Here is a 72089-nt window from a genome sequence, read left to right as displayed (position 1 = left end):
TTTATATCTGTCATACCCCAAAATTTGCCCGTTAATCTTACAAAACATTTTTTGAAGCACTCCAACTCATTTTTCAAGGGATTGACCTTAAAAGAACAAAGGCCCAGCTCACGAGTGGCCCAATCCAGAAAATGGCCCAAACTGGCCTGCTCGCTAGGCGAGCAACTCCTTCGCCTAGCGAACCCTTCGCTACACGCTCGCCTAGCGAAGCTTGAGAATATCAGAATTTTTGGGCTTCATTTTGAGCCCATTAGGTCACCACAATCACTATAAATACCGACACTTCAGCCACGAAAATGGACAGACGAAGGCGGACAGAAACCCTGGCATAGAAACCCTGGAGACTAACTCAGGGAATTCCGAGTAAAGAAACCCTGAAGGCCGCTCATCCGCACCGAAGTTACCTCCACCCAACTCCATCCGATACCAAGAGTGGTCAGTCCCTTCAACATCGCAGCTCAGTTGCAAACAGGTTTGCGCATCATTATTGTTTTATGCTTTTAATCGGTAATCTCTACATACATAAGGCATCATGATTAAATTTTCGGATATGTAATTTGATTTCACATGTGAATTTAAGTATGCCTGAATATCCTGAATGTTTGTCCATGCTATTCCTGTAATTAAATGCCATAAAGTTCAGGGTTCCGGAGATCATGCTGCTATCAAACTCAAAACCCGTAGCCGCTCGCTAGCACATCGCTAAGCGAGCCTGTAGCGAGCACTCGCTAAGCCTTCGCTAGGCGAAGCAGGAGCGAACGGGACAGTGGCTGTTTTGTTTCTTTTCTGTTCTGCCTTATGTTTATCTAATCAAGATTTATTATAATTCTGCATTATTTGGCCTGACTTTATGACTGTTGTGTTTATTTTGTGGTGCAATTTTCAATTGTACTTTATCTCGATGTTCTAACCCGTGTGCTGAATTGTGTAAAGGCTTACATATTCCCGAGGAAACGGCCGGCTAGGTGTTCCACTTTATGTGTGGGATACCCTTATGGAGATGGATTCTGAATTACTTAATTTTAATGTGGAGATTCATCCTAAATTACCTAGCTGATTTTAATGTATTGATTTCATCGATTTTAATGTGGACCTAATTACTTAATCGATTACGGCTATCTAATTAATTGTAAAACTTTGCCTTTAAATATGCGATCCTGGACCTCTCTTTGTTACCCTACGATATTACGGTATTATGGTCATGTCCCGTGAATGTGGGGATGCACTTAGCAAAGACCCTTCGGTTAAATCATCATAGTCCCTCGAATGTTGCATTTGTCCCTCGATGACCCTTCGGTATAACCTACGGTTAAATGATGATCGTCCCCTTCGAACGCTAAGGTATCCTCACAACTGTTGCCTTCAATGACCAGTCGATGACCCTACGATGACCCTTTTACATCCAAAGGATAAAACTACTTACTTCTCAATAGTAAGGACAGTTTTACCCTCATAGGGACAGGAAATGCCCGTAAAGACCTTGGGTAGGTATAACTCTTAATTGCTTATCCACAACTTAAAATACTTTTCACACCTCACACCTTTCAAAATATCTTTCAGAAAATCACCACTTGGCATACATTCGTACTAGAATCATTGTCAAGTTATATTTTTCTAAACAACTTTCAAAACTAAACGAGATAACCACTTTGTATACATTCATACAAGAATCATTACAAAGTTAAATTCTCTTTTTCAAAACATTTTCTAAACAATTCACGAACACTTTTTCAGACAAGAAATATAATATAAGTGATCAAGCAATTAAGAGCCCATGGATAACCATGGATACAAAGGGTGCTAACACCTTCCCTTTGTATAATGTACCTCCCGAACCCAAAATCTAATTAAGGTCTTTCCTGTTCTTTTCCACCTTTCCTTATTGGATAAAAGAAAAGTCGGTGGCGACTCTTGCTATCCGCGACATTTGCTTTCCAAGGCAAAAAACATACAAAGTCAGTTCACCGTATGACAGAACTGGCGACTCTGCTGGGGACTTAAAGAGAGGTTACCTTAAAAACAAGATCACTTATTTAAATTGTCGGATTTACTTTTAAGGGATTGCTTGGGTATTTTATGCTTGAGTGAAAGATCCTACACCCGGATCTAGTGTACCCTAGGTAAGTAGCAATAGATCATCGCGACTATCCGGCGTATACTGGAATGGTTAAAATGATGGCTACGGTTAATGTGACACTTTGGATGTCCTGATGTTCCTCATGTTTACTTGAGGAAAAATTTGGCTTCCGCGTGGTGTCATAAAAACGTTAACCAGACCTTTAGAACCCTAATTGACTCATCCTAGCCATTAGAAAGTAGTGAGATAACTGACTTCGGTTCCGACTGGGGTTGGTTGAGACTCGATACTACACTCTTTGAGATTGGACTTTAGGGGAGCTTTGGTCAACCACTTGGTATTGCACTGAAGTGGACTTAAAGGAAGGTCGATGATTGGAGATCCTTCTAGAACCCGGTTACTATTCTAGGACAGGTTGAACCAACCAAACTTCAGTGGGGAGGGTACTTACCTATGGAACTCATGCAAGCCTTAAAACCTAGGAATGATTGTTGTGTGACTTGTTTATGCTTGTTGTTTACTTAACATCATAACATCATAACATCATAACATCATGACATCATGGCATTGTACTAACCCTTTCAAGGACTTAGGGATTTAGCTTTGCTCCGTTAAACAGGTTATGGCTTCCAGGAAGACCATCCGGATCAATCTTGTAGCGATCTCTCCTCAACTCAAGGATTTAGTGTCAGAACTTCCCGATCAGGCTCAGTTCCTCAAGAAACATGGTTCTCTCCTCAATTTGGTTACCACTGGTTTCAAAGAGGATATGATGAGGGTTCTATTCCAGTTCTTCGATCCTAAACATCATTGTTTCACATTCCCAGATTATCAGTTGGTACCCACATTAGAAGAATTCTCCAGGCTGCTTGGGATACCTATCCTTGATCAAACACCTTTCAGTGGTTTAGAAAAGATTCCGAAGTCTGAAGAAGTTGCCGCAGCTTTACACATGACAAAGTCCGATATTGAAACCAATTGGGTAACAAGAAGTGGAGTTAAGGGTTTACTTGCCAAGTTTCTGATAAATAAGGCCCGAGAATTCTTAAAGGTTATGAATGTCCATGCTTTCGAAGACGTTCTAGCATTACTAATCTATGGGTTGGTGTTATTTCCTAATCCAGACCAATTCGTAGATATGAATGCTATTAAGATATTTATAACTCATAACCCTGTGCCTACCTTGCTTGGAGACATTCTGCATTCCCTTCACACTCGTACTATGAAAAGGCAAGGGACTCTCATGTGCTGCGTACCTTTATTGTCTAGGTGGTTTATTTCACACCTTCCTCAATCAGTCTTGAAGAATGAGCAGAATTTGAAATGGTCTCAAAGGATAATGTCACTCTCCCATTCAGACATACGTTGGTGTCCTCATCTCAAAGAAAGTGTTATCATCATTGACCGTTGTGGAGAATTCTCTAACGTACCACTCATGGGGATGAGAGGAGGTATTACTTATAACCCAGCTTTAGCCCTACGCCAGTTTGGTTATGCTCGAAGGGACGGTCCACGTGAAAGAATTATTCAAGGCACTGTGTTTGACTATGACACCGACCCCCAAGGTCTCCGGCAGAGATTTGTACGAGCCTGGGGCATGGTGAAAAGAAGCACTTTAGGACAGAAAAACTCTATTCCTATGGAACCTTATCTCAGATGGGTACGCGCCAGAGCTCGTGAACTTGTCATGCCATACCTTGCAGTCGGACCGCTGATTGTTGGACCAGAGGTTGAAGGAGGTACTCCTCAGATCATTCCTTATCCAGATATGCCTACCGATGTGGAAGAATTAAAGAGGTCCTGGATCCAGTTGAGAGAGGAAAGGGATACTTTTGAGATTCAGTTCGTTGCAGAAAGGAAAAAAGTATTAGAGCTCACCAGCCAGCTTAATGAGGAACGAAGACTCAATACATATCTTCGCCCAAAAAGAAGCCGTCCCTGGGAGACTTGAGCTTTCATTGTATTTTTATTATTTCCCTTTTGTAATGAACATTGATTAAGGAAATTATTAATAAAAGTTTCCCTCTTTTTGGTGGTTTACGCAAAGTTAAATTCCAAAAGTCCTTGAAAACATTTCATACATTGCATAGCATGACATAACATTGCATAACAGGTATTCTAAAGGATCTATGTTCTCACGGTCTTCCTATTGCAAACAGAAAAATGGCTCTCGAACAAACTGTCAAAGATCTCCAGGCTCAGAATGCTCAATTCCAGGAGATGATGTTGAGCTTATCCAAAGGGCAGGAGGAACTGAAGGCTCTCTTGCTCGAGAAGAAGAAAGACCAGAAACCGGTGAGTTACATTAACCTGGGAAGAAGGCGTAAAGGACAGGCTGCGAGAATCAAGATTAGACTTCCGAAAGATCAAGAAGAGGAGACGGAAAATGATTCGGAAGGTGAGAATGCTGATCCCCTCAACCAGGAGGACGACGATGAAGATTATGAAGATGAACAGTACTCTCCAAAAGAGGATAAGTATAAGTTGTTGGAAGAACGCATGCTAGCTATGGAGGGTCAGAAGGCGCCTGGTCTGGATTTCGAAAGCTTGGGACTGGTCTCTGACGTGGTCATTCCTCGCAAATTCAAGATCCCTAGCTTCACTAAGTATGATGGTGCGTCTTGTCCTCAGATGCATTTGAGAGCTTATGTGAGAAAGCTCCAGCCGTATACCACTGATAGGAAACTATGGATCCATTTCTTCCAGGAGAGCCTGTCTGGCACGCAGTTGGAGTGGTATTATCAGCTCGAGAGCTCTAACATCCGCACCTGGACTGATTTAGCGACAGCTTTCTACAAGCACTACCAGTACAATTCTGAATTGGCGCCTACTCGGCTACAGTTGCAGAATATGACTATGGGCTCTAAAGAAAGCTTCAAAGAATATGCTTAAAAATGGAGAGATTTGGCTGGCAGAGTCAAACCCCCTATGACTGATCGAGAATTGGTGGACATGTTCATGGGTACACTGACTGGTCCATTCTACAGCCATCTACTGGGAAGTTCTTCATCAGGTTTCACTGACCTTATCTTGACGGGTGAACGTGTTGAAAGTGGTATTCGAAGTGGAAAGATACAGGCAGCTACCTCCGCAAGCACCAGAAAGACCCATCAGGGAAAGAATGAATCAAATGCTGTGTACGGTGAAAGGAGTCATAACAAGAAAAATCGTGACCATGCCGTTGGAGCAGTTACGATTGCAGCACCGCCATCTCAAAACTTCCAGCACAGGCAAGACAGGCCAAGAAGGCAGTTTACCAAGATCAATATGACTTTAGCACAGGCACTGCAGGGTATGCTGAAGGCGAATTTAATTACCCTCAGAGGCCCTCCTGCGAATGTCAACACTACTTCTCCTCGTTATAATCCCAATGCCAGGTGTGCATATCACTCCGATAGTCCCGGGCATGATACAAACGATTGTTGGTTGTTGAAGAATAAAATTCAGGATATGATCGACGCGGGAGAAATTGAATTTGATCCTCCGGAGACTCCTAATGTCATCACTGCTCCTATGCCTAACCATGACAAGACTGTTAATTCTGTGAATGACAATTCTCACATTGCTAATGTGGCGGACTTAACATCTCCTCTCCTGATCATCAAGAAGAAGTTATTGCAAGCTGGTTTATTTCCAGGTTGTGCTGAAAGTTGCGATATTTGTGTACTTCGACCCAACGAGTGCTTGAAGTTGAGAGATGGTATTCAACGGCTGATGGATGATCGCACAATTCTCTTCGAAAAGGTTCCTAAGGTGGAAGACCCTACTGAAGAAATATCTGTGATTGCTAGGTCCAAAGCTCCAGTGAAGATTACCGCTACCAGAGCACCTGTGAAGATTACTGCTGAGCCCAAGGTAGCTCCCCTAATCATCACTGCACCTGGCCCAGTACCGTATTCCTCCAGCAAAGCCATTCCGTGGCATTATGGAGGTGATGTTTACATCCATGGCGTAAAGCAAGTTGGTAATTCTGCTAATCCTAATGACATTGCCGGGACTAGTAAAGTTACTCGAAGTGGAAGGATCTTCTCTCCAGAAATCTCACCTCCCGCCCCTGAAACCCGGGGAAAGGAACCAATTAACTCTTCTCAGTCAGGGACACCCGTCGAAGTTACTACCGAAGAGGTTGCCAAACAAGAAATGGAAGAAATGCTGAAAATCATCCGTAAGAGTGATTTTGATGTGGTAGAACAGCTGGGGCATACTCCGTCTAAGATCTCGATGTTATCCTTGTTATTATCTTCTGAATCTCATGCCAATGCATTGATAAAATTCCTGAAGACTGCTCATGTACCTCAGGAGACATCCGTCGATCAGTTCGAAAACTATGTTGCTCACCTGGCTGTTGACAATGGCCTAGGCTTTTCTGATGCTGACCTGACATCAGCAGGAAAGAATCACAACAAGGCTCTGCATATCTCCATTGAGTGTAAGGGGATCACTTTGTCTCATGTGTTGATCGATAATGGCTCTTCCTTGAATGTGCTACCGAAAGCCGTGCTCGATAAACTTGACTGTAAAAGCATTGAACTGAAGCCTAGTGACATTGTGGTGCGTGCTTACGATGGTGCGAAGAGTGTTGTCCATGGTGAAGTGGTTCTCCCTATCAAGATAGGACCTCAAGTCTTCAACACTATCTTTCACGTAATGAACATTCGTCCTGCCTATTCCTGCTTGCTGGGACGCCCTTGGATTCATGGGGCAAGTGTTGTAGCCTCGTCTCTCCATCAAAAGCTGAGGTATCCAATAGAGGGCAAGATTATCACTGTGTGTGGAGAAGAAGAATATATTGTCAGTAGTGTGCAGGCCTTCAGATACGTCGAGATGGATGGCGAATTCTTTGAGACCCCTTCTCAGTCATTTGAAGTAGTTCCTCCGACTAATCCTGTCCTTAAGCCAACTTCCTGTGTGCCCAAGGTTATTAGTGCTCCTCCTGCCATGATTTCTCTGAAAGATGCTCAAGCCGTGGTTGAAAACGGTGGCCGTACTGGTTGGGGTCAACTGATCAACATACCATACAAGTCCGACAAGTCTGGTCTGGGATTTAACTCTGAAAAGATGGTCAAAGATCAAATTAATATTGTAGAAGATGCTGATAGCGATTGCGATCTGGATAGCTGGATTTTCCCAACAATTGGTGACGAACTCAATAATTGGAAGGCTGAAGACACTATCCCGATTTCCTTTAGTCAGGAGTAATTGTTATTGTCTGTTTTAGTGTTGCATTTTTTTAATTTTTACAATTGAACTTCTTAAAGCATTGTGTCTATGCCCGGGGCACAATAGCTAATTTGTTAAGGGTTTTGTCATTTTCATAAGCATATTCACATTCAATAAATCAATGGACTTTTTGCATTCAAATATTGCGCTCTTTATCTTTCCTGTCATCTTCCGAAAAAGCTATGTTTTCTTACACACACTCACGTAACGAATTGCAGATCCATACCCACTCTGGATCCTGTTGATAATAGTTCTACTACTGTTCATTATGACTTTGAAAATCCGATCTACCAAGCCGAGGATGGAAGTGAGGAAGATTGTGAAGTACCTGGAGAACTTGCCAGACTGGTACTGCAAGAAGAAAAGACTATACAGCCGCATGAAGAGTCAATCGAAATTGTAAACCTGGGTACTGAAGTGGACAAGAAAGAAGTCAAAATAGGAGCAAGCTTGGAAAACAGTAGTAAAGAAAGATTGATTCAGATGTTACATGACTATGTAGAGATTTTTGCTTGGTCTTATGAAGACATGCCAGGATTGGATACTGATATAGTAGTGCATCGTTTGCCAACGAAGGAAGATTGTCGTCCTGTTAAGCAAAAGGTTCGTCGCATGCGTCCTGAAATGTCCGAGAAAATCAAAGCCGAAGTTATGAAACAATTTAATGCCGGTTTCCTAGCTGTTACTTCTTATCCTCAATGGGTTGCTAATGTGGTACCAGTACCGAAGAAAGATGGTAAGGTACGAATGTGCGTCGATTACAGAGATCTGAATAAAGCGAGTCCCAAAGATGACTTTCCACTTCCGCACATTGATGTTCTGGTAGATAACACCGCTCAACACAAAGTATTCTTCTTCATGGATGGATTCTCGGGTTATAACCAGATTAAGATGGCACCTGAAGACATGGAGAAAACTATGTTTGTGACGCAATGGGGCACTTTCTGTTACAAAGTAATGCCATTCGGTTTAAAGAACGCCGGGGCAACGTACCAGCGGGCTATGGTGGTTTTATTCCATGATATGATTCATCATGAAATAGAAGTATATATGGACGACATGATAGCCAGATCTCATACTGAAGAAGAGCATCTCGATCATCTGTACAAATTGTTTGAGAGGTTGAAGAAATACAAGCTGAGATTGAACCCGAACAAATGCACCTTTGGAGTACGATCCGGTAAACTCTTGGGATTTATTGTCAGTGGTAAAGGAATTGAGGTTGACCCGGCTAAGGTGAGAGCTATTCAAGAAATGCCAGTGCCCCGTACAGATAAGGAAGTCAGAGGTTTCTTGGGACGTTTGAATTACATCACCCGGTTTATCTCCCATTTAACTGCTACCTGCAAACCCATCTTCAAACTACTGAGGAAGAATCAAGAGATGATATGGAACAATGAATATCAAGAAGCTTTTGACAAAATCAAGAAGTATCTTCAGGAACCTCTGATCCTGATGCCACCAGTTGAAGGAAGATCTCTAATCATGTATTTGACCGTGTTAGAAAATTCAATGGGGTGTGTGTTGGGGCAACATGACGAGTCTGGTCGAAAAGAGCATGCCATATACTACCTTAGCAAAAAGTTTACCGACTGTGAAACAAGATACTCACTGCTCGAGAGAACTTGCTGTGCTTTGGCCTGGGCTGCTCGCCGACTAAGACAGTATATGTTGAATCATACCACTTTGTTGATTTCTAAGATGGATCCCATCAAATACATATTTGAGAAACCTGCCCTCTCCGGAAGAATAGCGAGATGGCAGATGATTTTAACAGAGTATGATATCCAGTATACTACCCAGAAAGCAATCAAAGGAAGCGTGCTAACTGATCATTTGGCTCATCAAGCAGTGGATGATTACCAATCTATGAATTTTGAGTTCCCAGATGAGGATGTCATGCTTGTTACTGATTACGAAGAACCTGGACCAGATGAAGGACCCGAACTAGGATCCCGATGGACTATGGTTTTCGATGGATCTTCTAATGCGTTGGGTAATGGTGTTGGTGTTGTAATTATTTCTCCCAAGGGTTGCCATACGCCTTTCACTGCTAGACTATGTTTCGATTGTACCAACAATATGGCCGAGTATGAAGCATGTATTTTGGGACTCAGAGCTGCTATAGACTTGAGAATCAAGTTTTTGAGTGTGTACGGAGACTCAGCATTAGTAATCAGTCAGATCAAAGGAGAATGGGACACTAAACATCAGAATCTCATCCCTTATCGAGAGCGGGTGTTGACATTAATCCCATACTTTGAAAAGATTACATTCGAACATATTCCACGAGAAGAGAATCAGTTGGCAGACGCCTTGGCCACCATGTCATCTATGTTCAGAGTCAGATGGGACAATGAAGCTCCCAGGATCACCATTGAACGACTAGATGAACTAGCATATTGTTATGAACTTAATATTGAGGGAGTAGAGGAGAAACCTTGGTTCCACGAAGTGAAAAGATATTTAGAAACTCAGGAATACCCTGAAGGGGCATCCATCAATGACAGAAAATTCCTGAGGAAGTTCTCCGCTAAATTCTTTTTGAGTAATGGAATATTATACAAACGTAATCATGATTCGACTTTGCTTCGTTGTGTGGATAAAAAGGAAGCAGAAAAGATTATGGAAGACATGCATGACGGTATTTTTGGGACTCACTCTAGTGGACATACAATGGCCAAGAAGATTCTGAGATCAGGGTATTATTGGTCTACCATGGAAGCTGATTGCCACCATCACTCTAGAACTTGTCACAAGTGCCAGATCTATGCGGACAAAGTACATGTGCCTCCTGCTCCATTAAATGTGTTGACATCCCCTTGGCCCTTTGCAATGTGGGGCATTGATATGATTGGGGAGATTAAACCTATTGCTTCTAACGGACATCGCTTCATTCTTGTTGCGATTGATTACTTTACAAAGTGGGTAGAGGCAGCCTCATTTGCTTCTGTCACCAAGAATGTGGTGGCACGATTCATCAAGAATAATCTCATTTGTCGATATGGCATCCCCGAAAGAGTTATCACGGACAATGGCACCAATTTGAACAAAAAGATGATTACTGAACTCTGCACACAGTTCAAAATAAAACACCATAACTCTTCCCCGTACCGGCCAAAGATGAACGGCGCCGTGGAGGCTGCTAATAAGAATATCAAGAAGATAATACAAAAGATGACAGTAACGTACAAAGACTGGCATGAGATGTTACCATTTGCTCTTCATGGTTATCGCACTTCAGTACGCACTTCGATAGGGGCAACTCCTTTCTCTTTAGTTTACGGAATGGAAGCCGTCTTACTGGTGGAAGTTCAGATTCCCTCTCTAAGAATCATGAAAGAGACAGGTTTAGATGAGGATGAATGGATTCAGACTCGACTCGATCAGATAAATTTGATTGATGAAAAGAGACTCGCGGCTGTTTGTCATGGGCAGATATATCAGAAGTGCATGACCCAGGCATTTAACAAAAGGGTCAAGAGACGTGTGTATCAAATCGGCGACTTAGTTATCAAGCGTATCATTCTACCACAAGGTGATCCCAGGGGAAAATGGACCCCCACATACGAAGGGCTATTTGTAGTTAGGAAGGTATTCTCTGGTGGAGCCATGATACTTGCTACGATGGATGGCGAAGACTTCCCACATCCCGTGAACGCAGACATAGTCAAAAAATACTACGCATAAAAGAGACCCGCTAGGTCGACGTACCTAGGCAAAAGTAAGGGCATCCCGGCGAACCAAAAGGGTTCGGGCAAAAATTAGGGATAAACATATAAAAATGTACACCCGGCAAGTCGAAAACCTGAAAAGGCGGCTTGGGCAAAAAGGGGTATCCTGGTGGACTGAAAACCTGAAAAGGCGGTCCAGGCAAAAATTAGGGATTAAAGGTGTATGACTATGTCCCGTTCTCAGACAGCTTCATCCAAGTTCAAGGGACCGAACAAGCCAATCACTTTTATCCGACAGCAGGAGATGAGATGCTTGAAGACATAATGACAGTAGCAGAATTAAAATCAATAGGACTTTTTCCTCATAGCTTTTTCTTTATGTTCTCGACAATTTCCTCTTACTAGGATTTCTGTCTCTTTGTATACAAATTGCCTGTTTATAGGCCCTCTTTCAAACTCAATACAATTTTATTTCCAAAAAGATGCTTTTGTTTTACTTTTTCTGTTTTGTTTGCATAAACGTCCATTGATTTAATTTGAATTGATATGTGCATTTGAATATGATCGATGTGTACCAAAAATGCATGAAATAGAAATAGCGATTACTACAAGACTTCAGGATCAAGAAGAAGGTCTAACCATGCTTTCCAATGAATCCGTTGCTAATTCTATTCCCCAGCAAAGCCAGTTATTCCCCAAAAGCAATTGGCATTACTAGACAAATTGGTCATCTCTTCCACCCCCGGCCAGGCTTCTGTTAAATATTTCTACCATCAGACAGAAATCAAGTATCCCTAGATGAGAAGGGGTCATCAATACAAGTATCTCCAACCAGAAGATGGGGATTTATTTTCCCCAGAGAGTCGCAGGAAAAACTTCTCAGACGCATAATTCATTCATTACATCATTTCACAACATACGCATGCATACAACATTCGCATTTATGTTCGCAAGCATAAAACATCTCATGCATCATGACATGGCATGAAGCTAACTCTTCCTTTCAGGTTAATTATCCTCCGGGTATTGTCAAATTAAAGAGTTCATTCAGGCAGACACCGTTATCAATCACATTCAAGATTCAGATTCATCTTTCAGATATACTCTATAAACATTCATTCCAACAAGCACTCTGATGGTGGCATCTTTAAGCCCACCCCAGATATTCATTGCAAATACAACATATACAAATACTATCAGATATAGCCTAGTGTACGGCTCATTCTGCAACTCAGATACGATCTAACGTACGATCCATTCTGGCCTTCAACAACTCCAATACGGTCTAACGTACGACCCATTTGGACCTTCAAATCCTCAGATACTGCCTAGCGTACGGTACATTCCGAGGTGTAGTCTAGCGTACGACTACTTTCTTCTTCAGATACAGCTTAACGTACGACTCATTCTGCAACTCCAATACGGTCTAACGTACGACCCTTTTGGATCTTCAACTCAGATACGATCTAGCGTATGATCCATTCTGATTCTACCTTCGTCAGATACAGCCTAACGTACGGCTCATTCTGCAACTCCAATACGGTCTAACGTACGACCCATTTGGATCTTCAACTCAGATATGATCTAGTGTATGATCCATTCTGATTCTACCTTCGTCAGTCCTCCGCCTAATGGACAACTCACTCTGCTATTCAGATATGGTCTAGCGTATGGTCCATCCTGATCCTTTATCCCCAGCAGTATATAACACACTCCGACTCCCCAGCGAAGTCGACAGCCTAATGGGCGACTCACTATACGGTCTAACGTACGACCCGGTATGACACCCATGTCTTCAGATATCGTCTAACGTACGACACAATCTGAAGCTCTTATCATCAAACTTCCTGAATGGCATCTTTAAGCCCATCTCCATCAAGACTAATTGACAAGTGCAAATTTTTGGGGCATTCTAGTGTTCAATAATCTTCCACCTCCAGACCACGAATGGCATACATGCCATCCTAACTCTCTCGGTTCAAGAATATTGAACAGGGGCAGCTGTCATACCCCAAAATTTGCCCGTTAATCTTACAAAACATTTTTTGAAGCACTCCAACTCATTTTTCAAGGGATTGACCTTAAAAGAACAAAGGCCCAGCTCACGAGTGGCCCAATCCAGAAAATGGCCCAAACTGGCCTGCTCGCTAGGCGAGCAACTCCTTCGCCTAGCGAACCCTTCGCTACACGCTCGCCTAGTGAAGCTTGCGAATATCAAAATTTTTGGGCTTCATTCTGAGCCCATTAGGTCACCACAATCACTATAAATACCGACACTTCAGCCACGAAAATGGACAGACGAAGGCGGACAGAAACCCTGGCATAGAAACCCTAGAGACTAACTCAGGGAATTCCGAGTAAAGAAACCCTGAAGGCCGCTCATCCGCACCGAAGTTACCTCCGCCCAACTCCATCCGATACCAAGAGTGGTCAGTCCCTTCAACATCGCAGCTCAGTTGCAAACAGGTTTGCGGATCATTACTGTTTTATGCTTTTAATCGGTAGTCTCTACATACATAAGGCATCATGATTAAATTTTCGGATATGTAATTTGATTTCACATGTGAATTTAAGTATGCCTGAATATCCTGAATGTTTGTCCATGCTATTCCTGTAATTAAATGCCATAAAGTTCAGGGTTCCGGAGATCATGCTGCTATCAAACTCAAAACCCGTAGCCGCTCGCTAGCACATCGCTAAGCGAGCCTGTAGCGAGCACTCGCTAAGCCTTCGCTAGGCGAAGCAGGAGCGAACGGGACAGTGGCTGTTTTGTTTCTTTTCTGTTCTGCCTTATGTTTATCTAACCAAGATTTATTATAATTCTGCATTATTTGGCCTGACTTTATGACTGTTGTGTTTATTTTGTGGTGCAATTTTCAATTGTACTTTATCTCGATGTTCTAACCCGTGTGCTAAATTGTGTAAAGGCTTACATATTCCCGAGGAAACGGCCGGCTAGGTGTTCCACTTTATGTGTGGGATACCCTTATGGAGATGGATTCTGAATTACTTAATTTTAATGTGGAGATTCATCCTAAATTACCTAGCTGATTTTAATGTATTGATTTCATCGATTTTAATGTGGACCTAATTACTTAATCGATTACGGCTATCTAATTAATTGTAAAACTTTGCCTTTAAATATGCGATCCTGGACCTCTCTTTGTTACCCTACGATATTATGGTATTATGGTCATGTCCCGCGAATGTGGGGATGCACTTAGCAAAGACCCTTCGGTTAAATCATCATAGTCCCTCGAATGTTGCCTTTGTCCCTCGATGACCCTTCGGTATAACCTACGGTTAAATGATGATCGTCCCCTTCGAACGCTAAGGTATCCTCACAACTGTTGCCTTCAATGACCAATCGATGACCCTACGATGACCCTTTTACATCCAAAGGATAAAACTACTTACTTCTCAATAGTAAGGACAGTTTTACCCTCATAGGGACAGGAAATGCCCGTAAAGACCTTGGGTAGGTATAACTCTTAATTGCTTATCCACAACTTAAAATACTTTTCACACCTCACACCTTTCAAAATATCTTTCAGAAAATCACCATTTGGCATACATTCGTACTAGAATCATTGTCAAGTTATATTTTTCTAAACAACTTTCAAAACTAAACGAGATAAGCACTTTGTATACATTCATACAAGAATCATTACAAAGTTAAATTCTCTTTTTCAAAACATTTTCTAAACAATTCACGAACACTTTTTCAGACAAGAAAAATAATATAAGTGATCAAGCAATTAAGAGTCCATGGATAACCATGGATACAAAGGGTGCTAACACCTTCCCTTTGTATAATGTACCTCCCGAACCCAAAATCTAATTAAGGTATTTCCTGTTCTTTTCCACCTTTCCTTATTGGATAAAAGAAAAGTCGGTGGCGACTCTTGCTATCCGCGACATTTGCTTTCCAAGGCAAAAAACACACAAAGTCAGTTCACCGTATGACAATATCTTTCAAATCTATTCAATTTGGTCACAAATTTGACCTTATTTAGATTTGGCATGAAAGAGTTATGAATTTTAGAATTTGAGGAAAATCATTTGTTCAATGGTATTGGCCCAAAATGACCTATAATGTTTCCTCTTGGCACATGAATTTGCAAGTTGAATTTGCGCTTACTCTAAACTCCAAAGTTGAAGTAGATATCTTGAATTTTATCATGGAATTTTAATGGCTTTAATATCATAAAAGTTGAGCAAGTTATGGTCTTGGGAAGTTGACTCCAAACTAGGGTTCAAACAAAATGACTTATAATATTTCACCATAAAATATGACTTTCCAAGCAAAAATAGCTCTTGAATTAAACATGAAGGTTGTTTTTAATGTAATTTAGAGTAACTTTTCTATTGTAATCATTTTCATATGACAAAACGTGTAGGAGATAGGGTATAGGAAACCCCAGTTTTGAATAGTTGACTTTCTCTGGTCAACCACCATGAACCATCTTGCTAGCTTGACATTCTATTGATTTTTGGGACTCATTGAGGATCATATATGCATAATATCATATGATGTGAAGTATCCCTTGAAATATTTGAGCAATTATTGAAGAAACTTGTTGAAGAAGTCACAAGATACCTAGATGAATTAGGGTTTCCAAGGCAAATCAACTCCAAACTCTTGATGATTTCTTGATCAAAAATAACATGTGAAGATCATGGGGATCCATATATGATACTTAGATCCAATGTGAACCACTTATTGATTGAGCTCCTTACATTGAGGGTCTCAAACCCTAGATATGAGCTTGATAGAGCATAAGTGAGCATACACACTACCTACAAAAGCAACAAACTATATATATTGACATATTTTTGGTATTTTGGTTAGTAAATAATGAAAAACAAAGTATGATACAATCAAATGTGCTTGGTGATCTCTCCCAATGCGAACCCAATGAATAAGGGGTAAGGAGGATGCCAAGGTGTAATCCCAATGCTAATGCATGTGATGAGATAGCATGATGGATCTTAGGGTCAAAATTTGGGTCTTACAAAGAGCAACTTTAGTTAATTAACCATATTTGATGTTGATGCAGTATGGTTACTTGCCAACAAAGTTGAGACAAATTTAGCAAGTGAAGTGATCCAACACATGTTAAGGAGCAAAAGGAAAGGAATATGCCTGCCACATGGTGATTTGATCGCGAAGATCTTGTAAAATATTGGGTATAACTTTGAAGGAGAAGTATCGGTGCAAGGTGTAACAAAAATAGGATAGGCAACATTTGGGTTAATATGGTACAAAATTGTTAATAGAGAGATATTTCAAAAGCCTACCAATGGAAACAAAAGGTTTATGGAACACCATGGATCTCCTCAGCAAGAAGCTTCCTTAAACATGGGATATTTTGACCATGATATCCCGAAAACACCCTCTATTGAATATCTATTCAAGGACATCATTAAGAGGCTAAAGCAGACTGATAAAAAGATCAACTTATTGGCCCATTTCTTCACCCTAGACTTAGGGCATGTACCTCCAGAGTTGTTCCTGGATGATGATGAAGATACTTAATAGTAGTCTCACATATGTGTTAATTTAGATTTAAGTGTTTTTGGTTTTCTATTCACTGATTTCGCTTTTGTAATTTAAATTCTATTCGAACTAATAAAGCATTATTATTCCCTTCTTTACTAATCATGCTTGATATATGTGAATTATGTACTTGTATATATATAATTACTTTATAACATAATTTTACTGCCATTTTGATTATGCAAAAGGGGGATAAGTATACTATCAGAGAGTATAGTATACTCTCTACTCATGTGAGGGGGTTTAACCACTCCAAAACTTATCTGTTTGTTTTCTCTTTTACGAGATATGTGTGATCATAATAAAAAAGATGGAGAATTTGGATCAATGTGCTTGCAGGTATTGTCTTTGTGATCCAAGGTGGTGAAGTTTGTTGATAGCAAAGTTAGAGTCAATTGATTCGTTGCTTAGTTTTCATGATAACAACATTCGATATCAAGCGATATTAAATGAATTCCTTATTTATTGAAGATAACTCAAGCGGTCGAAGATGCTCAAGATGTTTCATCAAGCTATCCTTTTGAATAAAATTATCCTTTGAAGATAATCTTGAAGATAAAGTCATATATTTGAAGTCAACATTATGGTCTAACAACATTCAAGTGAAGACTTCCGTTTCAAGGTTCACCGGTGGTTTATCTTCTCAACTCTCTGATGATGGTAATCAAATTAAATATATATCAAACATAATCAAGCTAGAAGACTCAAGGTTCTTATGTGAAGTTAAACTCAAAGATAATGATGCCAATAATTGAAGCTTCAGATATGTGAAAGAGGGGAAGCATGAGAGCTTGCATGGTCGTGTCTGTTTGAGTGACTAGTGTCTTATAAAGACACAAAAGTGTTTCTAGAAATACTATGGAAAAATCACACACACACACACACACACGCACACACACATACACTAAAAACCTTTGAAAATCCTCTCACATTTTATTTAAACCACCTGAAAATAGTTTTAAGCCCCATTTAACTGATTAAGGGAATGTTTAATTGACTGAAATAATTTTTTTTCCAACTAAATAATTGATTAGACGTAATCACTTAATTGATTTTTTTTTTTGGGTTTAGTCTAAAATTGATTGGGACAATTTCTTAATGGTTGGTAACAACTAAATATCAAAACCTTCCATTTGGGGTTTGAGCAATCGATTATTTGGAAGGGGTCAATAATCAATTGACCTAATCGATCATGTCATTCATTTCACCCATGGATTGTTTCCAAATTTAAACATCAATCTAGCCTATAAATAGAGAGCCTATCCATCATTTTATTTCATCCAAAAAATGAGTTTTGTCTCACTTTCTCTCTCTCATCATTTTCACTGGATTTCTCATTTTTCTCATATATATTTAGTCATAATGCTTAAAGAGTATTCTTGTGTCTAAGCGAGGATTATTTTTCTGGCCGAGGGCTTAATTATAATTTATCAAGAGTGTATTATCTCTTGAGTAAAATATTATTCTATAAGTAGTTGTTTGGTTGCAAGCGAAACCAGTAAAAGCTCTTATTTGGTTTAGATGATTGTCTTAGAAAGTATGTGTTTGGTTCGTAGTTCCACCAAGAATAAAAGATCTCTCTTGGTCTATGTAGACCAACCATTAAAATATCCATAGTGGTTCTTAAACTTAGCCTGATTAAAAGCTCTATCAGTTCGAGATTAGCCTATGTACAATCTCATATGGATTCTTGAGTTCAGCCTGGTGGAAAAGCTAAGTTGGTTCGAGATTAACCCGTGTTGTTGGTTCTTGTGTTGGCAGCAATTTTGGTAAAACCTAGAGTGTTCACAAGTTGTCACATGTGATGTCTTAACATAAGATATCATTTACCTGCTGGATGTTTAAAATATAATTATGCAGGATTGTTTCAGGATGTCATACCCGATGTCATGACATCTGATATCATGACATCTGATATCATGTACCTGCTGGATGGTTAAAATATAATTATGCAGGATTGTTCCAGGATGTCAGACCCGATGTCATGACATCTGTATACAGAACATTCAGTCTAAATGTTTTGTATTGTGTGATTGCGTTTTTAATGCAAATTTATGTATGATTGAAGATATGATTTACACACGCATTCAATCATTAATTACAACCAGATTTACTTATTTTCCAAAGAGATCTAATCAGTTGTCATGAGAAGATTTGAATGGAAAATAGTTTTAGGGTTTTATAATGTCCAAGCCCAGCCAAATTCTTCTATAAAAAGGACATGGAAAACCTGATTTGATACACAAGAAATAAGGAACAAAATATTGAGAGATAATAAGGGTTTAAGTCTTGTGTGGTCGTGTGACTTGTAAGCCATTCAATTCATCCATAGATGATTGAATTGGTCTGATTTTTGAGTTGTAATTTGTCACTCAAAGCTTTTAAGCATGAGTGTGTGTCTACTTGATTGAAGCTGTTAAGTAAGATCAAGTGTGTGTCTTTGAAGAGTGTCTTCTTTTCATTGTAATTCTTGTTTATATCACTGGTGTGATTGAGGGGGAGTGAGTGGGATCTCATGTCTAAGAGTTCTTAGATAGAAATCACACGGGTAGAGATTAGGTGAAAAATACTGTAACTTGTGTTGTTTACTGAGAGTCTTTGAATTGATTCTATTTAGTGGATTTCCTTCCTGGCTTGGTAGCCCACAGACGTAGGTGAGTTGCACCGAACTGGGTTAACAATTTCTTGTGTCTCTTGCATTACTGTTCTTTATCTTTTATCCTGTTTGTGTTGTTCAGATATTAGTGTCATGACATTACTTTCGACATCTCATATCTGATACCAGAATTTCAATTGGTATCAGAGCAGGCATCCTGCTCTGGTTCTGGGTGAGATCTAAGGACGATACTTTCTGGTACTATGGAGAGAGATGGAGGATCTGTTCACAGGCCACCTATTTTGGATGGATCCAACTATGACTACTGGAAACCTCGAATGGTAACCTTCCTAAAATCTCTGGATAATAAGGCTTGGAAGGCTGTGTTAACAGGCTGGGAACATCTAGTAGTTACTAAGGAAGGAGAAGTTACAACTGATAAGAAGCCTGAAGAACAATGGTCCAAGGAGGAGGATGATTTAGCCCTTGGAAATTCTAAAGCATTGAATGCTATATTCAATGGAGTAGACAAGAATATCTTCAAATTGGTAAACAATTATGAGGTGGCTAAAGATGCTTGGGACATTCTCAAGACCACTCATGAAGGCACCTCTAGAGTGATGATGTCTAGATTGCAGCTGCTCACTACCAAGTTTGAAAATTTAAGGATGAAAGAAGATGAAAAAATTCATGAATTTCATATGAATATCCTTGAAATTGCTAATGCCTCAGGATCCCTGGGAGAGAAGATGTCAGATGAAAAATTAGTAAGGAAAATACTCAGGTCACTCCCTAAGAGATTTGCTATGAAGGTGACAGCCATAGAAGAGTCTCAAGACATCTCCAATATGAGAGTTGATGAGCTAATTGGATCCCTCCAAACATTTGAGATGGGAATGTGTGATGGATCTGAAAAGAAATCCAAAAGCATAGCCTTCATGTCAAACACTAAGGAGGAAGAGGAGGAAGGTGGTCAAGATATTGATGAAGAACTGGCAAATGATGTAGCAATGCTAGGAAGACAGTTCAACAGGCTTATGAAAAAGATGGATGTAAGATCTAAGGCTAATGTAAAGAACATCACATCTGACATCAGTAAATCCAACAATATTGGAAGAAGAACAAGGTCAGATGAAAAGCCCAAAGAAGGAAAAGGAGTTCAGCGCCATGAATGTGATGGGTATGGACACATTAGAACTGAATGTGGGACCTACCTCAAGAAACAGAAGAGGAGTCTTGCTGCCACTTGGTCTGATGAAAGTGAAACAGAAGAGTCTGCAAATCTTGTGACTGCCTTGACCGGACGATGGGGTTCTGATGAAGGTTCAAGTGATGGTGAAGTAACCTTTGAAGAGTTGGCCACTACCTACAGAGAGTTGTGTCACAGAAGTGTAGAAGTGTGTAGACAAGTTGAAAGCCAGAAGAAAGTGATAGCACAGCTGGAGAATGAGAAGGCAGAACATGTGGAAACCATCTCCAAGTTAAAAACTGAAGTTGTATTCTTGAATTCTAAACTGGATGAGATGGCCAAGTATGTAAGAATGCTAAACAATGGATCTGACACCGTAGACAAAATTCTCAAGACTGGACAAATAACAGGAGACAAGTCTGGCATTGGGTTCAGTGAATCTAAGCCTGAGTGCAGTTACACTGGTGGCAAACCTAAATCCAAACCTAAGTGCAGCTATACTGATAGCAAACCTACGATGTCACATCATATGTCACAACATCATAAAGGAAGACAGCAGAAAGGAAAATACCAAAGATGGAGATGTCATTACTGTGGAAAATTTGGCCACATAAAGCCTTTCTGTTATAAGCTGTATGGTTATCCTAGTGTCGCATCTCGAAAAATACGATTCCTCGCGATGGTCGTGGAAAAAATTAATGTTCGAACAGAGTCGCCACCGAACTTTATTTATCCCAATGAAGGGATAGGAAAATATCGATAAAACCTTTAGGAAATGGAATAATGGTCGTCGTAACCATATCCGGGTTCGGGAGTGGATTACGTAGGGGGAAGGTATTAGCACCCCTTATGTCCGTTGTACTTAACGGGAACCTTTTAGTTCTAATGTGCGTTTTGAGTGTTAATTTATGTTTGTTTGTTATCTTTGGGTTATAAAATATAGAAATGGATGAGAACCTCAGAAAGGAGAAAGGGGAGGTTTTTTATTAGTGTGCTCGCAAAGATACAGTTATCTCCTGCCTACGTATCCTTAAATAAGGAAGTTAGAGCATTCGAAGTTCGGGGAACTATGGTTGGTTGGTGTTTTTCAATGAACAACTGTTTAGATCGCATCCTAAAGGCTAAACATTGGCTTGTCTACTCTCGACGGAGGCTTAAGCATTAGTTTGTTGTGCGCATCAGAAAGGATTAAATAGTGTTCTTTCTGAAAAGAGTTTTTGGTCACACGGGGGTGACAAGTTGAATTAATGTGTTGGGTGTTTTGTTTGATTGGTTATGATCGCACGAGGACGAGAAAAGATAGGTTTGATGTGTTGAGATATTTTTGGTTGGATGACGATTACTCGGATAGTCGAGTAAGACAACTCGTATCCTAATGACCGAGAAAGGGAATAGAAGACTCTAAACCACTTTCTTTTTTATCCTTAATTACAGAAAGGATTTGATAATAATTAAGGTGTTTTAAATGGATGACGAATACTCGAATAATCGAGTAAGACAACTCGTATCCTAATAATCAGGAAAGGGAGTAGAAGACTCTAGACCGCTTTCTTTTTCATCTGAGTGATTACGAAAATAAGTTTGCGTATGGTTGATGTATTTTAGCATGAACGACAAATACTCGAATGACTGAGTAAAACAACTCATATCCAAGCATTTGAGAAGAGGAATTGAAAGCTCAAAACCATCTCCTTTTTCGTATAGTTTTTTTATGAAAATGATTTGATTAAATTGTATGTTTGGCGGAAAATGATAATTGTTCGACTGACCGAGTAAGAAAACTCGTATTCGTCCAATTGAGGAGTGAAGTTGAAAACTCAAAGTCAACTCCTTTTTCATTCAACTTATTGTAAAAAAATGTTTTGATTTAATCGGGGTATTTCAATTGAGTTTGAGAGAAAATACTCGACGTTGGATCGAGGTTTTAGATTTGTGTTTTGGATAAAGTGAAATTATTTAGTGTATTGCTCTTCTACTCGATAAAAATCGAATAGGTCTCATTGTAAGAAAGCCCAAGAGTAAGCTATGTGAGGTTGATGGCGATGCTTTAAAGGCGATCGACTTACAAGGGCGTTTTGAATTGATTTGGAAAAGGCGCGCTCGATATTGACCGAGGTTTGTATTTACATGTGCATATGAATTGAATTATGACAATGGTCTCAAAATGAGATTGCTTATGAATTTTAGCTTATGCAACGTGAATGCAAAATAACCAACACGAAAATAAAGAGTCTCATTGTAAGGTAGCCCAAGAGAAAGCCTTTTGGGTGCTAAAGTGACCTAAACTAAACAAAGGATAATGGTCTTACAAACATGCATGTAATTTGCGGGTGAAAATCCAAGTGTTTACAAAATATCACAAAGAGTAAAGGAAGACTTCCAAGCAAAGGTCCTAAGATGAAATCCTCTAAGTCCAAGTTGATTAAGAGTGGAGTGAATATTTTTGGTCTTACCATTTTATCATGTTTTGGTTATTTTTAATATATGATGACAATAAAATAAATAACAAGCAAATAAACATGCATGATGAGTTTGTACAATGATGATGATAATGAGTACTTGAATATAAATTACAAAGTAATGACATAAAAGTAAATCACAAGATAAAGAATGACAATATCACAATAATAATGGTTAGTGAATGTAAATGACACAAAATAAACCACAAGTTAATGGAAACCAAAAATCACAATAACAAAGGTTAATGATAAACAAAGGTTAATGAAGTATAATTAATGGTTAGTAATATGTACACAATGAACATCTTGAGGATTATTTTTTTATAGGTCCAAAAGACTTAAAATATGACACATTAAGGGATAGCTTATCATTGATACAAAGTATTGAAGATGATTGAAAAATCAACTAATAATAGATTTGTAACAAAGAAAGTTATGCAACCCTAAGTCCATCTATCAATATTATGATTTGTTCTTTTTATTTTTGTTTTTACTCCTCTTTTATTTAGCAAGATGGTGAGAGAGTAAATAGATTAGCATAATGTAAATGATATGGTTAGATAACAATGAAAAATAAACATAAACATAAACATAAACATAAGGTACTTGAAATAAAGTGAACAATAAAATAAATTGCAAGGAGGTAAAGTGCAATAATATAAATGTTAGGAGTTAGTAGTTAGTAGGAAAACAATAAGCAAATAGAATAACAAGTTAATGTAAAGAAAATGGTTTCATCTATGTATCAAATGACCCAAACATGGTTGAAATAGAGGCAACCTATCAATGCCTCAAAGTATCATGAAGGATCTATTGATCAATCATTAATAGGTTTGAAACATTGAAGGTTTTATCCACTCTAAACAACCATAGCCATGATATAATAGATCTCATCAACCAAATAGATGTGAAAACAAGTCCACAATAAATAGCAAATGGAACAAAATACTAAGTTTGATTAAAGATAGTGGATAGAAGTAGCAATAGCAAGAAATCCCAAAAAAAAGGTGTAAACCAAAGTTAATCATTTTTACAAGCTTGAGTCTAAAACCTCTCAAAAGATCAACCAAGAATGAACAAACATTTTCAACACAAAAACAGAACCAAAAGGTTAACAAAGATTAAGCTAAAATCATTACCCAAAAATGTTGAAAAATGGTAGGTTGAAGTGGTGTTGAGCTTGGATATAGAGCAAGGAGTTTGGGATGAAAGTGTTTATGGTGGAAGTATAGTGAAGGAGCTGAGTTATGAGTGTTAGAGAGTAAGAAGTTTTGAAGAAAATATGAAAGTGGACAAAAAAGTTGGTAGGGTGACTTTTCTAAGAGAGAAAGATTTTTTGTTTTGGCTTAGGTTTAGAGAGGTGAGTAAATGGTACTTGGACAGAACTTTTGGGGGCTAGGAAGCATGAAAGATGAGGGGAAATAGTACCTCTATTTATAGGGAAAGTTGGTGGAAAAGGGGGGTGATCCAAAAAGTACACTGTGTAAAAAAATAGACCTGTTACAGTTGCTTGCGCAGGTGTAATCGGTTACCCTAATTAGGGTAACCAGTTACACAGTCCAAAATGGCGAAAAACTCAATTTTGGGTCTGTGTAACCGGTTACCCTGATTAGGGTAATCGGTTACTCAAATTATCTTTTTTGAAATAATGAATGTATGCATGTGCAGTAGGGTCATGGATCAGATGAAAGTTGTATCGGGGTAGGGACAAAATTGGGGTATGACACCTAGTCCTGCTCATCATCAACCTAGACCCAAACATCACAGACCTGTCAACAAAAATCAATGGGTTCCTATGACTAATGTTACAAGTCTGATAGCTCACATTTCCTTCAGAGTTTCAGCCAAAGAAGATTGGTATTTTGATAGTGGGTGCTCTAGACACATGACTGGAAACAAAAACCTGCTAACTGGTCTACATCCTCATGCCACAAGCTATGTAACCTTTGGTGATGGAGCAAAAGGTGAAATCAAGGGGATTGGTAAGCTTGACTGCCCTGGAGTTCCTGACCTTGACAATGTCCTACTTGTTAAGGGATTGATTGCAAATTTAATAAGCATCAGTCAACTGTGTGACCAAGGGCTAAATGTTAACTTCACTAAAATTGAATGTCTGATTACTAACAAAGAAAGTGAAGTGATCATGAAAGGAGTCAGGTCTAAAGACAACTGTTACATGTGGAGTCCTCAAGAAACTGGTTATTCTTCAATGTGTACTTTAGCCAAAGAAGAAGAAGTGAAGATATGGCATCAAAGATTGAGCCATCTGCATCTTAAAGGTATGAAGAGGATTATATCTGTTGAAGCTATTAGAGGAATTCCTAACTTGAAGATTGATGAAGGAAAAGTCTGTGGAGAATGTCAGATTGGAAAACAGACAAGGATGTCACACCAGAAGCTCAGACATGACACCACTTCCAAAGTTTTGGAACTCCTTCATATGGACTTGATGGGACCCATGCAGGTGGAAAGCCTTGGTCGGAAGAAGTATGCATATGTAGTGGTGGATGACTTCTCCAGATACACCTGGATCAATTTAATAAGAGAAAAATTTGATGTTTTTGAAGTCATCAAAGATCTTTGTCTAAAACTTCTAAGAGAAAAGGAAAGTCAAGTTGTCAAAATTAGAAGTGATCATGGGAAGGAATTTGAGAACAACAAATTTGCTGAATTTTGCTCTTCAGAAGGAGCTCATCATGAGTTCTCATCTCCCATTACTCCCTAGTAAAATGGTGTGGTGGATAAGAAAAATAGAACCCTTCAAGAATCAGCCAGGGCTATGATTCATGCTAAGAAATTGCCCTACCACTTTTGGGCTGAAGCTATGAACACAACCTGCTATGTTCACAACAGAGTGACCTTGAAGAAAGGGACTCCTACAACCCTATATGAAGTCTGGAAAGGGAGAAGACCTACAGTCAAATACTTCCATGTGTTTGGTAGTAAATGCTATATCTTGACTGACCGTGAACAAAGAAGGAAGATGGATCCCAAAAGTGATGAAGGAATTTTTCTGGGCTACTCAACAAACAGCAGAGCTTATAGAGTCTTTAATTCCAGAACAAAAATAGTGATGGAATCTATCAATGTTGTGGTTGATGACCAACAGACTGATGTCACAGACGATGTTGAGACATCTCCAAATGATCCCCCAGCTGATTTCTCAGACAGAAATAATGAGAGACTCACCGTGTTCCTCACTAACAATGGCTACATGAGGGGAGGTATTGACAAGACCCTATCTGTGAAAAATGAAGGAGGAAAGCTCATGGTGACTTAAATAGATGTGGATGATATTGTGTTTGATGGGATGTCAGATCAGATGGTAGAACATGTTGTTAGACAAATGCAGTCTGAGTTTGAGATGAACCTTGTTGGAGAACTGACCTATTTCCTTGGGCTACAAGTCAAGCAGATAGAAGATTCTATCTTTCTATCTCAAAGAAAATATGCCAAGAACATTGTTAAGAAGGTTGGCATGGAGAATGCAAGTTATAAAAGGACACCTGCTCCTACACATTTGAAAGTCTCCAAAGATGAAAATGGTGTTAGTGCAGATCAAAGTTTGTGCAGAAGCATGATAGGAAGTCTGCTATACCTCACAGCAAGTAGACCTGACATTGCCTTTGCTGTAGGTGTTTGTGCTAGATATCAAGCTGAATACATAGCAGCTGGAAGTAGCTGTTCTCAACTAGTTTGGATGAAACAAATGTTGACTGAATACAATGTTACACAAGATGTCATGATATTGTACTGTGACAACCTGAGTGCTATAAATATTTCTAAAAATCCTATTTAGTACAGCAGGACAAAGCACATTGATATTCGTCATCACTTCATTAGAGAACTTGTGGAAGAGAAAATCATAGCACTAGAGCATGTTACTACTGAAATGCAATTAGCTGACATATTTACAAAGGCTTTGGATGCTAATCAGTTTGAATATTTAAGAGGGAAATTGGGGATTTGTATTCATGAGAATTTATAGCAATTAAAGTGGAGTGGGAAAGGTAATAAAAATATTGTCTGCCCACTTAAAAGAAAGTGCCCCATTTATGGTAAATCATTACCTAGTATTGGAACTACCATCTATACCATTTTCACACGCTACCTCAACACAACCACTTCCATCTTCATCAAACTGTTTCTACCATCTCTGCTAGGGCAACAAAAAGTTTCTCACAAGTTTAATAAAATGTCACAACATCCCTCATCTTCTGGTTCAAAACCCACTCACAAAGCAAGAACTCCATCCATGGATTTTCTGGATAAAGATGTTTTGGAAGTTATTCCTCTTTCAGTAATCCCAGGCGACGTCCCTGGCCCTTCTTCCACTGCTGGAAACACTCAATGTAACTTTTCTGATAACCCTCCTCCTAAGGATGACATGCATTATACAGATCGTGTCATTAGGAACCTGGTAACAAGGATCCTAAATGAAGGACACTCAGACAAGGGAGTTTCAACTCCTCTGTCTAGAAGGGACCCCTCACCTGAGGTGGAACCTCAAACTGAGAAAGATGATGATTCATCAAGGTCAGAGAAGGATATTACTGTTGAGGGACTGTGTTCTCTAGGAAAAACCTTGCCTAGTAAGAAACCAGTAGATGCTTCTCATGAAACTGCTGAGAAGGTGATTGATTTGGAGGAAGAGATATCAGACGAGGAAGATGACACCTTGGTTCATCATTTGAAACCAAGTGTTGCAAAGAAAATGAAGACCAGGAAAGGCAAGTCTGTGGCTGATTTGATGACAGCCAGAACTAGTAAGAAGGCTGCTGCTGTAGGTCCTTCTAAATCATGGAGTAAAGTAGAGGTCAAGAAGAGAAAGGTCAGAGAAAGTTCTTACTCTGAAGATGATGTCGAAGACGATGTCCCAGACATCTCTCCTTACAAAAAGCAAACAGTTAGAAAATCTCCTGCCAAGGTTGCAGCTGTGCATTTGGACAACATTTCCTTTCATTTGGAAGATGGTGCAGCCAAGTGGAAATTTGTGATACAGAAGAGAGTTGCTATGGAGAGGGAACTAGGGAAAGATGCTGTGGAAGTGAAGGAGGTTATGGAGTTGATCAAGTCTGCAGGTTTATTGAAAACAGTTAGTGCATTCCCCCAATGTTTTGAAGGTTTAGTGAAGGAGTTTGTGGTGAATATCCCTGAGGATATTTCTGACAAGAATAACAAAGATTTTTGCAAGGTGTTTGTGAGAGGAAGGTGTGTAAGGTTCTCCCCAACTGTAATCAATAAATTCCTAAGAAGAGGAACTGAAAGAGCTACAGTTAATGTGTGGAGATTATGGAGATCTGCAGTTAGTATGTGCTGAAGTAGCTAGCTAGGCTAAACAGGTGACAACTGATGTTGAACAGAATAATGTTCTGTGTTATTACAGATGTTGAAGGAGATGTCAGAATGTGATTCTGAATGTTACAGATGTTGAAGGAGATGTCAGAATGTGACTCTGAATGTTACAGGTGTTATTGTTGTTGGAGGAGGAGATGTCAGAAGGAGGTTCTGAATGTTACAGGTGCAGTTGTTGTTGAAGGAGATGTCTGTGTTGAACAGACTTAGGGGGAGAAGAAGCACCCATGTGTTTAATGTGAGTATTACTAGTTACTATTATAACTAGTAATTGTGTTTGCTTCGGCTGCTGCTTAACTGCTGTTATGCTGTGTTTTTTCTGGTGAACAAATGGACTGATATATGTTTTAGCCAAAATTTGCCAAAGGGGGAGTTTGTTGGTTCTTGTGTTGGCAGCAATTTTGGTAAAACCTAGAGTGTTCACAAGTTGTCACCTGTGATGTCTTAACATAAGATATCATGTACCTGTTGGATGTTTAAAATATAATTATGCAAGATTGTTTCAGGATGTCATACCCGATGTCATGACATTTGATATCATGTACCTGTTGGATGGTTAAAATATAATTATGCAGGATTGTTCCAGGATGTTAGGCCCGATGTCATGACATCTGTATACAGAACATTCAGTCTGAATATTTTGTATTATGTGATTGTGTTTTTAATGTAAATCTATGTATGATTGAAGATATGATTTACACACGCATTCAATCATTAATTACAACCAGATTTACTTATTTTCCAAAGAGATCTAATCAGTTGTCATGAGAAGATTTGAATGGAAAATAGTTTTAGGGTTTTATGATGTCCAAGCCCAGCCAAATGCTTCTATAAAAAGGACATGGAAAACCTGATTTGATACACAAGAAATAAGGAACGAAATATTGAGAGAGAATAAGAGTTTAAGTCTTGTGTGGTCGTGTGACTTGTAAGCCATTCAATTCATCCATAGATGATTGAATTGATCTGATTTTTGAGTTGTAATTTGTCACTCAAAGCTTTTAAGCATGAGTGTGTGTCTACTTGATTGAAGCTGTTAAGTAAGATCAAGTGTGTGTCTTTGAAGAGTGTCTTCTTTTCATTGTAATTCTTATTTATATCACTGGTGTGATTGAGGGGGAGTGAGTGGGATTTCATATCTAAGAGTTCTTAGGTAGAAGTCACGTGGGTAGAGATTAGGTGAAAAAGACTGTAACTTGTGTTGTTTACTGAGAGTCTTTGAACTGATTCTATTTAGTGGATTTCCTTCCTGGCTTGGTAGCCCCCAGACGTAGGTGAGTTGCACCGAACTGGGTTAACAATTGCTTGTGTCTCTTGCATTACTGTTCTTTATCTTTTATCCTATTTGTGTTGTTCAGATATTAGTGTCGTGACATTACTTTCGACATCTCATATCTGATACCAGAATTTCACGTGTAAAGTATCAAATCGGTTCGTGGTATGCCTATATAACACCCTGATTCGATTTGAAGGATAACCAACTAAAAACTCTATCTCAGTTTGGAGGATAGCCAACTCAAAACTCCCTATTGGTTCGAGATTGGCCCATGGATAATATATATTTTATTTGGAGGATAACCATTCTAAAATTTGTTTATTTTTTGGTTTAAAGTAAGCCTTAAAAACTTCATTTTCTTGTATAAGGAGTTTCGTAGGCACATCATTCTAAAAGCTCTTAAGTTTATTGCATACTCTCAAGAATAATTCTTGAGGGCAAGAGTAGGTCAATTTAAGCCGAACCTTTATAAATCTCTAGTGTTTCTCTCTCTCTCTCTCTCTCTCTCTCTCTCTCTCTCTCTCTCTCTCTCTCTCTCTCTCTCTCTCTCTCTCTCTATCTATATATATATATATATATATATATATATATATATATATATATATATATATATATCATGTATTTACTTTATTGTCTTTCCTTTGGTTTTTCGCCTATCTTTTTATTCCGTTGCGTATTTACTTGTTTGTTTTACAAAATATTTTCAAATTCTGTTTTTCCAAATGATTTTGTTTTCAAACAACGTTTTTCAAACCTCCATAATTCACCCCCTCTTTTGTATAGAATCAGATGTCTAACATAAAAGACTTGTAAATGGTAAAGTATGTGACAAAAATAAGAAAATTTTAGCTCTCAAAATAGAGGTAGAAAAAGATTCAAACTCTAATGGAGAAATGATGTTGATCATCCCGAACTTTAGAAGATCCATGAAACACGAATAAAAACAATAGGATCAACAAAAGAATGAAGGAAGTTCATCCTTAATCCCTATCTTTTTGTTAATCAAGATATTTCAACACTCTAATGTGAGGTTTGCAAATTTTCCAAACATCACATAAGTTCTTTTCTAGAATAAACATATAAACCTTCAAAACCCTTTTCAATTATTCATAACGATGTTTAGGGGGCTAAAATCGTTATCCAATAAAAATGGGTTATCACCTTCATAGATGATCATACTAGACATTATTGGATATAATTATTAAAATAAAAATTAGGGGTAGGTCATATGATAATTTTTTTAAAAAATTGGTGCATACATAAATTAACTCACAAATACAAATTTTTAGAACTGATAATAGAACTAATTTTTTTTAACAAAGTTGAGGGGAATTTTTTTCTTGAAACTAGAATTGTACATCAAAGCTCTTGTATTAACTCACCCCAATAAAATGGAATTGTAGAGAGAAAAATCAAAGCCTACTTGAGATGGCATGAGCTCTACTATTTTCTACCAATGTTCTAAATTATTCATGGGGTGAGACTATCTTGACAACTTCACATTTACTTAATCACATGTCATATCATATTTTTCAATTACAAACACCTTTTCAAGTTTTCTTAAAATATATCCCCAATTGCTTTAGTCTCAACCGATTTACCACTAAAAATCTTTGGTTGCTCGACTTTTGTTCATGAACATAAACATTTTTGTAAATTTGAAATCCATGCTATCAAATGTGTTTTTATTGGTTACTCATATACTAAAAAAGGTTATAAATATTTTGATCTAAGTAAAAGGATATGTTTGTAGTTGTGGATGTTACATTTTGTTTAAAACAAACCTTTTTTTTAAAGAAAACTTAATTGGGAGGGAAATCAGATGAAGATTCATTTAAATTGTTTAAAATCTTAATTCTTTCGGAAGATGTGTACATGTCACATAATTATGTTCCATGTGTATAGGAACCTAAAGAAAACACCTTAGAAAAATCAGATGAACCTACTTCTATCATGAATAAGAATCATATCGAATTTGAGGCATAAAAACAAAATAAGAATCAAAATGATGATTTTTCTGAAATCCACCACATAAGGATCATTGTGATGAAATAAAGAAAATATTTGAAGAAGGAGGCTAAACTTGGAAATGAAATGTCTATGAAAGAAGGAACCATAATCTAAAAGTAGAAGAATTTATTTATCAGCTTATCCAAGAATCTGAACCGAGTGAATGTCGACAGGCTAAAACAGGTAAAACAATGATGATTCCACACCCCTTAGAAAACCAAGTAGGTAAAGTACTAGGCACCCCCTGTCTAACTTTACATCTTATTCAAGCTTGTCATCCTCTTTTGTTATTTTTACCTCTCATTTATCTAATATCAAGATTTTGAAGAATGTATAGAAATCTCTATAAGTTCCAAAGTGGAAGATAGTTTGTTCTTGAGGAGACGAAAGTTCTTGAAAAGAATGAAAACCAGAGTGTCATAACTCTACTAGCAAGAAAAAGAACTATTAGGGGTGTAAGTGGTTGTTTATAATGAAATATAACTCTGATGGATATGTCAAAAGGTACAAAACTCAGATGGTTTTCAAAGGATTCACTCAAACCTATGACATATATTACTTAGTTATTTTTGCTCCTGTTGCAAAACTCAACACTATCAGAATTCTCTTATCCTTTGCTGCTAACTTAGATTGACCCCTTCACCAGCTAGACGTAATTTATTTTCCAGTGGTGATTTAGAGGAAGAATTGTATATGGATTATCCTCCAGACTTCAAATAAAAGTTTGGGTCACAAATGTGCAACTATAAAAGTATTCGTATGAATTAAAACAATCCCTAAGAGCTTGGTTTGAAAATTTTACTTAGCCAGTGAAGAAACAAGGATACACCCAAGGACAAACAAATCATACCTTACTCACAAATTTAAGTCAAAATGAGATGATAATTATTCTAATGATCAACATTAATGATATTATTATTCAGGTGATGGTGCGGCATGAATTGAGAGATTAAAGAAAAACTTAGCAAAAGAATTTGAAATCAAAGACTTAGATTCACTCCAGTATTTTCTTCGCATTAAAGTCGCAAGATCAAAGAAAGAAATTGTTGCTTCTCAAAGAAAATGTGCTCTTGATCTCCTACAAGAGACTAATGCATGTGGTTGTAAGCCTACTTACAATTCTATGTACCCAAATACTAAACTTTAAAAGAAGAAAGACATCTTAGTTGACACTGGAAGGTATTAAATGTTAGTTTAAAAACTGATATATCTATCTCATACTCGTCTTGACATTACTTTCTCAGTAAGTGTTGCTAGTCAATTTCTATATGCTTCATATGAATAACATATTGAAGTTGTATACAAAATCTTGAGATACTTGAAAACAACTTTTGAAAAAGGGTTATTCTTCAAGAAGAGCATTGATAAAAACATGGCATTATTCATTAATGAAGATTGGGCAAGATCTATTAGAGATTGAAAGTTAACTTTAAGATATTGCACACATGTGTGGGGGAACCTAATAATGTGAAGAAGAAAAAAAAAGGAGTGATTGCTATAAGTAGTGTTGAAGTTGAGTTTTGAGCAATGACTCGAGAGATTTGTGAAGGTATGCAGATTATTAGAGTTTTGAAGGAACTTAAGATAATGGTAGAACTTCCATTAAAGTTATATTTTGACAATAAAGTTGTTATAAGCATAACTCACAATCATGTCCAATATGATCAAACAAATCATATTGAAATCGATCATAATTTCATTCAAAGAAAAAATATATCATATATTCTTTACGTACCGTTTGTTCCCTCCAATCAACAAATAACTTATATTTTAAATATGAGTTTATCAAGGACAACATTTAAATATTTGATCAACAAGGTAGACATGATTGATATCTCTGCACTCATTTGAAGGAGCGTTGAAATATAATATATTGCTTTCTTTTCTTATTGTTTTAATTTTATGTTAATTTTATTTTCCCTATATCTTTTTAAAATTTAGGAGTTGATTGTTTGTATTTTCTTTTATAATAGAGTTTATGATATCACAATATAAATATGATATAAAAATAAATAAAAACTATTAGAAAAATCTAATGTGACACAATATCACATAATTAAAAATGATGTAGTTAAAAGAAAAGAATCTTAAGACAAAAAAAAAGTGCTTTTTAAGGAATTTTGCAGATTCAATTGAGTATTAAACATTTTTAATTATATAATAAATATTATTCTGATACGAAATAAAATGAATATATATTTTAAAATTAGCAAGAGTTTGTGTTTCAAACTACTTAGTTTCATATAGATTCTAAACTAGGTGTTCAAAATATTTTAGATTCATAATAAAGTAGTATAAAGAATGCAACAAATTCAACTGTTTATTAAATTGGATTGAGATATGCACATTACAATATAGTGTGATCTAAATTATAATTTGATATTTTATGAATGAATTCATATTTGACGATATTAAATAAAAAATAAAAAAATATTTATAAAAGAAACAATTAAAGAAATATGAGATAAGAGTGGAAAACGATAATGTGAGTTGCAATGGCATGTTGGATGGTAGTATCGGCATGGAGTTTGAAGACAACGCCACCGTTACTCTCTCTGTCACCGAGCCTCTCCACATTCAAATTCAAATGTTGCGCAACACACAACGACGACCTCCAAGCTCTCTTACAGGCACAGCACCTCTCATCCCATTCCATTCTACAACCTTCAAACTCAACCACTTTTTTTCTTACATCTCTCTTCTTCTATCCGCAGATTCTTCCATCCGATTTGCATCACAATCTCCTCAACCAACCTAACCGCACTCATCTTTTGGAGGTATCTATCTCTTCACTCATTATTATCGATCTCTCTTTTTAATTCATTATTGAAATTCAACCTTCATTCTTCATTAGGTTATATTGGATTTGGGCCGTTTTCCCGAAGCACGCTATCTAGGAAAATACGGTAACCACTATCTAAGGAATTCTGAGGTAATTACAATTGAATTTCAAAATTAAACTAGAATTTTGCCTTTAATTGTGACTATTTTTGTGATATAATCTCATATGTATAGCTAGGTAACAGTGAAAGAGTTGGAATATGCTCATGGAGCTGTTGGGGAGTTTGGGAATGATAATAGAGCTGGTATTGAGGGTACTTTGCACAGAATATCTGCAATTAGGAGTAGAAATGGTGGTATTGTTGGTTTGACGTGTAGAATTGGGAGGGCGGTTACTGGCCATATTGACATGGTTTATGATCTGCTTCAATATGGCAAGAGCATTTTGTTTGTTGGAAGGTATAGCTTCATTTGTACATGGCTTTTTTTGTGGACCTCTCTTTTTGTTGATTCTTATTCATGTGTTATTCTATGACAAGTTATGAGTTTATAACATTTCAATTTTCTAGCTCTAAACTGAGTGGTTGAAATGGAGGGGGCTTCATGGATTATATGCGACAAAAATGTACCTCTCAAGTTGAAGGAAAAATTTTATCGGACAACGATAAGACTTGCAATGTTGTATGGACCAGAATGTTGAGCGCTTAAAAATTAACACAGAAATAAAGTAAATGTAGCATAGATGAAGATGTTAGGTTAGATGTGTGTTAAGACTAGACATGATAAAATTAGAAATGACAAGATTAGAGAGTGTTGGGGTAACACCTATAATAGAAAAGATGGTGAAAAATAGATTTCAGTGGTTTGGGCACGTGGAAAGAAGACCTGTAGATTCTGCTGTAAGGAGAGTAGATCAGATGGAGATGAGTCAAATAGTTAGAGGTAAAGGAAGACCTAGGAAAATTATAAGAGAAGTTATTAAGAAAGATATTGAGATTAACAATTTGGATAAAAGCATGACCCTGGATAGATTATTATGGCGGAAGTCGATCCATGTAGCCGACCCTACTTAATGGGATAAGATTTGGTTGTTGTTATAATGGGATCCTTGTTGTAATGAAGCCGGTTTTATTCAACATATAGGATAATAACTAACTTTCTTGTCAATTTTATCATCTTATATTTGGCCTAAATATCAAGCCAACTTTTTGTGTGTAAAATGACATGGTTGGTTCCATGTTTGGTGCTGCTAATTGCTGTAACATACTTTATAATCTAGTTCGTTCATTTGAAGAATTTCGAAATTTATATAATGGAAAATTTTAATAAATAGTAAAAGGAACGTATTGCTGGGTTGATTTCTTAATCCAACAACATAATGGAATCCTATTCCTAGATTCACCATATGCTGTTTCTTTATCAAATTTTGATAATGCATTTTTTTTTCTTTCTTGGATTCTTTCAGGCCTGGGGTTGGCAAGACTACTGTTATGAGAGAGATTGCTCGTGTAATGTCAGATGAATTTCATAAAAGAGTGGTAAACTGATTTTCACCATCTCACTGCAAACAGCTTTTTTCCTAAAAGTAGCATTATAGATCAGTTCGTGATAGAGTGAATTCTTGCAAATTGGGTAGGTGATTGTCGATACCAGTAATGAAATTGGAGGTGATGGCAATATTCCTCATGCAGCAATAGGCAGCGCACGTAGAATGCAGGTACCCATGCCATCGATGCAACATAGTGTGATGATTGAGGCGGTAGAAAATCACATGCCTGAGGTGATTATAGTAGACGAGATTGGCACAGAAGCTGAAGCTCAGGCTTGCCGATCGATTGCTGAGCGAGGCATCATGCTTATAGGAACTGCTCATGGTCAGCAGATTGAGAATGTCATGAAGAATCCTACACTCTCTGACCTGGTTCGTTTTGATTTTCATATTGTTGTTCCAATGATCTCTAAGATTTTTTTTCTCCCTTTTATAAAGCTGAGCTCTCTAGATTCATTGAGTCATTTATCTGGCAATCATTCTTTTTACTTTCTTGAATGTTAACTTCAGCTGTGTTGATTTTATTTGGCCAAAGTCATTATGTTGCTTACTTCAGGATCAAAAGGCCTTCGCTTATTTATTACGGTTTAGACATGCTATTTCATTGGTGAATTTAGTAGTTCTATTTAAAGGATGCTTGTAACTTCATCTTATGTTATGGTGTACTAGAAATTTCATCAGAATGTTTGAAGTATCGGAAAATTTGTTTCACTCATTAAGTTAATGTACAAGGTTGAGTAGAACAATATTTGATGTTAAAGATATGCTTGATGTGTCGAACTGAATCATCATGCAATCTAATCAACTTTAATATTCAACATTCCCCCTCCATTTGCTATATCAGATAGGCGGAATTGAAAGCGTTACTCTGGGAGATGCAGAAGCCAGAGCAAGAAAATGTCAGAAGACAATTCTTGAGAGAAAAGGTCCTCCAACATTTGATTTCTTGATTGAGATGAGAGACAGACACTACTGGCTTACACATCAGGTATGTTAATTGAGTTTTTATTACTTTATTCATGAAATGTTCATAACTTCATATCTTTTAGATTGCAAAATTCTTTTAGTAGATAATTAAATAAATGAATACACGATGATGAACAATTATTATTTTATTGTTTGGTAGTCCATCTACAATTTGAACTACATTTGGTGAAGAGCTGTTAATAATGGCAAGGTCACAAATCATCACATTTTGAATTTTATTATTGTAACAGGCTTCTAATATATTGTTTTCAGATATATATCATTAGCTTTTTTGTTTTATCTTGCTGCTTTTAGTACAATTCGTATTTGTGTGTATAATTGTTAGTTTATATAGATCTGCCATGCTTTTGCCGTGGACCAAAACATCATCCATCATATTATTATTTGGCGGATTTTTTCCATAATACCATTTTCTGCTGCTAGAATGTGGTGTCATCAATATTGGGCAAGTAAAAGGATGTAAATATGTCAAGGATTCAAAGCTTAATATGTATTTGAGTATTCTGAATCATAAATTAGAGGCTTAGTATTGTTAATTGTTTGATTTCATTGCTTATAAATTTAATCAAGCGGAATTGTTTTGGCCTTGAACAAAAAAGCAAGGGTACTTTCTGTTAATCTAATTAGTAGAGATGTTTATAAGCCAAACTATGAGTTGGTTTTAAGTTTAACTTGTGTATTTTATGTTTTTTATGTAGACCGACAAAAGCGTAGATATGTTGCTTCGAGGCAAGAGTCCACAAGTTGAGGTATTTCTTCAGTGTTATACTTCTCATTAGTTTATATTGTTAAAAATCATTGTTTGCAAGGATGATATGCTTTTCTATTTCTATTATTATTTGTTGTTTGTGTCTAATGATTTTCATTCATATGGTGCACATTACTTGATTCCTATCACAAAGAGGCCCTTGAGAGTTAAAATTATAACATGTCTGCCCAAAGTATAAATGAACTTCTTATGACTCACAATGTCTCTACCTTTTTTGCAGGTACGCAAAAGAGATGAAAATTGCAAGGTTGTGATCGAAAAATCTAAAGCATATGATAAATGCCAAATTTGAAACCTTTTCCTTTTCCCATAATATAATTCATTCATTTAAAAAAAAACTCAATTTAAATCTATAAACCTGTTTATCATTCTGTAAATTGTGTTTTGTTGACATTACTATTGATATGTGTATATCTTTCACTCTATATTCCTCTTATAAACACTTAAAAGAACGATGACATCTAATTAGAGTATACTATGGCCATGCAAACACCTAATTTTGTTGGGACCAAATCTTGTCCTCAATGTGTTATTGTTGAACTGCACATCATGAAACTGTCCCTTGTGGGTGCATTATCTATCTTAGTTCTTATTGTGAGGCCATCATGCCTACATTTACCTATTTTATTCTCTTGATGCGTAACATTTGTAGAAAAATATTTTCATTGTGGTTTACAGAGAAAAAAACTAGTTTATAAATCTAAATTTAATAGGTTTATTTATTGAGTCTCATATTAATAAAATAAAATAACGGTTAAAATATATGGTCTGAACATGTGTTTATAAGTGAGTGTAATTTTCATCCTATAAATGAGTTTTGTAAAGTTGAGTTAGATCCTACCATATTTCTTAATATGATATTAGAGTCTCGTTTAAGATCCGGTGGATCACATGCTATCAGGTTTTCGCTATAGGGTCACATATTATTTATTTTAATGTTTCAAGTGTCTTGTTCCAGGCGTGGAGTGGTATGTTAAGAGTCCCGCATCAGATAATATACGATTTAAATGTAGGTTTATAAGTGAGAGTAATCTTTACTCTACAAATTGATTTTGTAGAGTTGAGTTAGATTCGACCACATTTCTTAATAATAATTATAAATGTTAATATTTGCAACATTCTTCTTCAATTGCATGGATATCAATTTTCATTTCAAACTTGCAAATAAGTTAATTTTGAATCGTTGTGTTGCTAGATCCTTAGTTAACACATTGTTAAGATGCTCATAAGGTATGTAAAGTATGTAGCAGATTTTGTGCATTACTGATGAGCGATTTATCATCACAAAACAACTTCATATGGCTATCTCAAAATCTTCTGGCACTTGTTTCATCAATAATAATTTACAAATTCCTAATGTCATAGCTTTGAATTCCACTCTAACGTTTGATCGATCGAACAACTACACATTACTTCTTACTCCTTAAAGCAACAAGATTTTCACACAAAAAGAATAATAGCTTGAAGTAGATGATGTTCTATCAACCAAGGAACCTGCATAATCAAGATTAATGTAAGTTTCCAACTTTTTTAAACAAGAGTCTACTACTTGGAATGACTTTGAGATATTGTAAAACACGATCAACGACCTCTAAATATCTCACCCTTAAATCATGCTTGAGTTGGCTCACCTAACTGATTCCATATGCTAAATCTGGCCTAGTGAACCAAATAAACCACCTTTTCCACTATCCTCTAATATCGACCTTTATAAACTTTGACACTTTTCTTCTCATAACTCATCTTATAGTTTTGTTCAATAGAAAAACTAAAAGGTTGCATTCAAGTTTTCTTGTTTCCTATAAAAGATCTAGCACATATTTTCTTCAAGAAATACAAATTCTTCTACTTGAATGAGTTAATTCAATTTTCAAGAAGTACTTGAGTTCTCCATGGTCATTCTTTCAAATTTTGCTGATAATTTATTTTGCTTATGTAATCTATGGTGGTTGTTCGGATGTTCTAGCATTGTTTTGCACTATACATTGTTCAATTTGAAATCCCCGGTTTTCTCTCTTTATACACTATACTGTTTGCTACCTCTACTTTATTTTATGAATTCCAATTCCTTTTCTTTCTCACTCCCAATATCAGGTCAGAAGTATAAGTTCAGAAAAATTACCAAATTTTGTACGTGTGAATGTGTTTTTTTTTTTTTTTTTTTCAATTTTGCATGTCTGAATGTATACTTTTGAACTCTGTATAATTTTTTCAGAGAAATATTACCGCATACCTCTACAATTTACATATTTACATTGAAACACCCCTATATAAATAGTTTATTTGAATAGTTCCCTTATGATGCAACTCAATGAGCTGCTCATAGACATCCCTCTCATCATGACCTTCGTATCGTTCGAGCAAATCATCCTTCAACTCTTCCCGGGTCAACGATATATAGAGTGATATTCACTATTTTACAAATCAATTTTATAAAAATGAGTTAGATCAAACTGTAACACTACTTTCTTCCCACCATTGTTTAAAATAGCTTCAGCTGAATTTATCTATTTAGATGGAAAAAAATCATTTTGGCATGTTTTATCCATCCGATGTGATTTTTAAAAACCATTCTAACACTAGTTTTTTCTGTCTGAAATTGAGTGTGATTTTTAAATAATCATTTGTGACGACTTCTAGTCCCGCTCATGGATGTTAACAATTAGATTTTAGTTTAGTGTTAAGCAGTAAAGAATTTGGAATCCTAACTCCCCCTTACATGACATGCAAATGAAGATATTTTGGACTTCTTTGATCGAGCTCTATTATAAAACACTTTCTAAAAATACAATAAACTGAAATACTTATTTAAATCAAATGAATTTCAACATCTTACATTCTAGACGCTAACAGTAAATCGTGAATAACTAAAAACACCAATTAAATTCAAACAATATTATATACCAAACAAATTAGTTATTTTTTCACCTGATTGATCAAATGTTCTAGGACAAATCAGGCTTGAACAAATAGCATCAACAAATCTGATCAAAGTAATATCTAATTCGATTGATTCTACACAAATGGAAATGAGTCCTCTTGTAGTGAATCATAGGTCTCATCGCAGTCCGATAAAATTTTCCCATAGCAAAATTGTCCAAAAATCTACATCCTACAATAATTCTTCTATAATTCTGAAACATGCATGGGGAGTGTCTGGATTCTACATCCGGACAATATCATTAACTCAAGAAAGAAAAATATTAATCATGCAATCAAACAAGGATGTACTAACTTGTTTCGAAATAGAAAAACAAAAATTAATTCGAGCAAAATTTAGTCTAAAATGAAACAATGCTTAGTAGTTAGAATTTGGAGATTCAGGGGTTTGAAAAATGAATCACTGAAGTGAGCGAAATAAGCTTTACTTAAAGGGAAATTTTGGATTCTAGAGTTCAGAGGCCTCAAAAACACGCTTCGGATTCTAGATCCGAAGAGTATTTTTGAAAATTATAGAGATTTTTGACTGGTGGTGGAAAGAAAAACACAAATGCTAATGAGAATGAAAGCTTTAAATCTGCTTTAGACGGAAAACCACCATTTATCATCCATCCAGATGTGAGAAAAAACTCTTTTTTTTCTGTTCGAATTCGAGCATGGTTTAAAAAAGTTAATGTCTGTGACTTCTAGTCCCAATCATAAATGTTAAAAATTAGATTTTAATGTAGTGTTAAAGGATTTCGAATCAGAACTTCCCTTGCATGGCAAGAAAGTGAAGATAATTTGGACTTCTTTGATTGCGCTCTTTTATTTTCATACTATATTATAGCACTGTCTAAAAATTGGTTTTAAGTACAAAAAAAATTTGTTGGATAAATTTGATTTTGAAAAATGTCTTGAAAGTGGAGGATAATGGTGGGATGACAGTGTCAAAAATGGCGGCGAAGGGTGATGGCGACGGAGGGTGTCACATCGTGCAAACGTGGCGGCGATGACTTTAAAGATGTAGGATAAAAAATGATGACAACTATCTAAGAGTCAAGTACTAGACTAGTAGTGTTGGTGATGACTATGAAGATTCCTAAATGACAATGATGACAACAATGATTGGTGTTTAATTGAGGCAATGGTGAGGTTCAAGAGGCAACCATGGTGATGGAAGGTACAATGATTGGTGGTTTTGGCAACCAAACAAGGTTCTAAGAGCTTTCAAAAGATAAAAATGAAGGGACTAGAACCAAAAGCAAGTGTATTTAAGAGGTTAGAAACAAATTAATCCTTGTAATAATATTCTCTTATTTTACTTTATTTGATCATTTACAAATGTTTATATAAAATAGCAACAATTAATCTAGATAGATAATCTCATTTATCACTAAAAAACAGAAAACATTTTTAATGGCCTTGGCCTGCACTTCAAATTTTTGTCTAACCTCAATTTTTGCATACATTTCAATTTTTTTAGTAAATGCATGTGTTGTTTACGTTATTGTCTTTCTATTTTTGTCTGTTTTCAATGGAAGATGATTTCCTTGGCAGTGTTCAAATTCACTCTTCCAACCTACCAAACTTCTATATATTAAACTGTGGCCGGCCACAATTATGCATGGTTGTTAAGTTTCTCTTTCCTTTTTGTCTTTAGCATTTGGAGTCACTATGCAATGCTCATGCATTTAAACACTTCATGAACCAATCACAAACCACCTTGCTCTTCACTCTTCACAACCTTAAGCATGTTCAACTTCTTCAAAAGATTGTTATGCCTTATATGTTTTCTCTTGCTATCCTTTCATGTTTCTCAGTGTTTATCTTCTTCTTCTTCTTCACTTTATGACTTTACTTTTTGTTTGGAGAATAACAACATAAAAAATTTCACTGTTTTCCCTTACAATGATCAACCTTCTGCTTATGATTACTACAAAATTCTCAATTTTTCAATTCAAAACCTTCGGTTTACGGAACCTACAACACCTAAGCCAGTAGTAATTGTACTTCCAGAGAGTTTGGAGCAGGTACAGAAAAGCTTAGCATGCTGTAGAGAATTCTCTTTGGGAGTAAGAGTGAGAAGTGGAGGACATAGTTATGAAGGTACTTCTTCTGTTGCCAGTGATGGTACTCCCTTTGTCATCATTGACTTGATGAATTTAAACCATGTTAAGGTGGATATGGAGACAAAAACAGCGTGGGTTGAAGGTGGTGCAACATTGGGAGAAACTTACTATGCTATCTCTCAGGCAAGTGATGTATATGGGTTCTCAGCTGGGTCATGTCCAACTGTAGGAGTTGGCGGACTTATCGGCGGTGGTGGATTCGGTCTGTTGTCTAGAAAATATGGACTTGCAGCCGATAACGTGCTGGATGCGTTACTTGTCGATGCTGAAGGACGGTTATTAGACCGCAAAACCATGGGAGATGATGTGTTTTGGGCTATTAGAGGAGGAGGGGGTGGTGTTTGGGGAATTGTGTATGCATGGAAAATTCAGTTACTGAAAGTGCCACAAATTGTAACTAGTTGTAGTGTACCTAGAACAGGAGCAAAGAGGGATATTGCTAAACTACTGAACAAATGGCAATATGTGGCACCAAATTTGGAAGATGATTTCTACTTGTCATGCTTAGTTGCTGCTGCAGGTTTGCCTGAAGCTAAAAATGTTGGCCTATCAACAACATTTAATGGTTTTTATCTTGGTCCTAAGTCCAATGCTATATCTATACTGAATCAAGATTTTCCTGAATTGAATGTTGTAGACGAAGAATGTAGTGAAATGAGTTGGATTGAGTCAATTGTTTTCTTTTCTGGACTAAAAGATGGAGCTTCTGTTTCTGACTTGGGGAATAGGTACTTGCAAGATAAACAATATTTCAAAGCAAAATCAGATTATGTAAGGAGCAATGTTTCACTTTTCGGTATAGAAACTGCGTTGGGTTTTCTAGAAAAGGAGCCTAAAGGGTCTGTTGTTTTGGACCCTTATGGAGGGATTATGAATAATATAAGCAGTGATTCCATTGCTTTTCCGCACAGAAAAGGAAACATTTTTTCAATTCAGTACTTGATTTATTGGAAAGAAGAAGACAATGACAAAAGTAGTGACTATATTGATTGGATAAGAGGATTCTATTCTTCTATGACTCATTTTGTTTCACAGGATCCAAGGGCTGCATACGTTAATTACATTGATTTTGATCTTGGAGTAATGGGGGTGATTAGTTTGAATGATGTGGTTAACCCAAGGGTTTGGGGTGAAAAGTATTTCTTGAGTAATTATGATAGACTTGTGATAGCCAAGACTTTGATTGATCCTAACAATGTTTTCACCAATGAACAAGGCATTCTTCCTAAGACCTTTGCTAGCTCCAATGCCAAAGTACTTAGTACACAAATGTTCTAGGAAAGTTTATGGAAATAATTTATTGCTTTAATGTGTCACTGTTAATGATCACATGAATTTAATATGAAGTTGTGTTAAATAAAGAATACTCAAGCTACTGCATAATTTCTTCTTTCTATTGTTTTATATATTGGACTTAAAATCAATTCAATAATTAGTCCATGTTAACATTTTCTTTTTGGCAAGTAGTTCATGTTGGCCAACCTAACTAGGTTTTAAGTTATATACTAGTTTGATGCGGACAAGGCAACTTATATTCTAAGTTACTTGCAAATTGATGAAATATATATATATATATATATATATATATATATATATATATATATATATATATATATATATATATATATATAGAAGAGGGAGAGATAGAGATTAGAATATATATACAATTAGAGAGGTATTTATATGGTTAAGAAAGCACTAATTAACTATCTAACCAAATACCGAAAACTCACTTTACTTGTGTTTGTGTTGCAAGTTACACTTAGAGTACTTTCTAATTGTCACTAACAATCATATACAAACACTAAAATAACTCCTAATACCTTTCCTAATTAAGATTTCCCAAGCTCCTAATTCCCATTAACCTTTAGGCCTTAAAATCTTGTATGATTCAAGGGTTTTGTCAAAAAGTATATTAATAAAATTAATCCCTAAGAAAATGATACCTCTTTTTTATGTGATAACTTCTACCATGACTCATATGATGGTTAGAACCTTGAGTTGCACAAGTTGCTCACATTCAACTCTTCAAGTAACATATCCACTACTACAACAAATATCTTTCACAACGGCTGTAATAAAGATTTAAGTACGGATGATGGTCCGTAGTAACGAAGGGTGTGATAGTAAGTGAGCTACTTACCACCACAGACGATTGGTCGTGGTATTAAACTAGATAGTGCGTTACTTTTCACCACAGTTAGAATATCCAACCATAATGAAAAATGGAAAGGTCATTGGTTTGATACCCAACAATGCCATTTTTGGTATTTTTTAAACTGAATAACGCGCTACATATCACCACGGTTGAAAGAACCAACCGTGTTGAAATATTTTATTTTTTTTAAAAAATATCCATTTTTTGAGTTTACAAAAATCTCATTATTATAACATATATTTTTGTTAATAATAACATCAAAAACTACACAACAATACATTTGTGAATCAAAACCGCAATTATTATGAACAAAAAATATGTATTATATCAAAACCAAAATGGCGTCAAAACAAAATACATTTTACACATCATTACATCAAACAAGAAAACAACGAACATACAAAACTATTATGCACTAGATTCATTATTTTGAACGAAGCAAGATGCACAACGTGGCCATATGTCTTTTGATAGAACACAATCAATCTTCAAAATCTCTTCAATGATCGTAATGTATGATCTAGATGTCATTATAGGATTCTTATCTTTAGAACTAGAGAAGTGCATAGATTCAGCCTCAACCATAACCCCACTATTTTGCGTTGTAATACGATCATATTTTCAGAAAGTGATGATTCTTTGTATATCCTTTAAAGATCTTCAAGTATCTCTCTATTGGATACATCCACCTTAAATAAATTGGACCATAAAATTTGATTTTTCTGACTAGATGAATAATTAAGTGAACCATAATGTCAAAAAATGATGGAGGGAAATATGTCTCAAATTCACACAAGATTATTGCAACCTCATTTTCCAATTCATCTAATTTTTTGAAATAAATTATTTTATTACATATAGCATTAAAGAATAAGAACAACCTGGTTATTGTTACCCTTATATTTTTAGTAAGATGCCACAGATAACCACTGGTAGAAGTTGTTGCATTAAAACATGATAATCATTTGTTTTTAAGTCAATTAACTTGAAATATTTCATTGATACAAGTTTCTTAATGTTTGATAAGTACCCTTGGGGAACTTTGATACCATGCAAGCATTCATAAAACTTTTTTCCTCTTTAGATACAATGTGACATGTCGGAGGCAAATGTATTATTTTTCCTAACTTTTATGGAGTCAACTGTTGTCGTACACCCATCACCACTAGTCGGGAAATATTATCATATTTTTTCTTGCCTTGAATGTATAAAATATTTCAATCAAACTATCGCACACAATTTTCTCTACATGCATCAAATCAAGATAATGTATTACATCGATGCTATATCAATATGGAATATCAAAGAACACTGACCTATTTTTTCATATATTTTTCTCAATCTCACTTAGAGCTTCTTAAGGCACCCAATAACTCTTGGCACATTCAGAGAAATGTTCTTGAGACTAGAATCACCGTCGTCGCCCCGTGCAGTCGGTTCGCTCGTTTGAAATAGGAGGAGCAATGCGAAATTCCTCATGAGCAAGGAGAGAAAGAGGTTTATCCAAGAAGTAATTAGGTTTGAAAAACTTCCATCTATCAACATAAACCCTGTAGACTCCATTTTGAACACGACAAAGGGAAACAAACCAATAACCAACAACATCTTTCGAGGCGAGACATACTTCAAAAAGATGAAAGAAGAGATCTCGGGAAGCCGCGCCTATCTTCACTTAGTATTCATACTAGTATTGGATTACGTGGACAAAACCCCAAGCATAAGGATGTATTTGTGAAGGGGAAACATGAAGGTGGTCCATAACCTCTTTCTTGAAAGGAGTTAGCGGAAGATGAACACCCAAATCTTGAAAGATAAAAGCATAAAAAGGGATAGAACACCCTTCAAACTGGTGAAATATCCTTTTTTTTGTCGGGACTAGTAGGATTTCTCAATTGAAAGAAACCCTTATCTCTAAAGGGTCAAATGACATTTCTTTCTCCCGAACAAAATCGAATTGGTGGGATAAATACGCTGGGTCAATCCAAGAATAATCTTCCAATATGATCGCCGCCATCAAACCATTGGATAAAGTAAGGAGAGAAGGTTCACGAAGAAGAGCATAGTGATATGAATGAAGTATATGAGTATATGGTAACAACACAAAAATAAAATGAAAAACAACACTAAAACCGTTATAAAAAGAGGGAAATATGAATCAACGGTATAGATTAAACAAATCGAGAATAACACACCTCCTGTCCCATCAACCCATACGAGAGTGAACGAAACACTCAACTACGCTATGTAGGATAATCGATTCCTAACCCATACGTTTATAGATGATGTGCTTACTATTAAGAAAGACATTAAACCAGTGACAAAAAAAGCATTAAATGCGGTTATTATTTTTGCAAGGTGCTCTAAACATTTCAAGTTCCACCATAACCCGCTTAAACTGCTAAAATACTTTCCGACCCCCAAGAGTCCTAGTAAGTCTTGGGGGAAACTGTTATGGGCTGGGTATATTCCCCCCCCCCCCCCCCCCCCCCCCCCCCCCCCCCCCCCCCCCCCCCCCCCTCACTCCCCCCGATTTGGCCAGCTTTCCACTAGTTCAGCCACCCCGAGACAGAGTATCTTATTCATAAACATACCAGCTAGTCACTCCAATGACTTCTAGAATATTCTTCTGACCATCAGAATATCATGTACTCATCTATAGAAGATCCATGCCCTAAGCACATCCAAAGGTCCTCCGCTTTTCATGCAAAAAGATAGCGAGGTAGTTATTCCTCTCCCCTATATATACGAAATGATGACATTTCAGCTAACAAATTTCAAACACAATTTGAATAGTCTCTCATTATTCACACTGACTTGAGTGTCAGAGTGCTAATCTTGCAAGTACATCCCCCGCTTCGTTGTGCCAAAAGCTCTCCTCTGTTGCAACTTCCCCAACCCTTCCATTTCTAGTTCCTCAACGGAATAGGATCCCCGAACTCTTAAAAATTGACCAAGTTAATCCTTTCCATCCATTTCTCTAAAATGAAGCTAAAATTTTGCACACCGCGTCAGAGTCAGCATCAAGCGATGACTATGCAAATAGTAATTGTTCTTAATATAGCCTCATTTTCAACATTTTCAAAATCGTGAAATTAGGTCATCACCCTTTCTTCTACCAAATTATTCCATGACATAACTTGTGTGTTCATCACCTTCATTTTTTCCCAAATCCAAACTAGTTTTATCGCCATCTTATCCTTATTCCAAACCGCTTGCATATTCGTATTCTCCTATTTAGAAATCCTAGAATAAGAATGTGTTATGTACATTCCTCTCCCATTCCTAAATCGTCTAGTAATGGCAGAGACAACAATAACGAACAATAACGAACAATAACGATCCTAAGGTTTACTTAAGTTCGAAGGATCATTGGAGACCTAATTGTTGGTATGAGGATTTTGCTGTGCTTCGAATGGCTACACAAAAATTTAATTTTGGAATATTTTTTGGGAATGTCCACACTATAGGATAAGTGATTCATAATCATTCAGTAATTTCAAGTTGCGTGTGTTTTGTAAATTGGTTCATTGGGCGATATTTTTTTTCTAGAATTTTTGCAGGAGTCCACTTGAATTGGGTGTGACTATTTTGATTAATTTTTTAATCATGAAGTAAAAAAAGGAGGTTGGAGTTCTTAAGGAAAATCCGATGAAGATCAAAGGAAAAAATTGATTGAGCATGGAGGAAAAAATAAAAACACAAAAACACACAATTGAAACACAACAAAACTATGTTGATTCACAAAACTAAGAGATAGGGGAATTAGATGTGACTCTCAAAACTATTATCAAATGGAAGAAATTTTGGAAAAATTCATGTAATGTAGTTTTTATGGTTTTAATGTACACGTTAATTATGAAAAGTATTGATTTAATGTAATGTTTTTAATGAATTTGTGTATATAGTTTTGTTTCATATTGTGTATCTTTTGTAAGAATTTTAGGATTGAATGAAATTGATTTTAATCAAACGGTATGTTGTTGATGTTATTGATGCAATTGTTTACCAAGTGTTGTAAGAGTTATGAAATTGGATCAAATTGATTTTATCGAAAGTGTGTTATTCTTTATTACCGATACATTGAAGCATCTCATGTTTTAACCGAAATATGATAAAAACCAGAAAGAACATTTTGTTTGAGAAACAAATTAATGCAATTTATACTATATATAGACACTAATTAATACACTTTGTACCTTGGTACATTTTGTTTGAATTGAACTATAAATCCAAATTAATGCAATTTATACTATATATAGACACTAATTAATACACTTTGTACCTTGGTACATTTTGTTTGAATTGAACTATAAATCCACATTAGTGTACTTAATATATTTTTACAATTGGAATATTTTGTACAGTTTATACAACAATTGACATGCGTTTACTAATTGACATCAATATCTACCATGTGTTTAGTGATACACTTTATGTACACTAATTGATATATTTTTTACACTACTCAAAATAAAATTCATCCTTTTGTAACATTCACAGACAACATTCAAAATGATTAAAAAGAAAACATATTTGCAATATTTATTCATCAACATTCAAAATGATTCAAAACAACTTCAAAAACAGAAATGTTAAAGAAATTTTAAAACTACACTTTGCAACATCTAAAACACCATTAAAATGCTAAATTAACCAATCCTTAGTACACATTCAGTTTATCCTAAACAACAAACTAACAAATATCTATTTTTTCTTCTTGTTTAAGTGTTCTTCTTATTTGGAGTATTCTTTTTGGTTGAAGTTTCTTCTTAGTTGGTATTTGATAATTGGATGGTGTTTATTATGATGAATGTGATGCACTAAGTATAGTTATAGATCTTTCATTTGACCTACTTGTTGTTTTTAAATTTAATCTTGTTTTAGGTCCTAGAACTTTATCACTCTGTTGTTGTTCTTCTAACGTTCAATTTTTTCACCTTTGTAATACGAGTATCGGTTTGAGATTGTGCTTAGCAAAGTGTGCCATTTGTAGATTTTATAGCCTAAAATTGGGTTTGCGTATGTTCCTCATTTGTTGGTTGAGTATTTCCCCGTGACTCTTTCTTATCAATTGGCTAAGTTGGTGGTAGAACTTTCCATACTAGCTTGTTATGTTAATTGATTTCCGTACCTACTGCACCTAACTTGTAATGATGTCCTCCTTATGTCATGATTAGATCCATCAATCTCACCTTATTCTAGATTTTTTTTTGTCTTCCTACAATATTCTTGTAGATCGGCGGCTGCACATCATAATAACTTATCTTGACCCATATATTATTACTACTAATAGAAAAAAAGATTGTAGATTGTTTGTTATTGGTCTTTCTTGTAAATCACAGTAATATACTCTTCTACTTTTTAGATCCTGCTCTTCTTGACAACAATGGCATGAAGGCAAGGCAAATCTTTAATATGACTTTTTATGCATGAAATTATGTTTTCAGGGGACAAATGTTGGACACGATGTCTGAGACAATGTGTATCACATGTTAAGCTAGATTGACAGATTATAATAGATACTAAGGAGTTAAATGGATAATTCAATATAGAACACAAGAGAACTATTGACCCAGTTTAGTGCAACATCACCTACATCTAGGAGCTTCAAACCTAAGAAAAGAAATCCACTCTCAATAGTATTACTCTCCCCGTCTCATAAAAAGTGTTCAATTTGAATAATTCACGATTCTTAAGAAAATGATTAGATGAGTTGGTTTTGATGATAAAACTAATATCAATTACTAAAATACTCCTATTAATTGTAGTTAAAAGAGTGGTTGAATAAAGTGAAAGCTAATAAATAGGGGCATGATAGTGAAAAAATAATAATAAATGCTGCATTGATATTGTAAAAGGACAATTATTTTGAGACAGAAAAAAATGCAAATGAGACACTTTTTATGAGACGAAGAGAGTAATAGATTTAGTCTTAGCTGGACAATCTTTGTTCAATGCCTACTTTCTAATACTACCCGTGTCTTTCTATTTAGGCCCCCCATAAATATGAGAATCCTTCTCACTTTCTATAAATCATTAACCTAGTGATCAATGTTTTCAAAAGATTACAGATGTTGAATTACAACTCAACTAAACAATCGACCTCTATGCCTTGAATATTCAAATTAGGCTTCTTTAGAGGTGTATAACAAACAACAATATAAAGACTAAAAGAACAAAAACTCTAGCACACTATACCTTAAATGTTTTATTCGTGTGTCTTCAAAGGTAGGGATAAGTCTCTTTAAATAGAAATATATCTTCTAAGATTTTTCTAATATGCATTAGATTTGAGAACAACCATATTTGATTTTCTTTCAAAACATCCATAAAAATATTTGATTTGATTTGATCTTAATTCAATATTAAATCTTCATTTAAATTGATTTGGATTTAATAAATCTTTTAGAAAATCTTACTAAATAATATTTTGCTAAAAGATAAACACATATATGACAAGTCTCCTTAGAACCAAATCAAAAATGCACTGGAAAATGTACTAACTGAATCTATCTTACAAACTGAGGACAAGTGATGCACACATGCTGGAACATCTTGTCTCATATGCATATTCACCAAAAATACATCTTGCACTATCCATATTGTTTTTTCAAATCTAACCAGCCAAAGTAACAACAATGCATAAGCAGTCACGAGTTTGCAAATTGTCAAAAATATTTAGTAAAATGTCCTCATTACCATAATTAGAATATACCATCCTATTAACAATTAACCTTTCTGTTATGCATATTCAGATTTTTCCCAATATGGTAACTATTGACTTACTTCTAGCATCAATAATGACACTGTTAAAGGCTTTTGACATGTTATTCAACAACATATCACATTTTGAATTGCAATTTACTCTAAAATCTAAGAGGTGTTTTTAACATATGTGTATATGCATCCTCATTGACAATCCTCTTTTCTCTTATCTCCTGTTCCTAAGCTCGTGGATAAGTTGACTTTGATGTCTTCCATATTATTTCCTTTAATTTCTTTCCTAGATACGTATTCTAGAAATTGCCATCCATAGCAGGAAATATACCCCCTTTAGTAAAACATAATCAAATTGTTAAAAATGACTTAAAAATGAAGAAACATAAAAATTATAAATAATTATGTCCTAGTACAAGATGTACCTTTTGTTGATCAAATATAAATTTGTAAGTATATCACTGACTCATACCTCCAAAATCATCAATTAAAAGTTCCATAAACCATATTAAATTCTCCTTTATTTCCCCTTCAATAATTTCTAAAGTTATTGCCAACATTTGATCGTTTGAATCTCTTCCTATAACTGTCATAATTTTCCCTACACAAAGCCCCTTTAAAACATCCATCTAATCCAATCAGGAGCGTGTAATGCTTAAACTCTCTTTACATGCTCCATATATGTACAATATATGAAAATGAGGCATTCTATCAACTTCCATACTTTTAACTAGTTATAGATTAATCTTGACAACTGAAGAAAAATTTCATCTTAGAATTTCATGATAACAACCATAAGTTATTTGATACTGCTATAAGAATGGAGCATCTACCATATCTTTAGCTGCAGACCTTGTCCTAACAATCATTCTTTTGTTTACTCGTGCGTTCCATTTTCTTTGAGTCTTTTCCTTAATGTCCCTAATCTTCATATTAAGATTATCTTTCAAAGAATTATGTAACCTCCTACTTAGTCACTTTGTAGTTAACATCTTCACATTGTAATCTCTACCATAATTGTGAATGTCCACCACCTTCCTCAATTTACAAATCTCCTCATTTAGTTTTTTGGTATGGTAAGATTTCCACTCACAATCATATTTACAAATAACCCTCACTTTTTTTTTGTAATTTTTCTTAAACTTCAAATTTCTTCCGGACTACATTGCATATGTTTTGGTTGCTTCCTTAAAATTATACTTTGTACTAAAATATGTCCCTGATTCTCACTTATAATATGTCATATTCTTTTACAACTTAAAAATGGGGTATTTATTCTTCTTTGATCCAGATTCCTCATTAGCTTCACAACCAATATCCAATTCATCACTTTCGACTTCACTCTTATTTAAACCCTCCATGTAATTTTTTTTACTTGGTCCCTCTATATCCTGAACAAAATTTAACATATTCTCCATATCATCTTCCATAAATTCATAACACAATTCATCTGAGTCTTTAAATGCTACATCAATTAAATTGTCAATGATAAAAACTCACTTCACGCTCTAATTAATTTAATTTTGTCTTCATCTTTTGTTCATTTTCATCATGTGTTTCAACAACTTATTCATTCACTTCAAAAACTTCTTCAACACACGCCTCCTCCTCATTCACTTCAGCTTCTTGGTCATCCATATTAACTATGTTATCTTTCATGAGTACTTCTTCATAAAGTTTGGAAACATGATCCTTTTCATCAAGGTTTACAACATCCACGACTTCTTTGACTATCTCTCCATCAAAGAACTCATGTTGTGATAGTGGATCTTATATAAATACTTCAACACTAGAGCGAACCTTCGATAAATTGATAATGTCTTGGGCATATTTGTCATCATCAAATCTATGCATTCCAAATCAGGATCCTTGTACCATATAGTCTCAACTTTCTTATATACCAGTTATTTAATAATGTCTGACATCTAAAAAATCTCCGTTTATCATCATCATACTTCTACTATGATATTTCCCATTCATGCTTAGACATTTCTTAGTTTACAAACAATTCTTCGTGATGAATAAAAATATGAACAATTTCCTCCATTGGTGCTCTAAAGACAGTCCTAAATCACGTATTGAAACCCTACATTCTATGAATCGTAGAAATCATACATTTAGAAATCCCAAAATAAACTTTAGATTCAGTAATCGTACATTCAAAAATCGTGTAATCAAATACATAATCTTTAGAAATTCCAAACCAAAAACCCTAAATTAGAATTGAGAGAAATATAGGGACTTACCTGTAGTGGAATACATCTTATTCCTCATCATCTTCCTTATATTGATCTTCCTTTCATGTCGTCTTACTCGTCTGAATCAAACGTGCTAGCCTTCGTCACTGAGTTTTTTACAATCGATCATTTTGCTCATCACTGTGTTTCTTAAGGACGAATGTTGTATCCTTAGCCAATGTATGTTTTGTATTATGAGTTGATGATTTGGAATCTATGTGACATCCACCTTGCAATTACAAATAGGAATTTCAGATTTCACATAAGTGTCAATCAAAAAGTTTATTGACTTTGACTAAAAAAGATGAAAATCGGAAACATGATGCATTTGAAATAGTTTAGAGACACAAATGATGATTTTTAAAATTATAAGACCAAAATAAACTCCAAATATATTATACGAGAACAAGGAAAAGTATTATTTTTATCAGGAATGTTATTCCTACACCATTTTTTACATCAAATACATACACCATATACATTGTTCACCGTATTTATACGGTGAACAATATTTTTTTATATAATTTTTTTTTATGAACAATGCGTGAACAATGACTTTAAAGTAGTGAAATAAAGTTGATTAATGAAATATAAAAAGTTGATTAATAAAATGATGAAATTGGTTAATAAACGCCCAAATATTAAAAATAATTTTTAATATTACACAAAAATTAGTTAATAAAGTTATGAAGTTGCTTAATAAACGTCCAGATATCAAAAATAATAATACAATGTAAAAAGTTGATTAATTGTGAAGTTGATTAATCATACAATTTTATATCACTATCATTTAATTTAAAAATAAAAGATATATATATATATATATATATATATATATATATATATATATATATATATATATATATATATATATATTTATTTTATATTAGTTTTTTTAAAATATTATTATAATATTTCACTATTTATCATGAAAAATGAAATACGGTTTAGATGTTAATTTTTAGTGTAAGAATATTTTATCAGGAAATTTATATGTTTGTTTTAACTAATTTAATAGTAATTTATATATTTGTTTTAACTAATTACAATTTCATTTAAAAAACAAACTACGAATAAATGAAGTGACAAGATTGTGAAAAAAAAACCCAAAATATTGTTGCATAATAGAGGGATTATTTTTCAAAAAAAAAAGTTCAAATGAAACTTTATTTACTTCCCCCTCCTAGAACATTCTTTAAAGTGATTGACTTGGTTTGTCTAGATTCTAAAAATGACAAAAGATAAGAAATGTGTGAACGAAAAGCAAACATAAACTCAACATAACATAAGAATTATCATGATTCTAACTCTAAATATCAAAACTTAACAAATTATCCAATGGCATCATCATGTGTAGGAACTTTATCCTCCCCCAACCCCTCTCTATTTTTCTCACAAACCAAACATATGGCATCAACAAGGAGGAGAGTTATAAAAGCATCTGTCACAGAGAAACTTGGCATCAAGATTGAGAAGAACCCTCCTGAGTCCAAGCTCACTCAACTTGGTGTTAGACAATGGCCCAAGTAAAAACCTCATTTCTTCATTATCTTCTTACTCTCTCCCTCATGATTTCTATTATATATTCTAACTAATATGTTTGATGTAAATAAACTTTCATAGATGGGGTTGCCCTCCAAGCAATTTTCCATGGACATATGATGCAACAGAAACATGCTATCTTCTTGAAGGAAAAGTGAAGGTCACTCCTAGTGGAGCTAATGAGGCTGTTGAAATTGCTGCTGGTGACTTGGTTGTGTTTCCTAAAGGAATGAGTTGCACTTGGGATGTTTCTGTTGGTGTTGATAAGTAGGGGTGTGCAAAATAACCAATAACCATGAACCAAATTCCTATCCAAATTAATCCAAACTTTAAAACCAAACCCAAAATTATATTTTGAAATTGGTTATCCATTTATCAAATTAAAAAAAAACCGGTAACCATTATTAAAAACCGGTTCAAGTAAACGGTTACCATTTTTCAATAATCATTTCAAATCAATCCAAAACACAAATTTCAGAATCCCTAATTCTCAAAAATCCAAATTCCCAATTCATCAAAACCGGCATCCTATTGTAAATGGTATTGAAAGTTGTGATGTTTGCTTTCATATTGGTATTCTTTAACAATGTTCAAGTCAAATTCTGTGAGTAGTAAATTTGTAATTTTGTAATTGTGTGTTGTATTATGGAGTTATTTTTATCCATTTTCTTAGCTTTAATTGGTTGTGAATTGTTTCTATTGATTTCTGTTTTTAAAGATTTGTATAGAAAATATAGTATTAGTATACAATTTGTTTTTCAATGTTTTTTTTCCTGTATATTTGGATATTTGCAAAGAAAACAAACTGAAAACAAGTTGGCAATTTCATCCTTAGTTATTTGTGAGTTTGAAAAAAGTCAACAAAAATTTTATCATTTTAATTTCTCCTTACAACTAGTCAGTTATTTTTATGACGTGGCAATTACTTTACTTTTTTATTATTGTAAAATTAAATGTGACATTGTTGATAGTTATCCTCTTAAATAAAATTGAGAAGCTGCAAAAAAAAACTACCGTCAATAAAACTGCATCGTATGATTTTTTAAACCTGATTTATTTTTATAATTTTTTTAAATTGTTTTTTTTATAAAACTGTAAAAAAACTGGTTTGAAAAATACCAATTTAAAACTCTTTTTTTAAAATTGTTTTTTTTTCTATCTTATAGGTAATTACTTAATTTTGATTTTTCAGATTGAAATTTAAAAATAGTGATTGATTTAAAGAGCGATTTGATAAAGTTAAGAAGTTGTTGGAATGAAAATTAAATTAGAGGGAAATTTGGTTTTAAAATTGATCCAAACAAAAAATAATTTTTTTAGTACAAACCGGTTATTAACCAAACCGATCCAAACATAAACCGATTTTAAAAATATAAACCGGTTTTATCAAAGTGGTTTTAAAAACCAAACTGGTCCATATATTTGGTTCAATTTGGTTATGGTTTTGAACCATGCACACCCCTATTGATAAGCATTATAGATTTGAATAATATGAAGATGGAAAATGACTTTGATAATTATTATTGTTACTATTATTGAATAAATAAGCTAGATTTTATTTGTACTAATGTTTTGTAAAATTAAACAAAGTTTAGTTATGTGATTGTAACTCTTTTACGCCTATTTTTAAGGCCATAAAAATTGATTTCCGATATAAATGGAGGCACAGTTGTTAATGGATAAGTTTGTGTGGTGGTTTTATAGCTCCCTTTCAAACGCACTCATTCTCGGATCAGTCACTCTTATAAATTTGAATCCACGTTGAAATTATGAGATATTAAATTAAATTTTTTATATAGAGTGAGATACAAGAAATCAACAGTAACAAGAGGAAAAGAGAGAAAAGAAGAAGAAAAAGATGTCAGACTCAAAGGATTCATTGGTGATATCATTTGGTGAGATGCTTATAGATTTTGTTCCAGACACAGCTGGTGTGTCTTTGGCTGAGTCTCTTGGTTTCCTCAAAGCTCCTGGTGGTGCTCCGGCAAACGTGGCTTGTGCCATAGCTAAACTCGGTGGCAATGCTGCCTTCATTGGCAAGGTTCTTATTTTACTATTATCATCATTGATTATTTTCTTTTTTGCCATCTGCAACTGTGGCTGCAATATTGCTGATGCGGTTATCTCCGCAACAGTATCGGTGAACAATTGCGATGTGAATTAAAATCACGTATGCGACTGTATCAAAAATTGCATTTTTCAACTATGTATTTCAAATATCTCTCCATAAATATTCATCCTACAGTAAACATAATAGCATCTGCAATGACTGCAGTCGCAACACCTGCAATGCATCCGTAACTGCAACCGCAATTTAAAACCATAGATATATACTGAAGTTTTTTATAACAAAAATGATTGCTATGTGCAGGTGGGGGAGGATGAATTTGGAAGGATGCTTGCTAACATATTGAAGAAAAATGGTGTGAATACAGATGGTGTTCTTTTTGACAAAGAGGCTAGAACTGCATTGGCTTTTGTGACATTGAGGAAAGATGGAGAGAGGGAGTTCATGTTTTATAGAAACCCTAGTGCTGACATGTTACTAACAGAATCTGAATTGAAAATGGATTTGATCAAGAAGGCCAAGATATTCCATTATGGATCTATCAGTCTTATCACTGAGCCATGCAGATCTGCTCACGTGGCTGCCATGAAAGCTGCTAGAGAAGCTGGTGCTTTGTTGTCATATGATCCAAATGTCAGGCTACCTCTGTGGCCTTCTGCTGAGGCAGCTAGGACGGGAATCAAAAGTATTTGGCTTGAGGCTGATTTCATTAAGGTACTATTGTTTGGGATTGAACTTATTCTAGAGACAGTTCGAAAAACTAAACAAGTGCTTAGAGAAACTGACCATTTTTCTATATAGGTGAGTGATGATGAAGTTGAATTTCTTACTCAAAAAGATGCTCAGAATGAAGAAGTTATTAGGTCTCTGTGGCATGACAGGTTGAAGCTGCTTCTTATCACCGACGGAGAGAAGGGTTGCAGATATGTCACTAAGGTATCGTCCATCGATCCAATCCATATTTCGATTTATTTGAGTTTGACATAAGAAGTTGTGATTGCGACTTGTCTATAAATTGTTTTCGGCTTACTTTCATGAGTTCTACGTGTTAGCGTATGAAAATAACTTATAACTTGCTATTGTAATACAAACTATTCATGTTTGGAGATATTGTTCGAATGCAGAACTTTAAAGGAAACGTAAGTGGATTCAAGGTGAATGCAGTTGACACAACGGGTGCTGGTGATGCTTTTGTTGGTGCACTTCTCACAGCTGTGGCCAGAGACACTTCCATATTCGATGTATGCTCTCTCTTTCTCTCTCACACTTCCGTTGAGATCCTCTCTCGTGAGTTGTCACTTACAACAAAGGGTGCAACATCTATGAAAAGCGTTCGATGTTGTGTGAAAACTTTCTCTCTAAATCTAACGATTTTCACAAGTGTTGCACCTTTAATGAATCTAAAACACTCGCATACATATTCATTTTTAATTTAGGCTATGTTAATTTTTTTTCTGATTTGCTGATATTGTCTTTGCTTTATTGAATTCATTATGAAGAATGAAGCAAAACTGAGAGAGGCCTTGACATTTTCAAATGCTTGTGGAGCAATGTGTACAACACAGAAGGGAGCTATTCCTGCACTTCCAACTGCTGAAGAGGCTAAGAAATTCATCAGCTCTAAAGCCAATTAAGCTTCCTTTGAAAATTGAGGACAGCCCATAGGAATAGCTATATATATGTTCTCATTTGAGAGTTTTTCCTTTAGTAAGACTTTGAAACAATGACACAGTGTTGTTTCTGTTTATGAATAATAAATAACTTATTTTTGTTTCTTATAACTGTTAGCACTGATAACATAGGAGTAGTATTTTACTATGTTGTGTTGGATAACTTGAATTACAAGTTATTTGTAAATTTAGGAAAAATATAAAAGAATAAAGAGTAATTGAGAGAGATGTATTATTGGAAAGATGTTAAGTTTTTACAAACATGTGTTACATGCTTTATATAGGAATTACTAACTAACTAATTTTTGGTTGGTAATTACATATTTATTTAGTATTAACTAAATGTATAAATGTATAAGTAACATTAACCACATATTGAATAATCAGGAATTGCACATTGAATTATTAGTAATCATATATTGAACTAGCACTAACCACGTGTTGAAAACTAAATTACACATCCAATAACCTTTTTAATTTAGATTTCTTAAGTTGCTCAAACTAAATTACACATCCAATAACCTTTTTAATTTAGATTTCTTAAGTTGCTCAAACTAAATTACACATCAAACTAAATTACACATCAAACTAAATTACACATCCAATAACCTTTTTAATTTAGATTTCTTAAGTTGCTCATTTCTATCACTCATAATAACATAGGTAGAGTAGTATTTTATAGTGTTGCATGTCTTGAACATTGAAAGAGAAGAAAAGATAATAAGGTTTTTATCATGGTTTTAAATTAAATTGCAGAAATTCAGATGCAGCCGCAATATTGTTGATGTGGTAGCTTTCGCATCTGCATCAGACCATAATTGCTTTAAATCGTATATGTGATTGTCATTAGAAATCACATTGGATAATTTGGTCTACATTTTTCAATTTTTTTTTAATCAAAATTCAAAATTTTAAAATCTAAAAATTCAATTTACTTTATTTGTAATGAAAAATCTTAACATCATATATTTTTTAACCATTCAAATATATTCCAATTAAAATTCGCGTCGCAATATGTATCACAACAATCACAATAAAAATAAACACAACATCCACAACTATATTCACAACCACGGTTTAATATGCAACTTAACTTGAATAATGAATATGTAAGATAATGGAAATCGTGTCCTTCTCATTGATCTGAATAGAATATATATATATATATATATATATATATATATATATATATATATATATATATATATATATATATATATATATATATATATATCAATGTGTAACATTTGGTCAACTATCTAATTATGATACAACATAATTATAGGAAACTAACTATGACTAATTATAACAAAATATTCTATTCTATCACACCCCCACAGTCGAAGCGGGAGGTTCACGGACGCTTAGACTGGTCCGAAAATCATCAAAGAGAATGCAAGGAAGTCCTTTGGTGAAGATGTCTGCGATCTGATGTCTTGAGGGAACATGAAGAACGCGAGCCTGACCACGAGCTACCTTTTCCTGAACAAAATGAATGTCCATCTCAATATGCTTAGTACGCTGATGCTGCACAGGATTACCAGATAGATAAATGGCATTAACATTGTCACAATACACCAAAGTGACATGAGGAATAGGAAAATAAAGTTCCAAGAGAAGATTGCGAATCCAACACGATTCAGAGACAACATTGGCAACCCCCTATATTCGGCTTCAGCACTGGAACGGGAGAGAGTTGGCTGCCTTTTGGAAGACCAAGAAATAAAGTTGTCACCTAGAAAAACACAGTAACCAGATGTAGAACGTCTGGTGTCATGACATCCACCCCAATCAGCGTCAGTGTAGGAGATAAGCTTTGTAATAGGAGATGAGGATAGGTGTAGTCCAAAATGTAAGGTGCCCTGAACATAACGCAAAATGCGCTTAAAAGCAAGCATGTGTTTCATGTGAGGGGCATGCATGTGAAGACAAACTTGTTGAGCAACATATGATATATCAGGTCGAGTGAATGTGAGATACTGTAGGGCCCCTACAAGACTCTGATACAAGGAGGGATCCTCATAAGAAGTGTCGGAGGAGGTGCTGAGTTTCTGCTTGGTGTCAACAAGAGTGGTTGATGGTTTACAAGGCGCCATGTCAGCACATTCAATGATCTTTGATGCATAAGTGCTTTAACTGAGAAATATGCCATCAGGATGATGAGATACTGCAATACCCAGAAAGTATCTCAGAGGGCCCAAATCCTTCATTGTAAACTCAGATGCTAAGAGTGACATAATTGATTGGAGGAGGACCTGAGTGGAGGTGATGAGGATGATGTCGTCTACATACAGCAGAATGTAGGCCATGTCTAAACCTTGTCGATATATGAAGAGGGAGTGGTTTGATGTGCTATGGCGAAAGCCAATGGTGGCGACATAGTCAGCAAAACGTCGGTACCATGCCCTAGGCGTTTGCTTGAGACCATACAATGACTTCTTCAACCGACATACATAATCTAGATGAAGGAGGTCGCAGAAACCTAATGGCTGATGCATGTAAACAGTCTCATGAAGATCACCATGTAAAAAGGCATTCTGGACATCTAGTTGATGAATGGGCCATGATTTGGAGAGAGTAATGGTAAGCACTGTTCGAATGGTAGCGAGTTTCACCACGGGGCTAAAAGTATCATCACAATCCACACCTACAACCTGTGACCTGCCATCACCTATAAGACGAGCCTTATAACGCTCAAAGGAGACATCCGAATTTTTCTTATGCCTAAAAATCCACATACATCGAATAAGATTAGCATCACAAGGATGAGGAACTAAATCCCACGTCTTATTTCGAATAAGAGCATTAAATTCAGATTGCATTGCGGATTTCCAATTCGGGTATGATAAGGCTAGTTTGGGGTATTTAGGTATGGGAGAGATAGTGTGGTCAAAGTGAGAGATTGATAAGTTAAATATCGTGCAGGGTTTGACAATGTCTTTCATGCTTCGGGTGGTGATGGTTCGTGTAGGTGGAGGTGGATGCGGTTGAATTGATGATGGTGATTGAGAGTTTATTGTAAGGGCGTGTAGATCGAAGAGGTAGGAGATAATGATTGTTGATTTATTGAGGGTAGTGGTTGGTCAATTGGGATTTTGGGTGTTGGTTGGTTATGTGCAACAGGTGGTGAAATTTGATTTTGCCACTGATGTATCAGGTAGGGGTGAAGGTCATCATCCAGGAATTGATAAGAGTGAAGTGAAGGGGTGTGTATCTTGGTGAAGGGAAATTGAGTTTCATCAAAGATAACATGCCTCGAAATTATTGATTTTCTATTAGACAAATCAAAACACTTATAACCTCTATGATTCGGCGGATAACCCAAGAAGACACACGGAGTAGAACGGGGTTGTAACTTATGAATGGTAGATGACGGGAATAATGGATAACATGGACAACTAAAGACTCTGAGATCTGTGTAGGTGGGATCACGATGATACATGAGTTGTGTTGGTGACTGATTATGAAATGTTTTACAGGGAATAATATTTAATAGGTAAGTTGCCATGTGGATAGCATGATGCCAAAACGAGGGGGGAACAGAAGAATGAGCTAGCATAGTGCGTATCATATTATCAATGGTTCTTATTTTGCGTTTCGCTTTCCCATTTTGTGAGGATGTGTGGGGACAAGAGAAACGAAAAACTAGACCATGATCAATGCAATATTTTTGAAAAAGCTCATTATTATATTCACCGTTATTGTCACATTGAAATGTTTTGACTTTTTGCAAAAATTGAGTTTGAATGAGTTGAGTAAGTGACTTGAACGTTTCAAACACATGATATTTTCTGCTAATAGAAAAAGTCCACAAGAAGTTTGTAAAATTATCTAAGAATAAGACATAATATTTATGACCAGTAGAACTTAAAATTGGAGACGTTCATAAATCACTATGTAAAATGTCAAAAGGCATCAAAGTCATAGTTTGAGAATAAAAAAATGGCAATTTAACTTGTTTGCCTAAAACACAATAGTCACAAACGACAGAAGAATTAAAAGGTTCACAATATATGAACTTATTTTTGCGAAGGGAATTCAAAACAGACACGCCAGGATGACCAAGGCGACTATGCCAAAGACTGGATGTGAGATCGGCAAAACTGAGAGGAGTGGTAACTGGATAAAGATCTCCACGACTGTCACACCTTAGAAGGGTGATCCCCGTATGAAAATCAGAGACAGTAAAACCAAAAGGATCAAAGGAAACAAAAACACTGTTGTCAGTGGTGAGTCGTCTCACAGAAATTAAATTTTTAATAATTTTCGGGGCATGCAGGACATGGTTAAGGTGAAGTGGTTGGTGAGATGTGGTTATTTGTGTTTGTCCAGTGCCGTGAATTGGGATTCCATGGCCACTGCCTATAATAACTTTCTGATTTGAATTACTTACTGGAAAATAAGACGAGAGATTACCTTGTGATGCGGCTGTGTGAGATGTTGCGCCCGTGTCCATGTACCACTGATTGCCAGGAGTGTGGAGTGACATGGTGTGCATTGCGGTCTCAATGTCTTTCGGTATCTGAGATGAGGTAGAGGTTGCATACACCTGAGGACGCTGTCCTAGAATGCCTGGCTGCTTAGGAGGACTGACATGGCGTGTCCACTAAGAGGTGAGATTCAAACACTGCTGCATAGTCCATGGTGGTGGAGTCCAGCCCTATGGTTGCCAGGTTGGGTACTGCTGTTGCTGTTGCCAAGGAGGAGCGGACCAAGGTGAGGGAGCGATGGGAGCTCCAGACTGAGGTGCACTGCGGTTACCACGTCCCCCTCCACGACCCTGGTTGCCACGGGAGCGAGAACGGTTGTCGGGGTGGCGGTTGCCACGCTGAGAGGTGTCTTCAGTAGGTTTCGACTGAGTGGTATGCATAGCAGCATGAGAGCCTGTGTTTGCCATCTTAGCCATACCGTCTTCTTCCAAAGTGAGCATGGAACGAGCCTGATAGAATGCCGGAAGAGGGTTGCTTTGGCGAATCAAAGTAGCAACACTGCGGTAAGCTTCTGGGAGACCAGAGATCAACTAAAGGACCAGACGATGATTGTTGACATGGGAGCCGACATTTCTCAACTGATCAGAAAGCATCTTAAGATGCTGACAGTAAGCTGAGACATTGGGAAAATCCTCCATACGAGTGTTAGAAAACTCTTGCTCAAGAGTGACAACTCGAGCATTTTGGTTGTCCTGAAAAATATCTTCCAAGCGATTCCATGCTTCCATTGCAGTGGAGTTAGGTTCTAGAATAGTGGTCAGCAAATAGGTAGAAATAATGGAATAAATCCACTGAAGAACGGTGGTATCAAGAGTGGACAATTGTTCATGGTTGGTAGCTCTTTTCCGATAGATGGAACGATGTGATGCAGGAATCGATGTGAGCGAACATGGATGCAGAAAAGCTCGGCCCAGGTACCATATTGATCTTTTTCCATCTCAAGAATAATAGGAATGTGGTTCCTAATATTGGAGACGACAAGAGCGGGATGAAACTCCGATTTGGAACCTCGAAACGTGGTGTTCTTGGGCTGGTCGAAATCACCAGTATCGGCGGATTTGTGGGTATCAACGTCACTGTGTTCTGAATGGTCTGATTTAGACATGGCTGTAGGTGCGACGGCGGCGGCGCGAACAGAGGTGGAAGGCGAGAGATTAGGGTGGTTCTCATGTTCGACGGCGGCGGTACAGAGTACAATAGTCCTGTTGATGCGGCTGACTTCAAAGAGGAAGAAGAAGCATGTGGCAGCGGACTATAATGAGGGAGAAGAAGAAACGTGTTTCTGCGTTTTTTTAAAGAGAGGGATCGATTATGATTGATATCATGTAAGATAATGGAAATCGTGTCCTTCTCATTGATCTGAATAGAATATATATACATCAATGTGTAACATTTGATCAACTATCTAATTATGATACAACATAATTATAGAAAACTAATTATGACTAATTATAACAAAATATTCTATTCTATCCGAATAGTCTATCTAATATAATTAAGTGTTAACCTTGGTTTGAGATCAACAAAAACAACAAACAAAAATATACTTATAAATAAAAGTCAATATTTATTACTTATTAAGAAAATTTAAATATTTATGATTTTTTGAAACATGTTTTATAAGAATATATGAAAACAATTTAATTAATCATTATTTATGAAAAAAACTCAACCTTTTTATCTTGATTAGCTTTTTTTGGTATTTTTTTATTGCCTCCATTTTTGTCTACGATTTATCATGTTATCATGTGATATGACTCTAATATAACATTGTTTACGTGGGATCACGTCAAACATATCTGTCAATGCATATTTTTAAAATAAAATGAAATGAATTTTATAATATTATTTAATATAATTAATAATTAATAAATCAAATAATATTTATTTAATAATTTATGATTCCATTATTGGTTAATTTACAAAATAAAATGTTTTTTATTTAAGGTGCCATTGATGGTTAATTTACTAAAAGTATTTTAAAATTCAAAGATTACTTAAAGAAAATATATAAAGGAAAACTAAAAACTCATCGACTTATTCTTACGATTTATTTATTTAAACATTTATTCTTTCATATATTCAATTTCTTTATTAAACATAGATAGAGTACGCTCCTTCAAGCTAAGTATTTTTTTTTTAAAAAATAAATCTGAATTTTATTAGATCTAAAGATTACAATTGAAATTTTTTATCTACCACACTTAAATCTATCACATTTCCAAATGTTGTGATTTTATCATATTAGGGTTGCTAAATAAAATTTATTTTACTATTCACCGCACTTGAATCTGTCACACTCTGAAATATTTTGATTTTATCATATTAGCTTTGCTAAATAAAATTTATTTTACTATTCATTTGTAATATTTTAAGATTTTCGTTAAAAATGTGAATATTATGGATTTTTGAACCAACTATCAAATTTATGACAAATATACAATTTTATGGACAATTTAAGATTTATATTGAAGTTTTTTGAAAAAATTATACATTTTTATCTGTATTTTTCAAAATGTCCAATAAAAACTCTATTTTTCATGCTTTTTAACTATTTTTTTTGAAAATTCCAGTAAAAATAAGCATAACATGTTTTGCACCCATACAATTTTTAGAATTTTAAAATAACCATTATTTCAATTTAATATTTAAATAACTTATTTTTTAAATTAATTACCAAAATAATCACATTTTATTACTAATGCGCAAGTTGAACTGACAAATCTAATTTACATTTAAAGGAGGCGCTGAAGTCATTGACGCATGCATGTAGCCAAACATGTGTAGGCGTCACATGTAATGGCACATGCATGTGAAGGCGCCACATGCATTGGCGCATGCATGTAGGCATGTGAGTGTGCGTCACATGCATTGGCGCATGCATGTGCCATGTATGTGTGTGTCTAGGACAATGACGCATGCATGTGTGTGCTGATCTATAAATACAAAGCGTATCTCCCATAATTTTTCACACAACTTCTTACCCTTCTTCCATTTTTCTTCCATCTCCTTCAATTTTCTTTTCTTTAAAATGTATGAATATTCAGATATTGACAAGAGAAATGTCGATTTAATCTTTTCAACAGTGCAACCTCCGATAAAGATCCGACTTTGGAATATAGAAACGTTCGAACGTCTTAATAGGACCTTGAATCGTTGGTTAGATGGAGAAATTACAGAGGGTGAAAGGATCAGAAGAATTCAATGGCTTGATACCACGTTCAACCAAAATGGAGAAGTTCGTGTATGGGTGGATATTAAGACTGACAGAGACGTTTACATGATGATGTATACTAGTTACAAAATTATTTTGATGATTGTAATCACATAGTTATGTTGTTGTAATCACATAATTATATTATTTATGTGTTGTATTTGTTAGTGGTGGTATTTTATTTGTTGTAGTTTGTTATATTGTTGCTTAAGTGTTGCTTATGTGTTGTATTTATTTGTGATGGTATTTACTCACAAAGTTATCATATGAAATGAATGTTGTTTTTAATATAAAGCAAAAGAGTTACAATTAAAATTATCTTGTTGTGCTTGTTCCAACACTAGAACAATCAGTACGATTATGACCAGGCTGACGACATGAACTACATAATCTAACCATTTTGTTCGCCGTATCCATTTCGGTTCGAATACGGGTGCTATTTGGACGACCCTTTTTCTTTCTTCTCATTATTTCATTATGCCAGAGAATGTTCCATTGATATGCATGCCATTAATCCTCTTTTGCTACAACTGAAGATATTTTTTTAAAATGTAAGTTTAGTGTTTGATGATGAATAGATTGATCACATATTAGCATGTGGTTAAATAGGGTAGATGGTGAAGGCAATGCATGTAAAAGACAAGGTAAGTGTACTGATCACGTAAAGAATCTGCAAGATTCCATGCAGAGACAAGACAAGGCAAACACCCTTATCAATGACGCCTGTAAGATTCTTCTACCCTAATAAGCCAAGGCATGAACCTGCATGATTCTCTGCAAAGATGCTTCTGCCCTAACAAGACAAGGCATGCACCCTTATCAATGACGCGTGATCACATAAAGCAACCCATGCGGCCTCTTCATTGGCGCCTACTCACATGCATGCTTAAACGCAAGGCATGCACCCTTACCTTTGGCACATCCTCACATGCATGCAAAAGTAAAAGGCATACGCCCTTATCAATGACGCCTACACTTATACATCACATGCTACTACTTGCCAACCTATCTCATCTATAAATATTGCAACAACTCACCCTCTACAACACTCAACATCTGCAACACTCAATATCCGTAACATTCAATACCTGTAACATTTAACATCTACAACACTCAACCTCACTGCAACACTCAACCTCTCTGCAACGGTCAATCTCTCTGCAACAATACGTCTCTATTGACTATGGGTGATGAACACCGAGGAACAATCGATAATATTGCGATATTTGTATGTTATTGCCTACTATATATTGTTTATTACATATTCTTATTCTTATTCTTATTTCGTAACAAAATGTCTCTATTGTTTATTACTTCTTCTTACTTATTTCTTACTTATGTTTTATTAGGACCCAAATTGATTTCAATGTCGTGTAAATGAATATGTATCACACGATCCTTTGATAGAACCATATATTCAAGGATACAGTTTTGATAATCTACTCAACATAGTCTCATACTCGGTTGAATACAAATTTATTCTTGCTTTGTTAGAGAGATGGAGACCCGAGACCCACACATTTCACCTTCCTTTTGGTGAGTGTACCGTCACACTTGAGGACGTCTACATGTTGTTAGGTCTACGTATCGATGGTAAGGCCGCAAGTGGTAGAGTTAACCAAGATGACTCTATATGCAATGAATTGTTGGGTGCCCCTTTGTGTGAAGACACAACAACGGGAGAGACTTCTGGTCAACCTAGGGGTCAAGGTATTAATTTAAAATATCTTAAACAATATTAATCTAGTATAACATTAAACGAAGAATCTACCGAGTATGAAAAGATAATTAAAGCTCGGTGTTAAATTATGAATCTATTTGATAATTTTTTATTTCCTGAAAGTACTAGTAATACGGTAAATATTATGTATTTGTCGTTGTTACGAAACATAAATAAGGTAAGCACATATAGTTGAGGTTCAAATGTTTTGTCTCATCTATATAGTTTGTTATGTAAAAATGCCAAAAAGAATACTTGCATATTTTATTCTTGCGTCTATTTGCTACAAGCATGGAGTTGGTCAAGATTGGTGTCACTTGCTCCAGTCAACGAGAAACCATTCACATTCTCCTATGCAACAAAGTAAGTTAAAAATTTTACCATCTAATTTATTAGACTTTACACTTCAACTAACTGTAACTAATATATTTCCAATCTTTTCGATCTAGGTGGTCAATTAAAGGGATGAACTACAACAGGTGTCACAAACACGCTGTAGTAGTCTATTACAATCTTTTAGACCATATTGGACCAGAAGATGTAATACTACTACACAACTCTACATTTGATTTAAAAACATTATCCAATTACATATCCTCTAATCATGTCACATTCTTGTACAGTTTATCTGGAGGCCATATATGGATCTTGATCATCAGGTTAACCATGATGATGTTGTAGTTTGGACAACAAAAACACCAATTATCTGGTTCACTACTGTGGAGATGCACCAGAGTGACCGTGTAAAACTGCAATTCGGTATGCAACAACAAATTCTAGAACCTCTGACGTGCTTGGGAGATTGGCATCAACAAAGCGTCGATGGCCAATGGGATTATTCCGATTGGAGAGACTTCGTAAAAGAGATGTGTCGTCATTGGAGGAATCGACGACAACACATCTTAAATGAACCAGTCACACATGGTGCTAGACCAACTCAACATTATATGGCAGGGTTTAGGTTGGTTACAACGCCACAGTTTGTGTCTGAACCAAGGTATTTGATTGATCCACACCAACGAGCTTCGTCATTAAACGCCCAACAACAAATCCCCACCCAAGAACAATGTCAACCAACTCAAACCCAACGACCAACCTCACACTATCACCCTACCATATACACCTAACCACCAAACACCCAACCTCGCAACCAATTCATGCCACACACCCAAATTCAAAACCAGGAATCAAACCCGAACCACCAACAACCATACACAACCACGAAAATAGACTATAGCCCAGATGATTCATACATTCAGCGTCATGCCATCGTAGCCCCCCCACCAATGAACATCCAAACACCCCATCGCCACAACACCCAACCATTGTTTGACTTTAGTACACCACAAGAATCATTGCTTCGTTTCCAAAATGATTCAATATCCCAATTTGGGCAACTATACCGTCCACAATCCACCTAACTACATCACCCCAACTACGACAACATGGACACTGAACTCAATTACGGAAGTGCCGTTGGCGACAATCCCCCAGCTATTGGGGACAAATGATGAAAAATATATCAAATACTGCTGAACCTTTCACCAGACTTTCACACCAGCCATTATTGAATCATGTTAGCACTCAAAGACCCCAAACACCTCAGGGAAATCGTGGGAGACCTCGAAGACAGCCTGACGCACCTGGATGTGGAACAAGGGGGCGTTTCAATCGGGCGAGTCATTGATTTTCTTGTCAATTTTATGTATTTTTACTTTATAGTATAATATATATTTAATTTAAGTATTTAATTTAATTAATTATAAATATAAAATATAAATTAAAAAAAAAAAGGAAAGTGCATGCGACATGCATTGGCGCATACACTGATGTAGTGTATGCATACGCCAATGCATGTGGCTTCAAGACATGCATGCGCCAAGACCATTGACGCTTATTCTCATTTGCAATGCATGCATGCGCCAATGAGTTGGACACCTCCTTTGAATGCCAATTAGATGCGCCAGTTCAACTGGAGCATAAGTCATGAAAGGTGCTTATTTCAGTAATTAATTTGAAAAATAGGTTATTTTAGTATTTAATTTGAAAAGGATGGTTATTTAAAAAAAAATCAAATTCTTAACTAAAATGTGTTTATCTCATGATGAGCTTTAACAAAAATAAAAAGTATTGGAGTTAACACGAGAAAGCATTTTATATTTTAGGTTTTTTTTTTGTAGAACAACATGACTTATGAGAGATATATCACATACTCACAAAAAACTTTAAGATGATAGACGAGTGAGTTCTTTCATTTATTATTATTTACATACCACCGTTGGTGAGTCTGGGAGATTCGGGAGCACCAATAAAACTAATGCTTCAAGACCATAAGAGAGGAAAACACCACATTTCAACTCAAAATTGTTGGAAATCCACCACAACCTATGGAGAATTTCAATCAATCTTGATGAACAAGATTGTTATCACTCACACAATAAAAATGAAAAGAGAAGAACAATGGATAAAGAAAGAAAGTAAAGAATGATGAAGAAGAAGAAGAATTAAATATGTGCAGAGTTTCTCTCTCCCCATAAACTGTGGAAAACTTCTTATTCACTTTGCAATTGCGAAATACCGTGAATATAATGTTATGAATACTCTATTTACTTCATTATAATAATAAGGGTTACTCTCTCTATTTATATATTTAGGTTAACTTGGACCCCAATCCAAAACCCAAAACTATAAAAGCCCAAAATAGCTAACACTACTAAAGTAGGTCTAAGTCGAAATCCTGTGTGAAGCAACATACTTCGAGACTTTGACACACTAACACAACTCAACACCATAGGTGATTTGACACTTCCTTGTTCTATCGAGCAACCTGCTTCAGCACAAGGAATTATAATTCAACACATCACATAATTCATTATGTCTAAGCTATATACATTCATCATAACTCTTAGTCTTCTGAACACTTCGACATACACTCCCTTCGTCATGATGTCTGCAATCTGATTCTCAGTTCTGCAGTGTTCCACATTCATCTTCTCATCTATTACCTGCTTTCGAAGATAATGGAATCTCATCTCAATGTGCTTGCTTCGACCATGTGCTATCAGATTCTTTGCCAAATTGATAGCTGACATGCTGTCGATCTTTATGGTAATAGCTCCATGAATCTTCGTTCCTATCTCTTCAACCAGATTTACCATCCATGTTGCTTGACATGTAAAAAGAGAAGCAACTATGTATTCTCCTTCGCATCTTCCCATCTACTACTTTCTCTCGAAGATAATGGAATCTCATCTCGATGTGCTTGCTTCGACCATGTGCTATCGAATTCTTCGTCAAGTTGATAGTTGACATGTTGTCGATCTTCATGGTGATAGCTCCATGAATATTCGTTGCTATCTCTTCGACCAGATTCACCATCCACGTTTCTTGACATGCATAAAAAGAAGCAGCTATGTACTCTTCTTCGCACAACGATAATGCCACTATTGGCTCCTTTCTCGAACTCCAAGCAACTGGTGCACCACCTAGCATAAACACATAGTCAGCTGTCGATTTTTGATCCTCAACATCACTACACCAACTTGAGTCGGTGTATCCTACTAATTTGCATTCTTTTCCTTCATCAAATGCAGGAAACAAAATGCCATAGTTGAGAGTTCCTTTCAAATACCTTAGTATCCTCTTCGCCGCTGCTAGATGTGGTACCTTTGACTTTTACATGAATCTACTTACCATACCTACACTGTATGCTAAGTCAGG

The 72089-nt window shown here is 35.7% G+C and overlaps 5 protein-coding genes and 1 pseudogene across 5 annotated transcripts; 4 read left to right on the top strand and 2 right to left on the bottom strand.

Annotated features, from left to right (window-relative positions):
• The first annotated feature begins 33863 nt into the window (after nucleotides 1-33863).
• Nucleotides 33864-37975, top strand: LOC127093356 (uncharacterized protein ycf45). The gene is made up of 9 exons (XM_051032274.1): nucleotides 33864-34046; nucleotides 34131-34193; nucleotides 34271-34348; nucleotides 34436-34656; nucleotides 35663-35735; nucleotides 35834-36118; nucleotides 36591-36734; nucleotides 37432-37482; nucleotides 37723-37975. Exons 1-9 carry the CDS (start codon nucleotides 33912-33914, stop codon nucleotides 37792-37794), a joined length of 1122 nt encoding a protein of 373 aa, XP_050888231.1. The 5' UTR covers nucleotides 33864-33911; the 3' UTR covers nucleotides 37795-37975.
• Nucleotides 37976-42013: 4038 nt separating this feature from the next.
• LOC127092093 (berberine bridge enzyme-like D-2) lies at nucleotides 42014-43936 on the top strand. Its single transcript, XM_051030895.1, has one exon. It carries the CDS (start codon nucleotides 42176-42178, stop codon nucleotides 43829-43831), a length of 1656 nt encoding a protein of 551 aa, XP_050886852.1. The 5' UTR covers nucleotides 42014-42175; the 3' UTR covers nucleotides 43832-43936.
• A 10993-nt stretch (nucleotides 43937-54929) lies between these two features.
• LOC127093512 (uncharacterized) lies at nucleotides 54930-56910 on the top strand. The gene is made up of 3 exons (XM_051032454.1): nucleotides 54930-55191; nucleotides 55289-55475; nucleotides 56680-56910. The coding sequence occupies exons 1-3, from the start codon at nucleotides 55004-55006 to the stop codon at nucleotides 56695-56697; spliced, it is 393 nt and encodes a 130-aa protein (XP_050888411.1). The 5' UTR covers nucleotides 54930-55003; the 3' UTR covers nucleotides 56698-56910.
• A 127-nt stretch (nucleotides 56911-57037) lies between these two features.
• Nucleotides 57038-59056, top strand: LOC127093511 (fructokinase-2). The gene is made up of 5 exons (XM_051032453.1): nucleotides 57038-57248; nucleotides 57579-57989; nucleotides 58077-58211; nucleotides 58400-58516; nucleotides 58775-59056. Exons 1-5 carry the CDS (start codon nucleotides 57066-57068, stop codon nucleotides 58907-58909), a joined length of 981 nt encoding a protein of 326 aa, XP_050888410.1. The 5' UTR covers nucleotides 57038-57065; the 3' UTR covers nucleotides 58910-59056.
• A 1215-nt stretch (nucleotides 59057-60271) lies between these two features.
• Nucleotides 60272-61041, bottom strand: LOC127095275 (uncharacterized mitochondrial protein AtMg00810-like). Its single transcript, XM_051033987.1, has 2 exons — nucleotides 60580-61041; nucleotides 60272-60472 (listed from the first exon to the last, which is right to left on the bottom strand). Exons 1-2 carry the CDS (start codon nucleotides 61039-61041, stop codon nucleotides 60272-60274), a joined length of 663 nt encoding a protein of 220 aa, XP_050889944.1.
• Nucleotides 61042-63605: 2564 nt separating this feature from the next.
• On the bottom strand, nucleotides 63606-64540 carry LOC127095274 (uncharacterized; annotated as a pseudogene).
• Nucleotides 64541-72089: the final 7549 nt, after the last annotated feature.

Source organism: Lathyrus oleraceus, chromosome 6 (genome assembly GCF_024323335.1).
Source record: "Lathyrus oleraceus cultivar Zhongwan6 chromosome 6, CAAS_Psat_ZW6_1.0, whole genome shotgun sequence".
Lineage (NCBI taxonomy): Eukaryota > Viridiplantae > Streptophyta > Magnoliopsida > Fabales > Fabaceae > Lathyrus > Lathyrus oleraceus.
The sequence above is the reverse complement of the archived record's forward strand: the minus strand, read 5'-3'. Positions and strand labels throughout refer to the sequence as shown.

What these genes read in the sequence shown, in the direction of transcription:
- LOC127093356 (XM_051032274.1), top strand. Translation starts at nt 33,912, where the DNA reads ATGGCATGTTGGATGGTAGTATCGGCATGGAGTTTGAAGACAACGCCA. An exon ending in ACCTCCAAGCTCTCTTACAG is followed by an intron (nt 34,047 to 34,130) that starts GCACAGCACCTC and finishes TTCTATCCGCAG; the next exon opens with ATTCTTCCATCCGATTTGCA. An exon ending in ACTATCTAAGGAATTCTGAG is followed by an intron (nt 34,349 to 34,435) that starts GTAATTACAATT and finishes ATGTATAGCTAG; the next exon opens with GTAACAGTGAAAGAGTTGGA.
- LOC127092093 (XM_051030895.1), top strand. Translation starts at nt 42,176, where the DNA reads ATGTTCAACTTCTTCAAAAGATTGTTATGCCTTATATGTTTTCTCTTG.
- LOC127093512 (XM_051032454.1), top strand. Translation starts at nt 55,004, where the DNA reads ATGGCATCATCATGTGTAGGAACTTTATCCTCCCCCAACCCCTCTCTA. An exon ending in GGTGTTAGACAATGGCCCAA is followed by an intron (nt 55,192 to 55,288) that starts GTAAAAACCTCA and finishes AAACTTTCATAG; the next exon opens with ATGGGGTTGCCCTCCAAGCA.
- LOC127093511 (XM_051032453.1), top strand. Translation starts at nt 57,066, where the DNA reads ATGTCAGACTCAAAGGATTCATTGGTGATATCATTTGGTGAGATGCTT. An exon ending in GTTGCAGATATGTCACTAAG is followed by an intron (nt 58,212 to 58,399) that starts GTATCGTCCATC and finishes GTTCGAATGCAG; the next exon opens with AACTTTAAAGGAAACGTAAG. An exon ending in GAGACACTTCCATATTCGAT is followed by an intron (nt 58,517 to 58,774) that starts GTATGCTCTCTC and finishes TTCATTATGAAG; the next exon opens with AATGAAGCAAAACTGAGAGA.
- LOC127095275 (XM_051033987.1), bottom strand. Translation starts at nt 61,041, where the DNA reads ATGGCGCCTTGTAAACCATCAACCACTCTTGTTGACACCAAGCAGAAA. An exon ending in CAATGTTGTCTCTGAATCGT is followed by an intron (nt 60,473 to 60,579) that starts GTTGGATTCGCA and finishes AATCCTGTGCAG; the next exon opens with CATCAGCGTACTAAGCATAT.